We start from the raw sequence: 71,025 nt of genomic DNA, 5'->3' as shown, positions 1-71,025 counted from the left end.
AAATAAATCGTTGAAGAACTAATAAGGTTCGTTTTGTTTTTATCGAAAGAAATTGCTTCACAACTTCGTAAAAGCTCTGAAACAAAAGCAGGATGCAACGTCTGTCCCTCCTGCTACACACCGCCGAAGCAGAACCAGCGATGGTTTTATCTGTGTGTGGTGTTAGCAAAATATCTCATGAACCACTGGACAGAAAGTAATCATTGGATGTACATCTACAACTGATTAACTTTTGTAGTCGACCAGATTCAAGATGCCTGCCACAGTTAGCTAACTTATCAAACACAAAAATTGGTATAACTCACCTTATTTTAGAGATATTGAGCTAACATTTGGTGTGGTGGTAGCTGGAAGTCATCTTTAACCCATACTTTGAGCACTACACATTGTTTTACATCTTTGCATAAAACTTTGGCTTGAGGTGTTAAAACCTTCTAGTTTAAATAGTTTTTAACCTATTTTGTGTACACAGCCTTTAGCTTTACTTCTAAATTAAATGTCCCTAAACCTCAAAGCTTTATCTAGTCTAGTTGTGACTTTGCTGCAGCGTTTAATCACGACGCAGTAATAAATGAGAAGTGGCTGAGCAGGTAAGCACGTTTGCTCGGCCGGAGTGGTAGGAGCGGGTCTCAGCAGGCTGCATGATGGGAGTTTTAGCCCTATTACCCGTGGTGCCACCTGTCAGCTCACATCATGTCACCACACCTCAGGCACCATGCAGGGCTGCAGCCTGCTGCTGAGAGCTGCAAGTAACAGCTTTGCCAAGTTTCTGATGGTCCCTCTGAGGATTTTATACTTTTGCAAATGTAAATGTGACTCATTACCTCACATTTTTCACAAAACGATGCCTGACTGCGACATTAACAAGTCAAATTCATTATTTAAAAAGCCTCACTTGTCATAGTTGCATAAATATTTAATGATTATTGTTCTGAGTGCAGTCAGAGCAACTTTTATTTAGAGCTTCAAACATGAGGAAGGTCCTATGTTTACCAAGTTTTGTGACTTTAAAGAGAACAGGAAGAAAACAGTAATTTTACAGGGATATGACCATTCTTATTAATCTGACATAATGAAAGGTGTGGGTAGCTGTTCCCAAAAGAAAATGGCTCCTATTAAACTGTCAAACCACTTGAGGACATTATGCCCATTAATTCTTTTTCCCTAATGTCCACCTATGTAGCTGTGAGTTAAAGACTTTAATTTTCCTCATGAATTTCTTGTTAAGGTAATTTATGTATTTGTTTTAAACTGGCATATTTTCTAAGGTCTAGTCTCACAGCAGCATCAAAATAAACCATCCTGGAACACGTTCATTCAGTCCCAATTGAATGCATAAACTTCCACTGCAGCAACCTGAGTTTCATTATTTATTTTGGGTTGTTCTTGTTGGTTCATAACTTTTTTCAGTATTCATATGTTTATTGTCTTGCTGAGTTTGATGAGGAAACTTAAACCAAAACTCAGTGTTTTTGCTCATTTTAGCTTTTAGCTTCTGCTTTGTACGTTTTAACTTTTAGCTACTGATTTGTTAACATAAGCTAAAGTAGGTTATTTTGAGCTTATAGCCATGGTTTTGCTCATTTTAGCTTTTAGTTGCAGTTATCTCATTTTAGCTGTGGTTCAGCTAATATTAGGTTCTGTTCTACCTTTTTTAACTAATGATTCAGTTTCAGCTTCTCCAACTAGTTTCATTAAAGCCATCCAGCACTCAGCTCTCACACAGATTTCTCTAGTTTAAATAGATGTTATATATATATTTTATTTATAAAATACAATTTTTTTTAAACCAACATGTATTTGTGTTTTGTATTCCCAGCTCAGACTGACCTACTGTAGACATACCGTTTTCTCTATTTATGCCAAATCAAAAAATTGCTCTTGTTCAAGTAAAACTTTTCCTAATTATATTTTGAAATTGGGTTTGCCTTGAAAACAACTGGCTAAAGGATAAAGATAAAGAAACAACCCAGGGAACATTTTACAATCCCCTTTCTACTAACTTTAACCTTTGTGATTTAAAATGAACTTTGAGAAGTGCTAATCAGTCAAATTTAGTTTCCATTCTCCTCTGAAAGGCTCGGCTCCTTTCCTACTCTCTGTGTGGTTCCCATGATACCAACTGCTGATGTAATGTGGGCGAAAGTCATATCAGGCCTGTCATCATGGGCCCTCGCGCCGTCCATGGCTGTTGGAGTGACAGATTGCTCATGAGGGGATAAAAAAAAAAAAAAAAAAATGAGAGAGCAGCTTGAGTCACAGTCTGCGCTGTCACCTGCAGCGGCCCACCTGCAGACAAGCCTCCAACTGGTGACAAGAAACTCCACACAGCGTGCTTCCGTCGTGCCTCTTATCAGGAACATTTTATACAACATGGCACAACAAACAACACCTCAGCAGCTAAACCAGCTTGTGCTGAGACAAAAGGAAGAGTGGCTGTTTTGGCCCTTTTGCTCCTCAACACAAATGGTTTTAACAATAATAAAACATTCATGGAACCTGAAGATTTAGGGTGCAGGATTATCAGCTAAAGCAAGACCTGACATATATTTTAGAAAAATTGTACCACAGTCACAACTGGGTTTCTTGTATTTCAGACGGAGGCAGAGTTTGTATTTCAAACTGCATTTATTGCAAAAAAAAAAAGAAAAAGCTCATCATTAGTCCAACAGCAAAATGTTCAGCTTTGCTGTATTTTATGTTCCAAATCTGTTGCCAACAGCAACAAGTGAATGAAGAATGTAATCTTCCTTTCTCCATGTTCTCTTTTACTGTGCTGTATTTTCCAAGATGTTCAAAGTGGAACCTTTGCTTTTTTTTGGTACTGTTTAAAGTGATAAATTTGGTGTTAAAGATGCTCAGTGTAAAGTCACGAAGACCAGACAAAAACACAAATCATGAAGTGTGGAACAAAACCTGCACAATATTTTGCTCATATCAATGGTTTAAATTAAAATATCGAAGCAAAATTTGTGATTGGATGCCAAAAATCACATGCATTATTTTAAGACCCGAAGTGGCTGAAAAAGGTCAAATATTAAACTTGTCGCTATTTTTGTTTAGCTACACAGACTACAGCAACTCTAATGAAGGTCAGTCATGTGACTCAAGCTTCCAGGTGGTTTTCAGTGGAATCAGCCGAGTGCTTTGTTTACACTGAGCGTGGACCTGCATTTCAGAAATGCAGGCCTGGAAAATTACTGGAGAAAGCTCTTATAAACTGCACTATTTGACAAAGTTTAGGATAACCTTTTAATGTTTGATTTTGTACTTTGCTATGAGTAGCTTCAACATTTACATAAAAACTAAGCACAATAGTTTGAAAATTTAAAACTAACTTTGAACACTTTATAATAATCAGCACAAACATTTGGTGGTTCATAAAGAAAGAATAAATCAGGCACAAGTTGCAAACTGTTAACTAATACAGACCTTTTTTAAACAACTAATAAGTGGTCTTGATTTAATTTAATTCCCTGATGTTTTGCCGTATATCTAAATGTAATCAGTAGTTCATCTTAGGCACTTACTGACAAAGCAGTTCATGGTCTGAACTGTGATCGAACAACTCAATATTTGATTCTTCTTTGCAGAGCACACTCAAGCAAAGGTCCGGCTCTTTTGCCAAACTTAAGATTTGCTCTGTTTGTTTTTATCGCATGAAAAATGTCTGCTTTCTGAGTCTCTGTTTGAATGAATCACATTGTTTTATATAGGTTTATACAGGTTTCATTCAGCTTTCATTTCAAGCTACATCAAATCAAACCTACTTAAAAGTATTAACCAGTGTTTACAGACTGAACATTACAGAAGTAATGTGTGTGTGTAATTGCAAAATGGCATCACCATGATGACAAAATCTCTACTGGCATCAGTCCTTGGATAGATGTGTTCCTTCCTTAAACACACTCCTCACCGGAACAGTTTATGTGTGACAGACACACACACACACAGACACACACACACACACTGACTCCTGTTTCAGAGAGACAGATAGAAGGAGGCAGGTGGAGATTGAGAGCGAAAAGAATAAAAACAGGAATTGAATTTAAAGCTGCCAGGAGGTATAAAAGAAAGAGAATAAAGTGTTGTCAAGTTTGCTTCGTTCTCACAGGCTGTATATTATGACATTTGCGGCTGAAGGTCTAATTGAACCACTCTGCAGCCTAAAGGAACTTTTGATTAGAAGTAAATTGGATTGGGGTAGGCAGATATCTGTTGGTGTCTCTGACATTGCTGGGGGCCTGAGCTCAGGTCTGATGTGGTGTTTATTGTACAGCTCACTACAGTGACATATAGACTTCCTCTTTTGTCAAGTCTGCACTGTCCAATTCTTTTATATAGCTATGAAAAAAAATAGGTTGAAAGCTGATTTAAACCAAAACTGAACTTCAGAAACAGGACTTTATGCGATAAAAGCTTTTGACTCAATCGATTTTACAGATATTAAGCCCAGATTTAGTGTGGTATAAGATGAGAATCATTTCCAAAATGTGCACTAAACACTTAACATAGCACAAGATTTTTACCTAAAACATTTGTTTTAACTGTTGGCATCAACCCTGTTTGTTAGCAAAATATCTCATAAACCACTTGTCCGATTTTGAAACTCTCAACTGTAATCATTGGATGAACATCTACAAATAATTTCATTTTGGAATTCCCCCAATTAAAGATGCCAATACAAAAATAGCTATAACTTAATCAATTAATGACATTAATTGTTACAGTCAACACTCTTTGTCTGTTAGCAAAATATCTCATAAATCACTGGATTGATTTTTTTAATTTTTTTTATAAAACTTTTAGCAAGAAATCACTGAATATACATCTACAACTGACTGAAATTATGAGTCAAACCCATTCAGGATGGCTGCTATAGGTAATATATCTTTACTAGGCTTTTAATTTCTGTGAGTTTATTTTCCAAAGTTGGACTCAGTTGGACTCAAATGGCCCCTGGACTTAAGCTCATGTGTTGCATATGTGCACATGTCAGTTTGATAGTATGCAGTGCTAATACAATGAGTCACATTACACAAAAACTGAAAAATCTTAAAAAAAAAAAATTGTAACTCACAAGTAGCTTATCTAAAAAATACTTCTGGTTTACTGAACCTTGTCCTTGGATTTCTGCAAAAAAAAAAAAAAAAAAGAAAGAAAGAACTGCTCTTAGTTCTTGCCCCATGATCTATATCATGTTCAAGGTTAGAGAAAAGGCACGTAAGCTAGAGGCTGTTGAGAAACTAAATGCTGCAGGGGCCAGCAGTGCAAGGTGAGTGGTGCTGAGTGAGGGGTTGAAGTGAGCTGAACACGCTGCTTCGTACTCCGCGGGTGTTCTATTGTGCTGACACGGCAGAGGACAAGTCAAGTACAGATCGAGCTGTGGACCAAAGCTCTCTGGAGGGAGTGAAGGATTGTGCAAAAAGTAGGTTTTCAGGCTTTTATGTTTTCTGTGTCAATTTCAGATTAAAGAACGTGTTCATCAACCAGAAAATCTGAATACGCAAACAACTAACAGTCTGTTTTTTTTAATCATTAACAATGTTGATATGTGCACACATTAATCACAATGGTGACCCTGTTTACCTTGGGTCTACTTAACAAACTTCTGCTTCCATATTGGTGTCACAGAATCACCAGCTAAATGTTTTTTGTTTCACACTTCAGGGTTATGGATGACCCAGAACAGTGGGAAGACTATAGTTAAATCTTGGCACATTGTGATAAAAGTGAGTCTTTTGTGAACAGATTTTGACAAAAACACAATATGACAGCAGGTGATAAAAATAAGGGATAGCCTAAAGGTTTTTTTGGACAGAGTTGCGAACAAGAAAGCATCAAAGAACAGCTGTGAGAATTTTTTTAGTCCTCTAAGGAGGGTTCATGAGCTGTTTGAGCTTTGCTGCTATAATCAGCATAGAAAACAAGCTGACTATGTCTCTGTTGCTTATTTTCTAATTGCAAAATAAAGATTTTTTTCTCACAATTTTTACTTTTCTATAAAACAGAGTAGAACAAGTATAAACTAAAATAGAATGGACTCCACTGGCTCTCTATTCAGTTTAGGATTCATTTAAAAAATAAAAATGTATTTGTTTTTCAAACCCTCCGTGGTCTTGCTCCGCCTTACCTCTCTTCATGATTTAAGTTTCCAAAGATGAAACAATCTTTTCATGAGAATAAAGCGCTCTAAGCCACAACGTTGCATTACAAAGGCCTTCACTCATCTGTTAAATGGCAACATAGCTATTTGGGATTAGAGCCAGTCTGATAAGAACAAATTTTGTCCCTCATGTTGACTGATAGTATAAAACATCTCTCCACCTAATGTGGGAATCAACTGGAAGGATTACCTCTAAAATGGTAAACTTTAAAATGACTCGTGGTGCTAAATCTTTCCAGACTTGATGGATTATAAACCATATCATTATTGGACAAGACATAAGAGGCTAAATCAAGTAAATGGGACTTCAATCAGTCAAAGGAATGCAAAGTAATTAAAATCACGGACAGTTGACTGACTACAACTGGTGCATAAAGTTGCAAACAAGATCAGTTTCCATTCATTTTTGACAGTTTTAGTGTTTTTACATGCAGTAATGCCATACAAAGCACCTGGAGAATATCACCTTTACAGCATCTGTTCAGATAGAAGATATTTTGGTTTTGAAGTCCCCAAAACTTTGCAAGCTTTGATATCAACTCTCTATCTCTTAAGATTAAAAAAAGGTTATATATATTTTCCCAAAATGTAGGACTATGCCTTTAATGTTCAAAATAAACGCCACAATCTTAATCCCGATCATGATCCACGGGCCACAAATCTTCAGATATGATTGGAATAAAAGTAAGCCTCTGCCTGTGGACGGATTGGAGCGCAGAGCAAAGGAAGGTGAGAGGATTAGACCGAGGATCAGACGGAGAATAAAACAAGTGTGTGAGGCAGGAACAGTGATAGAGAGAATGTCAGAGATAACACCGTCTTACTTATAAATCTCACCTGATTCCAGGCTCCTCCAAGGAAAATCATACAAAAATTACCACTCAAAGCCAAAATGTAGATGCAAAAGTGGTTTTTTTTTTGTCTGCCACAGAAACCAACGGACGCCTCTAATCAAGGTCATTCTGCTGCAGGTTTTAATCAATGACTGCAAACATGTTTGGTGAGGATTTGTTTTAATTCTCATCCTAATGTTGTCTTTCAAAAAACACTGCAGGCTTCATGAAGATTGCTTTTTGAAGCAGGATGCAACCAGTCTCTTTACAAAGATGGAAATAATTTTAATTTGATCTCATTATGTGATTCACTTGTGGTGAATTCCAATGAAAAGCACTTAAGCAATAACTGATGACTGAAGAGCCCCATGAAGATAGTGATTGCATAATTACTTATTGAAAAGTCCCTCTTTACTGTCCAATATTGCCTGGTATAATTGCTGAAAAGTTCATATAGCTGCTGCTTAATGCAAATCTAAGAAGAATTCAAAGGGTTCAGAAAATATTTGTATACCTTTCCTATTCTTTGGAGCAGTTTGACAGTTGTATCTCATATCTTCCCCACCAACAAAACGAAATAAATTCCTGCAGTCTTTATATTGGTTTTTCTGAGGCTTTATGTCGACACAGCAAAGTTTGAAATGAAATCCCCACCCCCTACCCCCCAAAAATCCCCAACATATTCATGAAGACACCATTAACCTCTACTTATTTTGCCATTCTTGCCAAATACGAAGCCATAAGTTCCGGCTGAGCCCTGAACAAAAACCACACTGCAGGCCAATTGTAGCTTGCCATTTTTAACAACCTGCGTCACTGACAAGGAGGCAATCGGAAATGGGAATAAAAGCGAATAATGATGTGAGTCATACTGACGACCTCTCATTTAGGAAGCCTAAAAAAAGGAAGAACGTTGAGCTGTGAACCACAGGGGTCACAAAAATGTTTCTATACTGCTTACATTTTGGTTAAATATCCAAACCACTCTTTAGGCTTTCATATGAAGAAAGATTGTGTACTCTGTTCAGCTAAAGTACGTTTATTACTTTTATCAGTCTGCAGGACAACAGTGGTTCCTGCAAAAAACAAAACAAAACACTGTTAATCAGATACAGATGTACATTAAGTGCATACTTTGAGTTTCATTAAGATCTGCTCAGTGGTTCAGGAAATACTTTGCTAACAGAAACAGACACACATGAACACATGCACACTGGCAAAAAACATTACCGCCTTTTGACTCAACATAACACCATAATGACTCAAAGCCATTACCAAACTTCTCAGACTCCATTATCACAACTATCTTTGGAAAGCCCAGTTCAGATAAAAGCACAACCAAACGTCTCAAAGCTCCGAAGATCTATTGCTGAACCTTCAGGACCACCTAAAGATGATCTCTGTCCATGTCCTGATTGTTCATAGCAGTTTTAGAGGGGGGAACAAAAACAGATTTACTTAATGTTAGTTAGCAGTGCTAATTGTGTGGCTTATCAATATCTATTTAAAATAAATAATAATTTCTGTATCTTAAATGTAATTTTTACTACTCACCACCTAAGCTACAAGAAAAAGCAAAGCAGCTCTACATAGTTATGGCAGATCTCTACAATGCTCGTCTGCCCCCAGGTTTAAAACGGTGCACAGATCACATAATTTTCCTCTGGACAGCACTGTTGTGAGAAAACAGATACAGTAATGTCATTTGATCCATTGTGGAAGCCTTAAGTGCGTTCCACAGGTAATTTTGCCCGAACACAAGCTTAAACGAACAATTTACTGCTTGGTTTTTTGCACAGCTTTATGACTTTTTTCTGCCTCGGGGCTTGGCTCAGGCAGTTTTAAGTTGTTGGGTTCATAAAAACAAAGCAGGAAGTCTTTCTCAGTGTCCAAAGCCAGTAATAAAGTTGTTATCCAATTCATGTTTAGTTGCAGAGAAATAAATGAAACAATACGATCTCGGTTAAAGATACAGTTCTTTTTGATCCTTTATATCTTTTTACTTTTTAGTTCTGTTCTTAACTGCAGATAAAAAGTTTGGATTTTATTACCAAGGTAAACATGTTGCTGCAGTGGATAAAAAATGATCTCTGCAGCTCATAAGTGACCAGCAGGTATGTAATACTAGTTGTTCTGGGTGTGATGCTTTTGATTTCTCCTCCCCATACTCCCGTAGAGTAAAATGAAGAAAAGGTTGGCCTATAAAATTAAAAAGTTGTATATTTACTTGCAATGAACAAAAACATTTAATTATTGTTCTGATAAAACATGTCATCTAACACTGAAAAACTTAATTTCTGTCATTATCAAATACAGTTCAATTAGACTAAATCAATGTAAAATATAAAAATATGCCTTTTTTTCCCAAATTAAACAAGTAATGCTGCCTCATTTACCTAACCAGGTAGTTGTAGTGCCTAAACCTACAAGGAAATTGTATTGCCTTAACCAAACAAAGTTTTGATGTCCAAACCTGAACAGCAAGTAACACTGAAAGCAAACACTGAGTTAAAAGTCAGTGAAAAAATAAGAACTTAACCATCTAGCAATCATGCAGATATACACAGCCAAGCAACAAGGTCTGGTGACGTTTTTGTAAACCCTTCACTCAGACCACCTCTAAACGTGAATTTAATGCACAATGAGGCCTGTATTTAAAATGATTTCATTGCAATTCAGTCTTAAAGGACAGGTTTTACAGGTATGAACAGGGCAAAAACCAACTAAGCCAAAACAAAATTTAAAACCTATTTTATCAACAAAAAATAAATCACTGGTTTCTTTGTAGAGTTTAAAAACCAATACATGGACTCAGATTGCTTTACTTTTAGTCTGGCAGCCTTTTCAACCAAAGAAGAGGCATCATTTGGCAAAGGAAAAGCTAGCCTTTTCAGAAAGAGATTTATATGCAGGCACAACCTTTTGGGACATTTGGAGTACACTTTAGCAGTACAATAAGAGTGCTATGCTACAGCTAGGAATACATCCAATTATCTTTTACGTAAAACCCAAGTTTTCTAAAGTTTCTGTCTTGAATCTTGTGTTCTTCAGCTCAGTAACTAGTTAGCATACAGCAGCACAGGAAAGTGAATCTCATTAATAAACCATGGCACATTATTTAGGATGATATTAAATCTTTAATGTTTGTTACATATTCAAAACAAAAGCATGGCCCTTCAAACCTCAAAGCGAATCGTATAAAATAGCTTTGAACCGTCCCCAAACTTCCGAAGAGACGTCACTTCTAATATTTACTCTGTGGCCCGGCAGTATGAGGCCGAACCTCTGACAGGAGTTCTCAGCAGCTAGAAAGGCCATCTGTGTTTATTTTCCATTAAGACAGCTCTCTCATCTCCCCTCTCAATCAAGGATACACATTACATTATACCCATCAATTAATTATTTAAGGGCACTGAAACGAGCTGATCTCGCTAATGAACAGCAAGGAGTCGCTTGTACAGTAGTTCATATTTTCCAGCATTCCACAAGTTTGTAACTAACAAAGCTGAAAGCATGGCTTGAGGCAAAACTGTGATTCTTCCAATTTCAGTCAAGCTTTAATGCCAACTTCATATGTTAGGCTGGATGTGTGAAAGCAAGTAGTTTGTACTTTTTTGGTTTATGGCGAGGTGCTAAATCGTCTGTCTGAAGGATGGAGGACCACATGAAGGGCACTGGCTGGACGCCGCAAATAAACACTTTGGGTGGTGCTGGGTAAACGACTTGTAGGTTCCAGCCTTCTGAGGACTCCTGACAGACATCTCACCCAATTAGCATTCTGCTCCTTGTGTGCTGCTTTGGGCAACAGATGCTTTTTAAGGCATCAAAAAATGTTCATCAAAAACAAGCAGGGTGGCCATGGCTGGGGCTAAGTATAGAAAGACATTTAGCAAGTCCAGGCAGGAACTCACCACACAAACACACGCACACATATTTCAGTCAAATCTAATTACCGGTTTTACCATTTGGATTTAGAATGCAGACAAATTGGTGGCTTCAGTCACAAAATAGACACATCATAACTAAAGTTGTGAAACTGAGTGAAGGCTGCAAGTGCAAGTGCTGAGAGTCTGTAGTTACAGTCGAGTCAAGGAGCAGGACTCGCCTTACTGCTCTTTTTTCATGCTGAAAAAATGAGAATGAATGCCAAATTCAGTCAACAGGAAACTTTGAGTAAACTTCAACAATAGCAAAAATAATTTCTTTGGAATTAAATACTTTAAGCTTTTCTGGACTTTTTTTTAAGCATCACATATGATAACAGCCGAACAGTGATTTATGACCTGAGTGTTGAGGTCTTCTTCTTTTTGTCCTTGTCTCTTTCGTCCTTTGTGTTGTGTCCTTTAATGTGTGAATGGTGTCATTGAGGCTTACTGTTGGGCTGTTATCCTTTTCAAGGTCTTTAAGGTAAAGAGGAGGTCATGCTGCATTTGTGTAACTCGGTTCTCATCTAATTGGCAAGTTCCTGAAGTTGCTCGATACCCTCCCAAATTATACTGCACAGCACCAACTTATCTGTAATTCTTTTCAGCTCAATTTGATTAAGTTTTTATATGTTTACTCTGTTTTGTGCACAGCCACTGCTTGTTCATCTTTCATGGAAAATACTTGCATGCTCTTCTTTCTTTTTTTGTTTTTGTTTTATCTTTTAAATGAGCTCCTTACTATCCTCTGATATTCTAATCCTTCTCCCAGGCAGTCGTTGCAAGTTTAAACACCAGATATAACCTTTGTGTTCATACAAAAACAACAGACTAAGTAGTCCTAATTAAACATGTGAGTGAATGTTATAAATAAAGGCTTAAAATTCATTATTATTACTCATGCTTTTTGTTCTTGCAAATGGGCACAAAGTACAACTGTTATGATTTAATTGTATTTAAATTGACCTTAAGGGTACTAGTTTAGAGAAAAGTCAACTGAGACTTTGCATAGAGAGTTTGTCTTTTTGTTCAGTTTTTATTGGATCAGATTAGAAGACAGAACTGAATTGTACATTGTCATTCAAAGTGACAATATAAAAAACATTTATCAAGTTTTGCAACTAATTAAAAAAATGACATGTCAATAAAATCTTTCATTAGCAAAATTTTGGTCTATAGCTGTTTACCATCTTAACAGACATTTTCCAATAAAAATACTAACATAAATTATTCAGACTACATGGAGAAACTATAATTTAACTATCATAAATCAGGTCAGATATTCTTCAGATGATGGAGTGGCATCAGCTTTGTTAAATAAAACACCATGCTTTGTATTCAAACAGAGCAGTGACTTTTTTTTCTTTTCTCGTGCAACTTCTCTTTAAAATTCTATTTCCACCCCATTAACTTAATCTTTTACTCTCATCCTAAGAAGGGGAGTTTCACAGAGCAAATTAAGAGTGAGAAATAAAACCAGCACGACAGGCTCTGTTCTGCCATTCTTTTGTTGTATCTTTTGTTTGAAACGATTCTTCAAATAAAAGCTGAGTTAATTAAGGTGTCAGTGGAAAAAGGAGAAAACTAATAACTGGCATTATAGAAATAAGGTGATATTTGAATAATAAAGTTTGACCACATTTAAAAAGGTCAATTAAAGCAACTGAGATAAAGCTGCAGAATATGCAATGAAATACTGTTAATTTGAATTAAACAGAATGTGAAGCTCAGTAATTTGATTCTGCTGGAGATATTTCCATCACAGCTTGGCTGTGATGCTTTTAAGACAGGTGATATTAAAATTAGTCCCCATTTATGACAGAATAAGAAAAAAAAAACTTTATTTCCTGCTAACTGTGGCAGCAGATTATTGCCAAACAAAATGAGAGAAGAGTGTCAACAGAGGCAGAAAGGAGAGAATCCTGATGTTTGTATCGCAACATGCTTAAGAAATTCCACTCAGTTGAGGGCAACAAAATCATAAATTCACACCCCAAACCCTGACAATTCTGCAGATTTAAACTGACAAAAGAACTGCCCATTAAACTCCGACCAAACATATGTGTAGGTACAATTCTGTGTCCCTTGGGTGCCATTAGAAAGGGTGACCAGTATGGCCTCTGTTCTCATTCGGGGACTAAGCTTCTGTAATTTGCAGCTTCAGAACGGTAAGTGAAGTCAGTCCCACCATGTGGCTGTTTCAGGGCCTCGCAGGGCCACGATAATGAGGGAGGTTGCCTCATTAAAAGTGAAAAGGCTTGCACACAAAAGAACCCAACATCAAAAGCCGTCATGGTACCTTTAGTATGCCTCTGCACGCATGCTTCTGACTACAGGCCTAACACCACAATAATAAATTCCCCCAGCAGATGTTTCTGCAGCTGTAACCACTATTTGTTTATGTGTGGGCTTGTGGAAATACACATGTTTGTAGTAATTAAAAAGTCACCAGAATAAGACCAAAAAAGAGATTTTTAGTGGACTGGGTTGTTTAAAATTAAATTTAAATATCTATATCCTGCAGCAATTTCTGGTCTATGTTGTAAAAGCCAGAGAAAATGGCATCCAGAAGACTTGCCTTTCTGTATGACATTAAGGAATTTAAAACTGGACATTGAAATGTTTAATACTTACAATAAATGCATATGAATTTCCTAAGCCTTTTCCTGTCTGTCATCTATCTTTTAAAACATTTCCTTTTACCATCAATACATTGTATCAGGGTGAACTGAGGTCAGCTTTGTTGATTCTCTTACTGGAAAAAAAAATCCAAACTTCTCAGAGATCTTCGGGACATGACGAGGGCAATGAGGTATGGATGAAGATAAGCAGATGCATTTCATTCAGGCATGAAAGACTTTCCAAGGAAGGTGGACAGAGATATGGAGAGAGGGAGGATGATAAAAAATGAAAGTGACAGAAAGAGGAAGATGATAACGAAAATACGAGTGAGTCATCATTAAGAACGCAAAATATTCCTCCTTTGTTTGCAAAGACATGAATCACAATGGATTCATGTAAAGTGTTGTCTGACATTTCTGATTTGGTTGTAACATTGTAAAATCTGCACTATATTTATGCTGAAACTGGTCAACTATTGTCCACCTTTAGAAACATTCTGGTTTTGACCTTTTCTCTGTTCCTTCGTAAAATGTCAGGAATTTGAGGGGAAAGAAAGGCTGAGAGTGATATGATGAGAGCCCTGAAAGCAGCAGCATGGTGAAAAGCACCCATATGGCATGTGTTTGGGGTGTTCAGTGCCGTCCAAGTCTTCTGACTGGTTGGTTAATTGTTCAACTGCTGCTGCCATATAGATCTCTGCCTTTCTTCAGAGTTTGTTGTAGTATGACAACAAATTCCTGCAATGTGGTTTCATCTAAAATAAATGTGTTCATTAATTTTTTAAGAAAACTTAGTTTGACTTTATGTGCAAAAAGTTTGCTACAACCTTTCTGGGTCAAGATATAGATGAACTTGAAGAATACAATAATAACAATAACAATAATTTAAAACCAAAAACACAGTACAAGACCATTAAAACCCTATAAATTCTAAACAAATAAAAAAAGGAAAAAACTAATTGCTCTGATTAGGTGTTTGGGATGACTTTCAGCTGCTACCACAACAAACTTTAGCTCAATACCTGTACAATTTACTGAGACATAACTATTTTTGTGTAGGCTTAGCTCAAATAGAACTTAAATGTTTTAATAAACAGAAAACAAAAAGATGTTTTGGCAAGAAAAAACCCCAAAATAACAACATTTGAGGAGACATGGAGGAGAACCAGATGAAGAACACGATGACAGGCTGCAGGTAAGGTGAAGGATGGGGCTGATGAGGAGATAGGAGACAAGGAGCCTAGTGGTAACAGAGAATAGGTGTAGGTGAGCGTAGCAGGACAGAGGAAAAGTACTAAGAATAACTGGAAACAACAAGTAATAACAAGGATTCTTCAAAGAAAAAGGAAACACAAAGAACAGCAACAAGGAAAACTCCATAAACCTATCAAACAGTAACATCAAGAATCCAGGATCATGACATGTTTTTGGTCATAACGCACTCAAGAGCAGCCAGGTTCTAATGTTGCACACAGATATCATGCTGCTAGAAAACATATATGTTAGAAAACATATATGTTTTCTAACCTGTTGAAGGAAACAAATTAAATTATAAAGTCAAAGTCAACATCTGAGTTTATTTTTAACAAAACTTAAAATTTTTAATACATCGTATTGTAATACGTTGAACTTCTCACCTCAGTCTGTGAGTGAATATAATAAATGCAACAATAGAGCTTGATTTTGTTGATTTTTGTGACAATCCTATTGAGCTGGCAGTAGGTGGAGGGTGGACTTGCACCAAATATACAGAACAAAACAAGCCCATATGTAAATAAGAAAGGAGAAAAACACTGTGGGAGGACAGCATCCTCAATTCAAAGCTTTCTGAAGACTCTTCTCTTCATGAAGTGGAAACAATCTAGGTCATAATGAATTTTAAACTAGCTGTACCTGTGCATGCTAATTCAGACATCTGCACTTCCTGCCTGCTTTTCATCTGACTCATCATTTTGACTTCAGCTGGCACAGCAGTCTGTCAGCTCTCATAAAAAGGTAAGAGATATCCCTAAGAGCATCACTTTTATGTTAGAGAATCACAACAAGAACAGCCACAGATTAACAAAGCAACATGACTTCATTTTTTTTTCCTTCTTGAACACAAAGTAAAGATCTCTCCTCAGGTATTAGTAGGTTATGTAAGCAGATTTCCTCTGTATGAGTGAGTGGAAGAGTGATTTTAAGAACTAGGCCTGCAGGTCAGCAGCCGCTCTCTCTGCTGTGGGACTCAAAGGCTCAAACCCACATTTTAGCATTTTAAACTGGGTTGTGCTGTTTTTGGTAGCAGGATCTAATAGTGTCTTTTAGGCCACATACACAGGTTTTATCTCAAAGAAAGCAGAGACTGTTGTCTTTGTTCAACAGAGGCTTTTGATTTAGGAGCAAGGAGCCGACGCAGAAGCTCTATGATGTGCTGTGCATCCCCTTATTTCAGAGCAAAGATGGGTTCAGTCTTTGAAGCAACCATTTATGTTGTTTTAATCCAGAGCAGAAGTGGACAATTTTATTCATTTTGTGTGCAGCTAGAGAGAGAAAAGATTTAGCTGACATGAGCTTATATGTACTGGTCTTGATCACCCACCGCCAAAAGGCAAAGGTGAATGATTGTATTTTTGCCCATGTCTGTGTGTGTCTACTCTTATCAAAATCTCTCATGAACCACTGGACAGATTTGACGAAACTCGCAAAATGCGATCATTGAAAATACATGTACAACTCATTAATTTTTAGAGTGAACCTGCTTCAAGATGGCTGATCTTAAATAACACAAACATGGCTATAATTCAGTCAGTTTTACAGATACTGCGCTAAAATTTGATTTGGTAGTAGCTGAGAGTTGTTCCCAATACTATGCATGTCAGATCTCAACATCTGTCATTTCTCAACATAAGAAATATGTTGAGAAATGATGTCTAAAACTCTGACATTACAGGTGGCAGGCAATTTAAATTCCTTAATTTGGAACATCTATTCTTGTTAAAACTATAAGAATGTGAGATGTTGTTATATTTTTGGTTTAGATCAGTTTTCATGCCTTCTTTGTTAAGGTTGCACTAGGTTACATAAAAATTTAGCAAATTTGTTGTCAGAGAGCTTCTCATTCTGATCACGCTTCATCCTCCTCCTCTACCTCATAGATGTCCTTGTCATCATTTATTTCTCTGTAGGCAATGAAGACACGAAATCAACGGGATGTTGGTGCTGTGGGTGTGCCTTCTGGTGAATATTCTTATTTTTAAATAATGTTTAGATGAGACGTTCGTGCCCACAAAGAATTCAGAGAAATATATTGATTTGATCGGACTAACTGTCTTTGAAACAGTTAGTTTGAATCCCCTGGCAAAAAATAAATAAAATATTATACTGTTACACACATGTATCAGTATAAACATGAAGGACATTGAGGAAAGAGTAAAAAAAAACACTTTAGGTCTGTTTGCATCATACAGTGAGGTAAAAAGGCTGCATGGTGATAAAATGCCTGCTCCTGTGAATACTGAAGTAAATAATAATAATAAAAATAATAATAATATTAAATATAGATAAATACAAAGCACTCACAGTACTCTTTGCAATGTCATAAAGACTATTAAAAAATAATAAAACAAAAAGTAAAAAACAAAATCTGTACATTTATTTCTGATATTAATGATTATTGTGTCTTTAAACTAAAAAATTAAATATGAGCCAAATTTGTGAAAGGATACCAACTACCATGTGTGTTTGTTTATTTACAGAAAGAACTGAAGTGACTGAAAATGTGTCAACATTGGCGACATCCATGGAAGAGCCTTTTGGGAAAGAGAAGTCAGACAATTTGGATGTACTGGTATGAATTTACCCTCCGATTTGTTAAGTACAGTAGGTGGGTTAAAGTGGTTTGTTTACATTGAGTGCATACCTGCATTTCAGAAGTGTATATCAATACATCTGGAAAAAGACTGGAGTAAACTCTTTTAAACTACACTATTTCATATAGTTCAAGATAACTTCTTTTATTTCTGATTTCATAGTTTGCAATGAAAATCCAATAATAACCCAATCTGCTGGGTCAACCTGATAACTCAACCCTGCTGAGTTAAAACTACCGAGGGTTGGCTCGGTCTGAATCTGACACAATGCTAGGTTACAAATTAGGTTGTATTTTAATCCAGCTGTTTTTAATGTGGCTATGTTCCATAAACATTGGCAAAAATAAAGAAACTGTGGGCAAATCTCTGAAAATAAAAACTTGCATGATGGCACAGGAACCTTAGAAAACTTTTGCTAGAAGAAATAAAAAGAAATTTCCATGAAAATAATAAAGGCCTCAAGTTGACCATTAAAAGTGTTGACAAGCTGTAATGACCAAAAGGGGTGCAACTGAAGCCTAACCATGCATGCATTATGCTGAATGTTTTGCTTTTGAAGCCTAAAACCTTTTTTTCAATGGAAACATGACAGTAATTCAGCTTAAAATATTTAGGAACTTTAGCTTTGTCTGATTTAAGACAGAAACATTAACCAAAGTTTGACAAATATGCCAAAGTCTTTCATTCTACATGGAAATAATTGTGGTTGAGAACATTTTTGTGCCTCCAATTTTTTCTTTCACTGCTGACCAAGCAGATTATGACCACAAAACTGCCCCGCTTGCAGTGGAAAACCATCATATCTCATAAACCACATTAGCAGAAATCCCTGTGGCTTCTAGACTATCCACCATAACATAAAAGATACAAAACCTTGGGACGTAGCATGCAAAAATCAGTCCTCTTCTTAAAGGTTAACGCTACATGTGAATTAAATGTGTTAAAACAAAGTCCTGAGGATGACTGTTGGAACTCATTTCTTGCCGAATGATATTTGCAGGCTTTGTATCGGGGAGTTGCTGGGATAAACTGAGATGAGAAGGCTTCCCTGGAGAAAAAAAGAAAATAAAGAAGATTTAATGGAGTAGCTGCCCTTTTGGAGCTTCTCCTCCACCTAATAGGGTGATTAGAAACACGACGGCTCTCTTTCCTCTGCTGTTGGGAGGGTTGGATGGCATGACTCTCCTTCCTGAGGATTTTTCCATTTTTCACCTCAAAGGGAGGCAGATGGAGGCCTTCAGCTGGAGGTCCTCAATCACAGTAATTAAAAAAAGACAGAGACAGTCCTGCAACCAACCAAATATATACCAGACTAGCTGTGTGAGGATAGAAAAGTAGAAAGAACATCAAAATAACTTGAAATAACTTTCAACATTTTATTCTTTTGCCTTGTAACAATTTATCTTATGACATCAATGGAGAGCAAGTTTCAGGCCTTGACACCCTTTTTAATTTTTCAAATAAACAGTGACAGGACGTCCTGATATGAAAAGGGTTTGGACATCTTGTACATTTTGTCCCCATCAGCATCTGCGTCAGTATGCACATAAGTGCACGCACATGTCACACACACCTGCGCAAACAAGGACAACAGTGATTCTGTGATTGGGCATGTGGTGTAAAAGGGGTGAAAAGCTGAATGCAGCTCTGATTTTTTGTTATTTTCTCGAGGAAAGTGTGAACAAGTGCAACCGTCTGTATTTTTGCAGAAAATTCGACTTCCAGCTCAGTTAATTGGTACAAATCTTTCAGTTAACAAGAACTGTTAAAAATGATATAAAAGATTTTTTTTCCACACAAATGTGTCTTACTGACCTTTCCTTCAGATTGTCAAGAACAGAAACTTCTGCTTCTGGATTCTTTTTTTATAGAGGGGTTAAAAGAGCACTGTTGTTTCAATTGTAAGCGTGTTGTAACCAGACAACCACCAGGTCCAGATGGTGCAACTTTCCTACTTCAGTACTTTGAATAATCATCAACAAATAGCTCTCTAATTGAGCTCAGCCTAAGTTTAGGAATCTAACCCTCCTGGCTAAGGTTAGTAAAAGTCACAATATGGGCAATAAAGCTTTTGTTATCAGTTTTTCTTAACTGACAAGGTATTAATTGTTTGGGTTTTGTGTTGCAGGATAATAAATGTTGAGAAACAAAGGTAAATATCTCAGTAATATGGAATACTTTGTGCAGATTCTGTCCTCTGAGAAGGTACGGTTCCTTACATGTTCTCCTTATAACCATAAAAAGTAAGATATTACATGATTATTGAACTTTCATTATCTAGAATTTTTTTCAGAGTGGAGTTGCTGAGGCAACAGAACTAGAACTGAAATCCAGATATCCCTCTTACCAGAAATATATTCTTTGGGGATCTCAAGGTATTCTAAGATCAGAGAGGATGTATAGTCCCTCCAACAAGTTCTGCGTTTGCCCTTGGGGCTCTTCCCAGTGGGGCATGCTCAAAGTGCCTCCTAAAGGAAGTGACCAGGTAGCATGATGATCAGATATCCAAATCAGATTAGCTGACCTCTTTCAGTTCTAAGAAGCAGTACTGAAAATCTTTATGAAATAATGGAGCTTCTCATCCTATCTCCTGCGGATTGAACCCTATTGCTCTCATAAAGGAATTTATTTTATCTACTTCTACTTCTATCTGTCATCTCATTTTTTTAGACAAGACCCAAATTATAAGTAGGTCACAGGGAAAGGTTTGAACCATTGGTGAGAGATTGACTTGTAAATTGAGAGTTTTGCCTTTTAGTTCAGATCCTTGTTTGTCATCACTAACTAGTGAACCACTGCAGACAAAGCCCCGCTCAATCCTACCATCGCTTGTGAACAAGACACCAAAATAAATTCCTTTAATTTAGGCAGAGACTAATCTCCAACTCAGAGGGAGCATTCGATTCTTACTTTGCTCAGAGTCAAGAAGTAAAGCCATGCTCAGATGCAAACAGCTCCACTGTTCATGTTTCTAAAACATCAACAGAACCACATCATTAGCATAAAGTAAAGATCCAACCTCTGAGGTTCAGAAACTGGACACCCTCTTCTTCCTGACTAAGCTTTGAGATCGTATTCATAAACGCCACAAACAAGACAGGAGACAAGGGACCGCCCTGGGGGAGTGTCAGATAACAATAACAAGACTACTCTTGTTCATACACACAGTTTAATTTTTTTATACTTTATATGACACAGCATTTCAGCATTTTTCTTGCTTTTTTGCTCATAGTTTTCTTGCTGTTATTAAAATGATCAGTGTTGTAATAAATTTTGATCTAAAGATTTAATAAACTGGATTTTAAAATTCTAACCCAGATATAGATTTGCCTGCACCTTCAGAGGTTTGCCCTGCATCCATCCAGACAAGATTGTTGTTGTTGTTGTTGTTGATGTAGGAGTGTCTGAGGAGTATAGGATGTCCTGATAGGAATAGAAACCGTTGGTTCACAATAATGGCTCCATCAGAGCTGTTTACCGCCTATTCAACTCAGTCAAGGGAACATTAAAATTGCATTGCAAAGAGGAAAAGCTCAAATGCTGTCAAGCACCAGTTGATTGGTTGATAAAAAAGGTGTTCTTAGCTTTGCAGGTGCTTTTTTTAGAATTCTATATTTGTAAGTCTGTATGTATTAATAGCTGTGATCAAACATTAACAACTAACTGTCCTAAATACTAGATCTGTGTTGTGAAATCTTTGAAAAAATGGGAAAAAAAATTGCCCATGTTTTTGTCTGTAGAGAGCCAAACAAGCCAGTCTGTTGTACAAGGGGATAAAAGCAAGGCTCACAGCAGGGGGACTTGTAAATCCACTGAAACAGTACAGAATGATGGCAAATCATTATGTCAAAAAGGGAGTTGTTGCTTGGGACCAGAGGGACACACAACCCCACACACACACATGCACAAAGGCAGATCTGATGGGAAATAAACATTTGTAGCACATCAAAGCCTCGTAGAAAGAAGGACACCACAAGAGTCAATGCTTTTAGCCACTGTGGAGAGACACATACACCAGTGAACAAGTAGATTAAAAGAGGATCCGAAGTCAGCTATTGATCATTCCTCTGCTGGATATTTTCTGTTTAGAGTAAGGCAGGTCTTTGATTTGGCTAATAATAGAGCCCAAATTTCAACTAAAAGGAGCCTATTTGTCACGATTCAGTTCACAGACCCTCCCCAACTCTAAGCGCCGAGACTTTAATAAGGAGGAAAGGAAAAAGGAAAACCAGATTAAAATGGTCCCTCTGTTTTAGAGGCAGAATTTTGTATTCTTTGTTGCCAGCTTATGGGTGCACAATAGAGTCAGCAGATAAGCAAGACCCCATAGACTTTGGACAGATGCAATCCATCTCCAGCTGTGCTTATGTCCTCCCCCATCTCGTCTCACTCGCAGGAGAGCAGGGATCTGACAGGGACCTGTGGAAAAATAACCACGCCTTTAGGATGCAGATGATTGCTGGGATGGTTGCCTGGATGGCAGCAGGCTTATGTGAATGTGCGCTGAAACAGAACCATGAGGTGCGCTTCAAAACCATTTTAATTTGGTTTCACTGTTCACATTGATTAACATTAGACTCTGAGCAAAACTAATCAATACAATAAACCATCCAGAGCAATAGAGGCTGCACACAGCTGCATATTTAGGTGTGGATGATAATGTCTGAATGTATCACATGAAAAAAAGAGAAAACAACACAGTGACACTGTAAACCGCTTGCAGGTCAGCAGTTCAACAGCAGTGATGAGCCAGGTGTTTGCATTCTGGCCCACTGCCTGGAAATGGCATTAGATCAGCAGGTCAGGTATGCAAGGTGGGGGGGGAAGGGGAGTGGGAATATATGGTGCTCTGCTAAACAGACGGAGTGGGATTTCCATGGCAGGCGTTAATCCGGATGGCAGGACCGTATAGCTTTTCATCCAGTAGCAAAATCATTCCAGAGGGAGATCTGAATTTTGACAAATGGCATCATGTAGAGCAATTGTCACATGTGTGCTATTAACCAATCAAGGCAACAAGCAACTCTAGATCTGTCAGTCTCATTATCATGTTATCACTAAATACTCTTTATTTATTTTTAGTGTTACTTTTTTTAGTTAGTTTTATGGGTGACGGAAAATTTGTTTATCATTTTCCTTTTGCCTTTTTTTTGTCAGTTATTGTGTTCTTAGATTACCTGATATTATGCAAAATAACAACAACAACAAAAAACATGGTTAGATACACATAATTTATCCTTTTCAAATATCTAGAGACTAAGATTGGATTTTCAGTGATCTTAATACAAATCAGAGCTATATATTAAGAAAGGAAACCATGTACAATGTACGACTTAATGTTATTAGTTTTCTCCCTCATGTTTTAAATAGAAACTCGTGGCAAAGATCAGCACCCATCATCTGGATTAAAAACAGTATTAAGTCTTTACACCAAAGAATACACGCACACACACACTTAAATACACAAACCTAGATCTCAGTGGAAAATAAAAAAAAAACATCTGTCAGCTTTCTTCATGAGAACACAAAGACAGCAGCAGTGTACAGATGAGTTTGGCCATGTTGCTTCAAACTCAGGGAGCTGCAAGTGCTGATAATCAGAGTCTCTTCTTCACAAGCAGAAACACATTCCAGGATTTGGCTCAACTGGTCTTAACTGAGCACCACCCACAGTGCCACTTCCACACACTTTCTCCTCCTGCCCCCACGCCTTACAAAATGGACCCCTCGAAGCCAACACCCCCCTCTTCTCACCCTCGGTATTTTACGCTGCATGCTCACCGCGCTGAAACATGATGAACCATTCAACCCTATGGGAATTTCTCCTCCCAGCCTGCTAGCGTCAGCTACATCTGTGTGTGTCAGACGGAGCTGATCCAGCAGCAGCAGCAGCGACTTGGCTCAGACATCAGCCTGCCTCTCAGTGACATTCTGCTTCAACTTGCCTAAGAGGCAGCACAGTTCTTCTTCACTCTGCTCACACTGGGAGGAAAAGTTCTCTCCTGTTCGCTTTTTTTAGTTTCTTTTGCTCCTCAGCTGAATCATCTTTAATTTATGAATGACAGAGGAATGAACTTGAAGATACTTTTCTTATTTGGACAAATGATAGCAGTTTTGGAGCTGAGCGGGGAGTGATGCTCTTCTTCCGTGGGGATGTGTGAAGCTTTCTGGTGTCCACCCTTCCCTCCGTCCTCTTCTTCCTCTGCCTTAGAGACTGGATCCTTCTGGCATGCGAGGGTCAAGTCAGCAGGATTTCTTCTCTTCAGCTGTGTTTTGATCCTGTTCTTTAGTGCCACACTTGACCCACAGGGTTCACAGGCAAAACAAAGGGATTAACTATGAACTTTTTTCCCACTGAGAGACGGGGTTCGGCTTACCAGAAGCCTGTGAGATCTGATCAAAGTCAACAGTGAGTAAGTTAGTCTTTGTTTTTTTTGTTTTACATCAGTGGCTTGTTCAGTCTCAGGAGAATCATGACTGATTGAGCGTGCGTTTCTTGATTAATGCACAAAGGCATGACCTGGATTCGAGTGGGAAAGACGTCATGTGTGCACAAGTGCATATCTGAGAGGTCTCAGCATGTATTTTTAATGAAGTCTTTTACCCTAATGAACACAACGGAAGATGTGCTCCAAAAAAGACGGGTCTCTCTGAAAGGCAGACACCAATCAGTATGTTTCTATTCAGGCGCATATTCTTTCATAAAAACATCTATTTACTGAGTATTACCTGCAAAAATTGGCATTTTCATAACTTCTAAAAGACTAAACGTTTACAATATTTTAGCAAAATGTATTTCATCAAGCATGTTTCACTGAGATAACCTTCACCCACCTCTTACATATTTCTGTGAACACTCCTAATCTGTCACCAGCACACCCAGTTTATAGCACTAACATATTCAGCTCTATCTCCATTTCTAAACCTCTGAAATGTTTGACTTAATGTAAAATCTCAACGTGGCACTTTTCTTCCCTGCATTATTATGAAATATTACATTTTTCTTTCAGGAAAGCGATCAATATTTTTCTTAAACTGCATGGTCTCACATCCCTTCCTCTCCTCCCTTTGATTAACTGGAAATGACAATATAGAGAGGGATTAAGCAGTGAAGCGTGATTTTAACGAGTCCCCCCAGCCCCAACGGATCTTTTGAGGTGTTACAATAAATGTTGAAAGGTTCTGGTTCTCTTAAAAGAGAAAAAAATTCTGGAAGTAGATTTCATGAAGCCTTAATGGTTTAGTGGGTCTGGAAAAAATAAAACAAAACAAAACAAAAAGAAAATAAAAACTGCCACCAGAATGAGTTAAACAAAGGACTTTTGACTAAAAGGTCTTGATTGGGAGTTGTTGAGCTGCAATATGGAGCAAACTATTAATGTGTTTTTATATGCATGTATGGCTTGGCTTTTACTAGCTTTTGTTTTGAAGGTGAATGTTATCAGCTTGGGAAAAAGTAGGCCATTTGGGAACAAACAACAAAAATTTAGAGATGAATATGAAGGCAGGCACAGACTCTTATTTAAAAGAAATTGCAAAAAACACACAAATGAGTTTAGCTATTATCCAAACGATGGGGCATTAATGAAATGTTGCCGCTCAGAAAACTAAATTCCTTTGTCATTTTATTCCCTTCAGCAGATGCCAAATCCACTGTGGCATCTATAAGCGGATCATAATATTCATCTAATAATCTTATTCATCATTCTTCTTTAGAGATCTAATTTGAGTTTGCTAAAGAGAGCCATCAAGTATAAAAAAGGTTTGCCTCAAGCAGTAATATTTTTATTTTTTTCTTCCATCAGAGCGTGATAATTACACAAATATATTTTTTCCAGAACACTACATGTACTGGGTTTTTAAGCATGGATCGGTGCACTGATAATAGGAGACTCAAACTTCCATGCCAAGGAGCTCTGGGTTGCATCATTCATGCTCACCACACCAGCACATATGTTGTCTTTTGGCTCCTTTGCTTTGACTCCTCTCTTTGCTGTTATTGCCTTCTTCTAATATTTGATTTAGTATTTTACCTTTACCTTGAGTTTGCAAACATAACACTAACACATACACAGGACTTTGGCTGTGAAGAGCAGTTGTGTTGTGACCAAAAGAGTATGTTAAAAATGTTACCAGTGACTGTGGGGGTTGCATGATGAGGGACATCAAATGTGCTACAGGATAGGAGCAATGGTGGCCAAGTGCCAAAGAATCTGAAGCCAGCTTTCGGCACCCAGCATGGAGACTCAGGACAGATTTGTGCTCCACAACCTGTCCTCACTCACAAACTGGGTGTTGTTAACTATGCGATCAATGACCATTACTTTTGCATATGGCGCTAACACAGAATTTCAAAGGGAAATCTGATACTTTTAGATGTATAGGTAATGAAGGAGACTCAGTTTTCTTAACTAGGCCAATGAGATTTCCTGTTCACCAATGTTTGAAAAAAGGTTCAAAACAATGACTCTACTCAGGAAGGAAAACCTTAAAGGTACTTATTGCAACATCATGAAGACTGGTAAAAAACAATTATAAAGTAAGAAGTAAAATCTGCATATTTTTTTTTCTAATATTAATGATTATTATGGCCTTAAATAAAACATTTGTAAGCAAAATTTGTAAAAGGCTGACAACTACAGCTTGTGTCTGTTTACCTACAGAAACAGTGACAGAAAAAAGGGCAACGATCAGGACGTCCATGGAAGAGCCGTTTGGGATCAAAAAGTCTGACAATTTTGATGTATTTGTATATTTACACTCAGATTTGCTGAGTAAATTGTGCAGATAAGTTGCATACCTGCATTTTAAAATTGTATATCAGTATATCTGGAAAACTACTGGAGTAAAGTATTTTAAACCATTTGATAAAGATCAAGATAACCTTTTTTGTTTGATTTTATAGTTCATACTTGTGCTTTTCCAAACAATAGTTAGAAATGGCTTGATGGTAAATGTAAAGCTTGGAAGCAAAGAGGCACTGCATGTAAAAATGATTCTACTACTTGCCTACAGTGGTATTAAAATTGTGATACTTTGCACGTTTGATATTTACCATTTCAATCCTTGGCATGCTAAGGTCCTACAGTGTCCCGTTGTTTGCCATTACTGGGAATATGCAGGTGTTTTGAACCTGAAGAAATGAAACCCATGATGACAGGAGTATCACAGTGTGATGTGAGGATACAGAAACATTTGACTCAAATGGATCATCCATCTGAGCCATCCCAGAATGAGGGCTGCTTGTTGAAGTGGAATGCCTCCATCCTTGTTAGAGAATGACAAATATTCTTCACCTCTTTAATCATTCACATCCAGTTGTAGAGAACAACCGATGCAAAGGCAAAACAATCATTCAACTGAACATCTTCCTGATTCCTTAATCCTTTTTATGGTTGAGGTTTGTGCATGTCCTCATGATCTATAGGTCTATAAATTCTATGTATTGATACATGTATGGTGCTCTCCATGGTGCTGAATAGAGTGGCTGACAATACTAATCCTTTTTTTGTCTCTCTGAGTCACATCTGTTTGTTTCATTTAATGATTTCCCAATTATTACATTATTACATACAATTATCCAAACAGCATTCCCCATATATAATATAATATATAATATAATTACAGTGATTAAATGATAAAACAAATTAGGATGGACCTAAATGTGTGTGTTGCCTCGTTGTGTGGGGACATGGGCCATGTCACTGGCATCAATATGAGACATTCAGAGCTGGAATTTCTTCCAAGTTTGGTTTTGAGTTTACAAAGTTATTCTCCCTACTGCGTGAAAAGGCCCACCATGACATACCACAGTACTGAGGTGTTATTTTTTAAGACTTTGGGCTTCCACTGGAGCTCCTGCTAACCCAGCACTTTTGATGATAAGCCAGTGAGTGAAGAAATTATTTCTCAAGTCTGGGATGTGAATGCATTCAAAGAACTGAAAGTTGTGCTACCTTAGCGGGCATTTATGACAGATTCTGCATTGTATATATTTATATATTTTTTTCATATTAGGAAAAAAAGATGAATTGAATTGATGCACCTCCCCCACCCCCAGAATGGTGAAAGCTTTAGAAAAATGGCTCAAAGTTTGTCCTTCCAGCTTCATCTGAAGTATATTTTTGTTGTTGCAACAAACAGTGACATATCACTCATGAGAAATTGAGTTATTTTGAGAGACCTGTTATGTTTTTGTACCTCAGATGTGATTCAGCTAACTGTTCACTGAAGCTGTCATGATAGACAATTTCCTCCTGCAGGGTTTTGATGAAAACACTCCAACAAGGCAGCACTGTTTACCAAGGAAGTGACCGGGGTCGGTCAACAAGGATGTGAATGTTTGTTTGTAAGCTGTGTCTGAGAGCCAATTTCCTCTACATGGTGCTATTTGTTGACTTTTAAAGAGATAATGTGTGACGCTATCTCTGCTTACATGTGTGTCAGTGCACAGTGTGACAATTCAACTGCTAATCCCTATGTGGAGGATTTTCTCTGAACAGGTGAGCCTGAGACTATTGTTGATCCATGAGAGCCTCAGAATGTCTGCTCCACCCTAATGGAGCCGCTGCTAGATTGGTTATTTTCAACAAGTTTGGAGTTGAAAAGTTCATACACAAAATGCAGATGGTGGGGTTGAATACAGCGGTGAAAGTGTCTCAGTTTAAGCAGCTTGAATTGCATGGATGAAAATACTGATGTCATGTTGCCCAGGGGACTAAGGTTTTCCCTGAGGGAGTGGAAAATCACTGGAAAAAGGAAGGAGAGTTCCAGCTGATTAACTACAGCACACTACAACACACTCTAGTACAATCCTTTTCACACACAGTGGATCATTTGCACGTCCAATGTACTAAAGCTTGTTTTCAACATTTCAAAAAAGATGAAAAAAAAAAACTCATGGCACATTGCTTTTAATTGTTTGTAATGAAAATTAAAGCACTAAATTATAGATATTTGATCCTCTTGTTTTTTTTATGACATAAATTCAGTTTGGCATGAATAGCCTCTAATTCATTAGTGTGAGAGCACCTGTGGCAAGCCAATTTATTATACTGTATAATAATTAGGTCACATTTTAAAAACACATTTCCATAGTTCCATGTTTTCTCTTCAAAATGACCACTTGACCTACCCAGAGTGCCTGTTGTCCTTTCCATAATCATTATTTCAGATATTGCAAACTGGATGGATGAATGAATGGATAGACGGATATGTAATGAGAACTTGATGGGATGCTATTGATCACCACCAAAAAATGAAGGCAGAGGATTATTAGAAGATTTTTTTAGCCTCTCTGTTGGCAAAATATCTCATAGACCACTAGTCGGATTTTAATGAAACCTTTAGGAAATGTGGATTTGCATCTCTGCTAGCATTGAGCATGTGCACCGAGTTTTTATATACAGAGAGTGTCTAGTACCCTCTACTGATGTTGGAGGAAAAATGCAGGTATTGCCGAGTTGCTCTGCTGCTTCAGGTTGTGGGGCCATTTAATGTACAGGAGAGTCAACTTTCCTGAGTTGTCGAACTGACACAAGTCCTGAAACCAAACAGCTGTTGTTTTGGCAAATGTGTCTGAGTATACTGCAAAGTCTTTCAAACTTACCACACATAAAATCTTTAGAGTAATTTAATTTAACGCATAAACAAATCATGACAAAATCTCACTTTGGTGTAAAGCTAACAATAAGTTAGCAGTGAGATTAAAAGGTATGTATGTATGAGTATTATTTTCATAGTTATAACATGGGTTTTACTTAATTAGCATTTACACTTCTCAAAATGACTGATTCTTAAAATAAGACACAACTAGAGATAAGCTTCTTGTTTTCTACATGAGGAGTGCTGTTTGTTCAGTTTATAGTTTGCTTTTAATTTTTTATTAAAGGGTTTTGGCCACACAAGAAATCAGACAATACTGTATTACACAATTTTAAAGATGAAGGGACATAAATACCTAATAGATTGCTGCTGCATGAGTCCTTCAATTCAGATTTATCACTTCTTTGCATGTTTTATCAAAGAAAACAAAACAAAATGTCAAATTTTTATATATATTCCCAGCATGAACATTAATTTTGAACACATCAACCTCAAAAGCTGTAAAGCAAAAAAAACAAACAAAAAACAAACAAACAGAACTATTATTATAGATAATAATAGTAATAATATGAGCCCTGTTTTTATTTTCATTTAATGTTTGACAGTTTGATTGTCAAAATCCCCAACTGATGCCTTCTTTTGGCAGAAGAAAGAGTAACCTTTCTTGTCTTGTTTTTTTCCTTTTCTTTTCAGAAGCTCCACTGGGAAAAGAGAACTTTAAACACGGCTGTGATGAATGGATGCCAGTAAAGAACACCATGGAAGGAGAAAACATATTAAACTCCACAATGAACACCAGTGCGATGGATATCCACCTGGTCACTCACAGTCTCTGGGAGGTAATCACCATCGCCACTGTGTCAGCTATTGTCAGCCTGATCACCATCGTGGGGAATGTTCTTGTGATGCTCTCCTTTAAAGTCAACAGCCAACTGAAGACGGTGAACAATTATTACCTGCTGAGTCTGGCAGCTGCAGACCTCATCATAGGTGTTTTCTCCATGAATCTGTACACTTCCTACATACTTATGGGCTACTGGGCCTTAGGGAACCTTGCCTGTGACCTGTGGTTGGCACTGGACTACGTAGCCAGCAACGCCTCAGTCATGAACCTGCTGGTGATCAGTTTCGATAGATATTTCTCCATCACAAGGCCTCTGACTTACAGGGCCAAGCGGACTCCCAGACGAGCTGGAATCATGATAGGTTTGGCTTGGCTGGTGTCCCTGATTCTGTGGGCTCCGCCAATTCTTTGCTGGCAATACTTTGTTGGAAAAAGGACAGTTCCTGAGAGGCAATGCCAGATCCAGTTTTTCTCAGAGCCTGTGATAACATTTGGAACAGCAATCGCTGCCTTTTACATTCCTGTGTCAATTATGACAATTCTCTACTGTCGAATCTACAAAGAGACAGAAAAGAGGACCAAGGATCTGGCAGAACTTCAGGGGGTTAATTATTCAACAGACTCGGGGGAGACACAGCCCCAGAAAACTATTGTCAGATCATGTTTTAGTTGTAAGCTAAGGTCGGCTTCACATGATCAGAACCAAGCCTCCTGGTCATCCTCTAGCAGGAGCAACGCCAAATCAGCCACCTCCACCAGTGATGAGTGGTCCAAAGCTGGTCAGCTCACAACCTTCAACAGTTATGCCTCCTCTGAGGACGAGGACAGGCCGGTGTCTCCAGGGGGCCTTCGGGCCTCCTTCAGGAACCAGGCTTGTGAAGCCAGCAAAAGCAGAGTGGGCAACGAGAGCGAGCAGCTCAGCAGCTATGATGAAGACAGTTTCTTCCAGACGCCACCAAAAAGCAGCTCTCAGAGGAGCAACAAGTGTGTGTCCTATAAATTCAAACCTGTGGCCAAAGATGCTCACGTGGAGCACCAGAGCAAGAATGGAGACACCAAAATGATGTCGTCAGCGTTCTCCTCAGCTGAGTCCATGAGCGTTCCATCCACCTCCTCGGCGTCCAAAACCATGGATGCCTCTCTGAAAAACCAGATCACCAAGAGAAAGAGGATGGTGCTTATCAAGGAAAAGAAAGCAGCTCAGACTCTCAGCGCTATCTTGCTGGCTTTCATCCTAACGTGGACTCCTTATAACATCATGGTGCTGATTTCAACTTTCTGCTCAGACTGCATCCCCCTTTCCCTTTGGCATCTAGGCTACTGGCTGTGCTACGTCAACAGCACCGTCAACCCCATGTGTTACGCTCTTTGCAACAAGAATTTCCAAAAGACTTTCCGCATGCTGCTGCTCTGCCAGTGGAAAAAGAAAAGAATTGAGGAGAAGCTATACTGGTACGGGCAGAACCCTGCAGTCAGCTCCAAGCTGACATGAACTTGTGTTTAAAAAAGACTGTAAATTAAAGCTCAGATCAACAAGCTTGGCTCTTTGAATTCAGATCTTACATCATATAGTGTTGCTCCTTAATCAGTAGTTGTGGTGCAGTTTAAAATAATTGCTGCTAAATTCTGCAAAAGTAGAAAAATACACGTTTTCTTTTTACAATATATGTGACATTGTACATAGGTTTGAAAATAATGTTTAACACTTGTATTTCAGATTATTAAAACTAATTATTTTGTGTTGTACCTTCTGCTCTTACATCCAAAATGTCAAAGCACTTGTAGATCAGTTTAAATCTTTAGTCTTCAAATTTTATTTCAAAGGGCTAAAATTGTACATGTTGTCCTACAGCTTGCTAGTTGAAGAGTTTTACTTGATCACTGAAGCCTTCATCACTGACTTTTGTCAGACAATTAATTATAGATTAAGTATTTTCTCGCTTACAGTCGTTGTGATGATGCATCAGCTTTCAACAGTATTAAAACAAACCTTTAAATCCCTCTAACTTGTCTATGTTTACATCAGGAGGAGAACTGGAGGATTTAACTGTATGTTTGTGAAAACCTCTTCATTACTTTTTATTCTCAGGATTTTATTTTTTTTCTTAGGTATCAAAATAAAGTATTTGTTTCCTCTAAATGAGTGTAGTTAAATATGTCATCATATCTTCTGGCAAATTTGTGACATAATGTGGGGAAAATGTAAAGCTGTTTATTTTTTTCCTGTAAGTATAAGCTAACATGTTGTGAAACATTTTTATTGGGTAACTGTGAAAAATGAAAAGACGTCCAATCTGAGGACAATGGAGATGTTTGGGTATACTGACGGTTTTATATGGCTTTTCAAGCTCGTGAAAACATTCTGGTTCTTTTCAGTATTTTGTGATCATGTAAGATAATTTCTAAATAAAATGTGATGAATTGAACATGCAGAAAGTCACTAGTCATAATGTTACACGGAAATATCGGACTCCTTGAGAATGATGCGTTCATAGCTCATCCTTCTTGCTGTCTCCACTGTAGATCACTTTCACTGTGTCTGAAGGTTTCACCATCATCCATGCATACTTGCAGAGTCGCTCCTTGTTGCAGTCCTTTTGCCAGTAAATCACATTCCTGCGATTCAAATTGGCACCAGCACAGGCATCGTACCACCAACCCCCTCCTGCCACACCTTGAAACTCTAGCTTGGCACAGTTTTGGAAGTAATTGTCGTTGTCTCTGTCCTTAGTGGTGAATTTCTGGTTGTCGTGAAGGTAATTCTCCGTGTCCAGGGTCAAAGCGTCCACAGCCGTGCCCTGGAACAACCCCAGCCTCAGTCTGTATGCTGTTGATTCACCCTCCACCAGGAATGGATCATACTCCCCCATCTTGGTGACAGCATCCTGGTCTACAAGCTTTACTCCCAGCTTATAGCGGGCAGGACCACGGGTGAGCTGATGGAGGCGCTCATTTCCCAGCCAGTGGTCCCCATTGACATCGCCAAAGCCATTCTTGTACTCATTCCAGGTGCGATCAAAATTGACGCTGCTGTTGACCGTGATGTGCTGCACCACAGTCCAGCCTCCTTCCTGCATGGCACAGAAGGCCACAATGGGGGAGTCATGTGGTTGGATCAGGTAAACTCCATCTCTGGCCTGGCCTGAAGATGCCATCAGCATTTCATAGCAATCTCTGGGCAGAACTGTTGAGCAAATAAACAGGTCCGGCATGAGTAAGGAAATTAAATATCATTGCACTGATTACTTTGGCTGCTTTCAGACTCGTAAATTAGGGCTGCACGATTTCAGAAAAACATGATTCTGATATTATTGTTGAATATTATGATGACAGCATTAGTTGTGATTAGTTGTGATAAACCCATATTTTTCTCTACTATCATCTAAATTGGGTTCAAGGGCAGAAAGAGTCTTTTATATTAGCCAAATATATTACCGGCATGAAGAGAATAAATGCCTAATCCTTTGAATATAAATAACCTGTGATTTATTGCAGTCCAATGAGTTCTTTTCTGCACATTGATATTGCAATAACAAAAGATTTTTCACATAGTGTGCAGCCCAGAATACGGTCTCATGTCTTTCTTTTGATGGTTAAAAGTGATAATCTGAAATCATAAACAAGAGGAAGATCAGTTTGGAGAGAGCGAACACTACAAGCATTACACTGCAATTCAGTCAAAAAGGTTGAAAAAAAAACCAGATCAAAATAAACTTATAATCTATACCAAGAACATACCAACAACCACACAGATTAAAGCTAATAATTCAATTTTGAAGCAACATTACTAAGTCTGGTCATTTTTAGTTCTTTGCCACCCCCTACAGGTGTGAGATGTAACACCAGCTATTCATCCATCCATCCATTTTCTTTGCCCGCTTCTTCCTTCCTGTGGAGCTGGTGCCTATCTCCAGCAGTCACTGTGAGAGAAGCGAGGGACACCCTGGACAGGTCTCAAGTCCATCACATGGCCACATAGAGACAAAGGAGACAAACAGCCATTCACACTCTCACTCACAACTAGGAACAATTTAGAGTTGCTGTAAAACCAGTGTTGTGAAAATTATCATTTTGATTTTAATTTCAGCAGCACATTGCAAGAACATGTTTTAGTCATGTTTTAATATTCTTTTTTAGGGCTCTCCAACTGTAGGTGTGAATATTAGCTTGTGTTAAAGAGCAAAATACATGTCAGGAATTTGTAATGTGATGACTCTAAAACAACTTCATTTTTTTGTGTCTTCATGGTAAACCTGCTGAAAAGTCTAGATGTAGTATGTTAGAAAAACAACTGTCTACTGACCAAATTATCTCACATCTCAAAGAACACTTATCATCAATGAGTCACTCAGTAATTTCATCTGCAAATTGGAATTTGACCAACCACAGATTTTCTCAGATAACACTGCAGAGATGTCCTGTCCTACAAAAGTTTCAGCACTTAATTTCTTCGATCCGTTCTTTATTAAAGCAAGCTATATGAAAAGTCAAAATGACAGCGAAAGTCTACACAAACGCATACCTTTCATCTCACTGTTTAGGACCTTGCTTTGATCATTTGGGGGAAGAAGATGAAGATTTTCAGCTTGGAGATGTTCCACTTTAACTCCAGTCGCACTCAGCAGGAGCACAGTCGCTGCATGCAGCCAGGATCTCCACCACTTCATCCTTCGCTGTCTTCTGTCACACAAACTGAGTTTACCTACTGTTATGAGTACGCTGTTGCAAGCTTAGAAGATTTACTGAATTAAATACAAAACACACTACAAAACGTTGCAAAGAAGTATAAAAACCGTAATGCTTACTTTGAGCTGGGGAAACTGGATGTAGAAATTTGATACACCAGAACCACCCCTGGTACCGTGTTCATCTACTCAGTCTGAATAAAAAGCACTTGAATGCAAACATGATTGCAGAGCTCAGATTCAGAGTTCAGTGAATTGCAGCCTCTCCAACCCAGTTACAGCTGGACTTTAGACCCATGATCCACATTACACTACAGAGACCAAACCTCCTCTTATCTGTATCAAGTGAGATAAACCCAAATGTAAACCCATATCTCTGCCTTATTTTAATCACTTCAACAGCGCCTGAGGCCAAAGTTCACTTAAGTGGGAAAAAAGCCTCAAAGTTTCAATCAGTCACTTTAGATCAATGCTTTAGTGATTTAATCTCTCTATATATTCAAGCAAATCAGATGGGATTCGATGCCAGTGTGCAGTTAAATAAACCTTTCTGTGATAATCAGTCACAAATGCCTTGATGAAAACTGATGAGATTGTATTCAGAGAAAACAGCAAAACAACTTCTAAAATGTCTGCCATCATGTTCGCCATGACGTGCAAAATTTCTTGTTTGTTTGTCAGTGATTCACATGATTAGTTTTGTCTTTATCACAACAGAGAAGGGACGCTTCCTCGGGTCAAGGCTGAGTGGGCCACCGGCATCTGAAGGATAAGGAACAATCTTCGTGTAAAAAAGGTTTTATTGTAGCTAAAACAGTCAAAGCAACAAGAATATAGTATAATACAATAATACAATTTTTTTAACTTATGATTGAGGCACTTAAAAAAAAAACAAATTCATGATCATTACAACGTCCTACTTGATCACTGAAGAGAGAATTACATTTTTCATATATGAATTGCTGTTGCGCCTTCCCTGTTTCAGGATGAATTGCAGACTCACAGATCCACCAGCACAATCTTTGTGTTTTTATTTAAAAGCACAAAAGCTAACAAGGTCGTTACAGCAGCTGATGACAGACAAAGATGGAATCTGGATCCTCGCTTCTGTCATTTAAGTTGAAACAGGAACGAACCAATAACCTGTGAGGGGGAAAAATAAACAACAAGAGTAATCATTTTTATACAGTAAAATATAAAATATGTACACACAATGTTGTGACTTCTTTATTTTGCCCTCACATTGGCCATCTCTCCTGCCACAGCTGGAACAGATTTCAACAGAGGGTCCTGCTTCCACAACTCCCACAACTGATGATTAAAAACCTGGAAATTTCTGTGCAAAAGAAAAAAAAAGGAAAATGGATGTAAGATTATTTGACTGTCACTTTGTAACAAGTAAATCAGTAAGTATGAAAAACATATTGAAAAATTTGTTACCATTCAGTTGCAAATAAAGACGGCTTTCAAATGAACAGCAAATGTTTTCAATACTAACAGAGAAAGTCAGTTCACGTTCGGTTCAAGCACCTTCACAGAACAGGGTCACCATCACCAGGACGACTGAGAATCTCCACAGGCACAGTGTCATTTTCAAGTCTTTTGTTTGCTTTCACAACATTACTGTACGAGCTTATTTTTAAAGGTTATACGAGGTTATTTTTCTTCTTGTTCTGTTTTGCACCTCAGTGTCACCACAGGAAAAAAACATTCAATAATAAAAAGACCTACTTATCTTGCTGGGGTAAAGCTGATCCACTGAAGCCACTCATTTGAAGTTCCTCCCACCAGTTTTTTAAAACCGAATGTATCCACTTAAAACCAATAATTTGATACCTACGAAGGAGACGATATCAGGTAAAATTATTTTAGTTCCTGTATGTGGTGATGATGTGCAGATGGTTTTCTGTTTTTTGAGTGCATTATGTGTTTTAGTTGCAAACAGGAAGCAGCGGGAACACTCACTCTTCATATGGCTTGCTGAGGACTTGCCTAACGAGAGGAAATAGGTCAACACAGCAGCCGATGTTAATCCTGGTTGAATCCTCATCGATGCTGTCGATTAAATAAAAGCAAACACAGCTATGAATGAATTATTTTCTTGTCAGTGCCCAGTGTTTTGAATTTAAAAATGGCTTACCATTTGCATATTAGAGGGAGAAAATCAACAAGAACACCAGTGTCTTGAATTCTGAAGAAAGAAAATGATGTGACTTTTCTTTGCAATTCTTGGGAACGTGCTGCACAACGCATATTTAATAATTACACGGTACATACTTTAGAAAATATGTCAGCAGCTCTCCAAAGTTTCTCTTCCACAATGTTAACGCCACCTTCAGTCTCAGGTTTCTTCCAAACAGCACATCAGTCATTGTGTTGTGATCTTTACTGAGCTAGAAATAAAGCCATTATGTTCAGATGTTTTTTGTATTAGAGAAAACCAGACAAGTGTGACATGGGCAGAGTGGTCTGTGATAGTTACCTCATAGAGTGTGAAGAAGTCAGTCTGCTCAGAACCACTTTCACTGGTATTATTGTAATGGCTGACATTTAGTGGGAACTCCTGTGGGTCCATAAAGAATATGTCCTGCTGTGCGTCTTGCAAATGTTTCATCTCATTTTCCTTGTTTGTTGCATCTAAATTCCTCCCAGATCGGAGCTGTTTCCGTCGAACTACTGTCAGATGGTGGGTTTTCCTCTTGCATGACACGACCCTCTTCAGCCTTCCCGGGTTGTTGTTGCCAGAGCGACTAACTGGATATCTGGATATTGTAAAATGTTCAAACATGCTGAGCAGAACTGCAGTGCAACTGAAGCAGAGACACACAAATGTTGGATGGAATACCTTTTTTTGTTGAACTCCTCATGTTTGTCATATTCCACCTGCATTTAGAAACACAACAGGGTGTGAAGAACAAGTGCCTAAAAATGGAAAAAACTGATTTATGAACCGTAATGTCACTTAGCTGACCTGTTTTGCATTTCTCCTATGAGCATAGCTTACTCTGTACTGTGCTGCCTCAGAATGAATGCCTTTCCCGTTTTCGCTGCTGGAGTCCATCAGATCTAAATAAAGGAGAAGCCATTTTATAGTTATTTTTTAAAAAGCTAGCTGTACTACAAGCTCAATCAAAATAGAAATTTGTGTCCCTAAAAGGAAGAATCAGTGGCCCGATGAGAATAAACTAAGTTTATTAGTAATAGCTTTAGGTTAAAGTTTAATTTATCTTTGTACTATACATATATATATAAGCATAAACTTTACTTTAAATAAAATGTTCTCTAATTTTTTTAATTTATTTTAATCTGGCAATCATTGCATTGAACTTTAGCTTTGCTGTTCTATCGTTTGTAACCTGATTTAAACAATAACAATAAAACGTAGCAATATATATTTTTTTGTTATTTTTCAAGTTAATTTACTTGAAGCAAAGTCAGCGACAAAAAACACCATATCCCATAATTCCTTTCGGCTTTGTTATTGTTTTTTTATACAATGGCGTAGGTAGTGGCTCCGGTTGAACTGCCGTTGGTCGCGTTCGTGTTAAAAGTGTAAAGATTTATTCATTTATTCATTATTTATTCTGAGCAGTGGACTTTCTGGGTTCGGAGACCGTCGTTCACTATGGTTTGTCAAAGTGTAAGTCTCTTAGAGGCAAAATAAAACAGCTTTGTTATCGTACGTGACTTCATAACTTAAGTTAAGATCTTCGCAAACCGGTAGCTTATAATTAAGCAATTTAGCTAGCAGCTAATGAGATTAAAAACGGGTAAATTACAGCTGTTTAGGCACACCGATAGAAAGTCGCCGCATTACAACACTTTTCAGGTCCAAAGACCTTTCTACATGGCGCAGCTGTCGTACTCACCGTGTTTTCGTTTCCCAAACGCTGATAAATTAGATCATTCCCTTTCATTCTTTCAGAAGAGCTAGCAGACATTAGATACCGCCCAGTACAAGAGTATAAATAAATTCTATTCATTTTAGATTGAGGGGCACCGGACACCCTCTAGCGGCTGTTGTGTCAACATGTTTTAGATTTTTACTGGAAGTTATTATTCAAACCAGTCAGGTGATTTCACAGTCAGCTGAACAGGACTGAAGTTTGCAGGTACGTTTTAGCTTTAATTTAAACTTCTGTGGTATAATCTTCCTGAGTTGTCACCGTGTTTGTGCTTCGTGCTTCATTTGATCTGCAAGCCTTGGCGTGTGGGTTTGACCTTTTTCATTTAATTTCCCTGCAGAGCACAATGAAAAACAAGATCAGCTGATTTCTGTCCTTCTCGCTGACTGTGCTGTTTTTGGTTCTGCAGCTTAACTGATGAGGACTTCCTTCACCCGGGGACCAAAACACGGTCTGTGAGTCGGTGTTTTACTGGCGCTCAGCACTTTGAAAGCTGTCCCTGAGGGCAGGACAGTGCGCTTCAGTTTCCTGTGAGTTTTGGATCATGTGATTGAAGTGACAGTGCTGTTGGATTTGTGGCTTCTTTCGCCAGGCATTCACTGCGACGACTCAGCGTCAGAATGGTGCCAGCTCATGCTGCCCTCGCTTTTTTGAGCCTCGCTCCCCTGTTTGTGTTTGCCGTTCCTCCTATCTGGACCCAGCCAGAGCAAGTGCACCTCTCCTATGCAGGTACGTGTTTAACCCTTGCTCCTCAATCTCATTTGTTTTAGTTTGGGAATGCAACTTCCTCTTTGTGTTTTGTAAGATGTTTTATCTAAATCTCTCAATAATAATTACTAAAGCCAAGACTAAATCGTCTGATATTATCTTTAACTGTGTAGCATTTGATCAATCTGTAAAAAGGCAGCTAAATTTAGATCCTGAATCACGCTCCTGTATGCTGAAGGGACATGTGATAGTCATGGTAGTTAAACAGGTCATAGTGAATGCCTTAGCAGCATAAGCATTACCTGACTTTTAGAAATGTGAGAGTAATTGATGTCAGCCTATCTGTGAGCATCACATTTCTCATACAGCAGGTTTTTAAAATGTTTTTTTGTTTACAGGAGTACCTAATTCCATGGTGGTGACCTGGACCACCTTTAAGAAGACACAGAGCAGGGTGGAGTATGGTCTTTTGGGCGGTCGGCTCTTTGAGATGAATGCCAAAGGTGATGCCACTCTGTTTGTGGACTCAGGGGCGGAGAAGAGGAAGATGTTCATCCACAGAGTGACTCTTACAGGCCTCAAACCTGCTGCGACGTACGGTGGGTGGCGCTTTGGTATCCCTGACGTTAGTTTTTCGACCTGTCAGGCTTACTCACCTTTTAACACGTATTAATTTTAATTTTTATAGTCTATCACTGCGGTGGCGATGACGGCTGGAGCGATAGATTCCTCTTCACTGCGCTGAACGACAGCTTAGGTTTCAGTCCCAGGTTTGCATTTTACGGAGATCTGGGCAATGAGAACCCTCAGTCTCTGGCTCGACTGCAAAAAGAGACTCAACTCGGCATGTATGATGTCATACTGCACATAGGTAACCTCTACGTGGATGTAAAGATTATAATTCTGCACTTAAAGAGCTAGTAAAGAGTAATTAATGTTATTAACAGCAGCTCAAAACATCAGTCTTGCACAGATACCTGACACTGCATTAAGCAAATTTTGTAAGTTTGCTCATTTGCAAAAGAAATGTCTGCAGTATTAATTATTAACAGTACTGACTTTGAAAAAATGTGTGTTGGGTTTCTTTCAGCTCACTTTAAAATGTGAGTGGCTTGTAAAATCTAAACAGAAAGCAGGTGTATGTCGTTGGAAAATGGATTTACCAAAAAGACTTGAACGTTTAATTTTGGAGAAGATTATTTTTCTTTACTTTCTATTACCTTTGACGACAAAGCCATTTACATTAAATGTCCACTCTTTGGTCATGTTTTAAACATCCAAGCAGTATAAAAAAGTGCAAAGCAATCGGACCAAAGACTGTGTGAGAGTCAGCTGCTACTCTTTATTTGCTTTATGAAGGCACAACAGCAGCAGAGCAAAGTTCAATAAGGTAGTGGATGGGGACTGTGGATCAGATGATGAGGTGATTAAAAAAAACAACAACATTCTAAAGCCAAATTTGATCTAAATAAAATTTTAGGCCTCATTTCTACAACACAGGTCCAGATTTGGGCTAATCGCTAACACATCCCAAACTCCAACCAAATATTTTTTTTCAAATCTGATATTTTAAAGGATTCAACAGGAGAGAAGTTAAGGAAAGAAATGTCAGGAGAAGCTGCAGCAACAGGTAAATTGATTAGATTAGGGCGTAAAATGGGAAAAATCCCATGAGGGAATTACAACAAACATGGTGAGGAAAACCCAGTCTGCTTTGACTCAGGAAACAATTTACAGCTTCGGCTCTCAGGCTTGAGAAAGTGAAAAAAAAAATCACCAATCAGAGGAGCAGAATAGATTGAATCACTGGGAGTTGGTTCAGACTTAATGTTAATGAGAGAAGGATTAGTGTAAGACAACTAACTGCTTGATAAAGGTCAGTCAAGGCTAAAAGGTGAACAGAAGTGTGATGAGAAAGGCCGAACAAAATAAAAATGGCTTTGCTTGGAAATTATATAGACAGAATAATATAAAGAGGCACTATAATCAGAAAGTAAATGATTATAGGATTATTGTGACACTGATGTCTGCAATCCGAACATCAAATTAGTCTCCTAGCACCTCTAAAACAATTCCTTGGTTATTTTACTTATGCATGATAAAAACATTTTTCTGACACTGTATTGGTGCAGTTCGCTGAACATAAATCTCCTTTTTTACACTTTGTTGGAAAGTAAAATCTTAAACTCTGCTGGAAGATCAGTTCTAATCTGTGAATCTGTTTTTTCTGCTTTTCAGGGGACTTTGCCTACGACATGGACGAGGTACTTCACCCAGATTTCTTTCTTATTTTCTTAATAACGACTAAATTTGTGCCTAGTTTCAATTAAGGACAACGACTGCGAGTTTCTCTCGTTGACGCTCCAGGCTCTTTTAACTCAATAGTGACAGATGAGATAAGCCACTTCACTTTCCTCAGCTGCCCTCTTCCCAAAGTTAACCACTGTTTATTATTAAGGCACATACAGTCGCTCGGCTGTGGTCGGGACATTAACATTACTGTGAGATGCCCTAAGCCTTTTGGTGAAAGATGAGAAGCAGGGTCATGTCGCCCAAGTATTTCATGAAAAAAAGTGATGCAGTTCAAAACCACAGGTCCCAATAACATATCTGAGCCCATCGGATGCTAATATCCCTTTCCCTTAAACAATTTTGCCGCATTACTAATGTTTTTTATTTAATTTGAAGAAACGGATAAATAGAATCAGCAGAGCTCCCTTCAAAACTCAACCATAATTCATTCAAGCTACGTTTTCAGTTGGAATGTCTCACAAATGCTCTGTGGTTTCACCCATGTTTTTAAGGAGAAAAACAGAAAAGAGGGGAGGATGTTGTTTTGTTGTCGCAGGTAAAAGCAACCAGAGCGGAAAGAAACCACACAGGGCTTCTAAAGGTCGTCACACAGTCGGAGGAAATCTAAGACAGAATCTGGTTTCAGTGCGGTTTGTTTTGTATGCTAGTCATACTTTAAGAAAAAAAAATCTGTCTGGAAAATAGACCTATTCCATTTTAAACAAATGTGAATGACTCCAACTGAATGGAAGGGGATTTAATATTAGTTTATTTGACAGGGACAATGCACAATCTGTAGTCCCTGACTGTCCCTGAATGAGTGTTAAAAAGTTAACCCTCAAAAAGTTGTATTTTCTGCCAAAATGCAGTGTCAATACTTAGCGCTAAATGACTGAAGGAATTAGCTAAAAAAAAAAGCTGAAACTGAGTTGTTAAAGCTAAAAGATAGATTTCAAAGAGAGCAATGTTTTTAAAGGAATTGTAGATCTGTAATGTATTTTTATGCAGAAAATATTTGTTAAATAAAAGTATAAAAGTTACAAAAAACAAAAGCCACAGACAGAATAGTTACATATTACATGTCACATTATTTTGTTGTGTGACTCAGCATTCACACAGTAAAATAATAAAATCAAAACATACAAGTGATACATCATATCAATCCTAACAGTACCCAAAATCATAGAAACGGAGACTGCGCGTAGTTTAAATAAAACACACTAATGAAGAACAGCTAAAGCCAAACCCACAAACATGGACAAAGCAAAAGGAGACCTCAGTGATGACAAAACTGAGGCTAACAGAAACAAAAGGTTTACAGAAACGTTCCTGAGTTGGACAACCCGATCCCCTTTCACCCAGATTAGCTGTCGGGCCATTGTTCTTAGGCTAACAATCTATCTTGAGTTTCTTTTCTCACAGAGTAATCTTTGGCGTCGTGTTTACTGGCTGAACGGCTCTGTTCCAGGACAATGCCCGAGTCGGAGATGAGTTCATGAGGCAGATCCAGTCCATAGCAGCCTACGTGCCCTACATGACCTGTCCAGGCAACCACGAGGCTGCGTAGTAGGTGGAATTCAATCGTATATGTCTCTCCTGACCTTCTCCATCGCGGCAGCTTCATTGATCAGGGCGTCAACACTAAAACGTTCCTTCTCCTTCTTCGTCTGGTCAGGTCACAGAGGCAGATGCAAAAACTTCGACTCGTGCTGTTTTTCATTTTTTTGGGGGGGGGAGGCTGGTTTGTGTTGTAAGCCACAGTTTTTGGTACCAAATAGACCACACTTGGTTCTTTGGAGAACTCTTCACTTTAGTTCTTGAACAGATGGGAGGTATTTGTGTCTCCGTGTTGGAGCCACATCAGCAACCACCACCGTCTAATCAAGGCAAGGCTCTCCAAAACAAACATTTATCTGCCTGGGATTAATTATCTGCCCAGTGTCTGCTTTTCACTCCATGGACTTAGCATGTGATAGAGACAGCTCGACGTGCATTTTTAGGTATTCGTTTCTGAATATGTCGGGGGCATTTCCCCCCCAATAACTGTTGTGGACAGACGAGACAAGGACAAACGACAGCAAGATAAGATTTTACACATAAAAAAATTTTAGGCCCTTGATTTTAAGGCTCATTGAAGTTTTTTTACTAGTTCTTTTGTGACAAATTGCTGCTTATGTCTGTCTGATTCACAAGATTTGTTTGTTGTCAATTTGCGTTATATAAATAAACTGGATTGAATCGATCCTGTAAACTTTAAATTTTTGGACTTTTCTGGTTTGGTCAAAAGGACTTTTTACACAATTTGATGGGATTTTTACTTTAAAAAGTCAGTTTAATACTCTAGAAAACAAGATGCAGATTGACTAATGATAATCCTTAAAATGTAAACACAACAGTGCTGCATCAAATTAAAAATGCTATTTTTATTTAACAAACTAGTGTGACCAAAACAAAATGCTTGGCAGCTTTTATTTGATTTTTGCTCATTACAATCAGCAGCGAACAGATCCTTAAATGTGCCTGGAGTCAGTATTTGTCTTGCATGCTGAAACATTTAGATCTATCGAGTCCTGCAGCATAATATTTACTCGCCACTGCTGTAGTAGGCCTGATCTCCAGTGTGCCTTTCCATGTGTAATGCGTCTGCAGCCTGGGTTTTATTAAAGAGCTGTTAACAGTAGTCTCTTTTTCTTGGCGCTGCACCCCGACTTCAGAACCCAGTATCAAGAGTCATTTCGCTGCATTACATAACCTGAAAACCAGCTCTTCTTGCCTCCATTGATACCTAAATGTCTGTTTTGTTCTGTGGTGTAGCTCAGAATCCCAAAAACTATTCCAGCAGCTGGTGGCTGCTGTTTGTTGTGCTCTCTTTCACCGTTCCTCTATATTTCCAACCTCGAAACCAAACGGGCGAAAAGCAACTGAGATGGGCTAACCGCAAAAGTTTTCACTCAGCATTCCAGCAGGATGAGAACAGAGGGTCCACAGAAGATGCTGAGGCACCAATCAAGACTGTCTTTGTTCATTTAGCACAGTGGATGGCTCTTTATCCCTGCTTTGGAAATGGGGAAATAACGGTCACCATTTGAAACAATATCTCGAGACGAGAGTAGGAAATATAATTACTGCTTCCTTCTGTTTATCATGCTGCGTGGATTCAGCTCAACAGATGATGAAGGGAAAGATCTGATGAGGATGGAAAGTCTGTTTCAAATTGAGTTAAGCATCCGTTACATTTTTATTTTTTATATGAAATCGAACTTGGAAACAAATATATTTGGAGGTTAGAGAAAATGACTCATGTTATCCTTGAATCTTTTAGTCCTGATTAATAAGACAAACATATTCTAATCATATTTGTTTTCAATCAGATTTTCCACAGCTGAGCTCCTTTAAAGCCTTTGCTTGGTTTTAAAGGCTAAGTTTTCCTTTCGGCATGCTGCTACATCACTTCCTGAATTCCTACTGATTATAGTATGTATTAAGATAAAAAATGCTGTTATTTATTCCTTCTGGGTAGAAATAGGCTTCCAGATGTTTGCTCATACCTTTCCTAACCACAAGATGGGAGTATGAACCAGTGTTTTCCTGATTCAGTACCCTGATCAGAACTTTAATGTGGAAAAAATGATTCTGACTGATTTGGTCAGGAAGAGGTCTCATCCCTGTTGTTTACCTTCTCCGAAATATGATTCGAGTAATTCAGACGAGACGTCACTGTCCACAGAAGCTGCAGGCCTCGTTAATGTTAATCCCATCCAGCATTCATAAAAGTTTGTTCTTTTTGTGTACCATTTCTGTCTCTTGACCTGTGACGCAGTTCTTCTCGACTTAACCTCAAACTTTTTTGTTAACCCAGTCGGTACAGAGGGCCGAGTTGTCTCGCCGTACAGGGGCTGCTGCTCAGGAAATAGTTTTTTTTTTTTTTCCATCTCCCTTATGTAAGATAAGAAAACAATTATCCTCATCACCTTGCCTGATTAATGGCCCATTGAGAAGTCTGGGTCCTGCCTTTATGCTGAAAGTAAAAACCGTGAAAGGAGATCAGTGGATTAGCTGTTAGCTGGAGAGCTGTTTCCTTTTCCATCATTCAGCCTTTGTAACATTTTAAAATTCTGTCTTTGTTGCTCCTGAGTTTTCAGTTAAATCAACCATCATCAGACCACATTTTAATCTGATGATGTAAAATGAGCAGTGTTCAACTGGTCACTGCAAAGATCCTTCTATATTTGGACCAATAAGAGTTGAAAATTGAAACTGTGACTGTCCTAATGACTACATGATCTGAAATTAAAGTTTTATTTTCAACAGGAAATTATGGTTTTGAAAGGGGTGCATTTAGAGGCAAAAATACATAACTGACATGGGAAGGCCCCGACTTTCTTATCCAGCCTCATCTCCACTTAGACTCCCCGGCATTGACCAATTTCTGATTATCTGGCTCCAGTGAGTGACCGTGATTCAGAGATTTGGGGTGATGTCACGGAGGCTTTACGCAACCCTTAATTTGGAAATGCACATCCAAGTAGCCAGTGTGTACGTTTCGTTAAAGACCAGAGATCTGCTGCAGTTTTTACCAAGCTTGACGCAGATACAACCACTGCAAGTTTAGAGTTGTTTTGATTTTTTTTTTCTTTTCAAAGCTGAAAAGAGAATATAGAAAAGAATGAAAACAAACATACATGGTTAGCTCGGGAACTGCTGTCTCAGTATATTTTCGAGAAAGCATGGAATTACCATGAGTGTATTTTGGATCTATTTTTAGCTTCTTTTAGCTCTGGTGTATGCGCCACAAGCTAGGAGAAAGCAGCAGTTTGTGGTCTTAATTGCTGCTTATTATGTATTCAAGGAATGGAGATTGTATGATCAGTTTGTCTAATTGTATTTCTCCCAATTTCTCTCTCCACAGCAACTTCTCAAACTACAGGAATCGCTTCAGCATGCCAGGCCAGACTGAGAGCCTGTGGTACAGGTAAATAAGACATTTTAGTTGAGATGGGCTTTAATGTGCAGAGGAAGCTGAAATAATAAAATACTGAATTGGTAGAACAGACTGTACACTCACTTCTAGCAAAAAGGAATCCTTGCAAGGTGCCAAAGCTCCTGGTGTATTTCAGTAAGTATTACTGAGCTGTAAAAGTCAGCAGAGGAGCGCAGAGCTTGCCTCTCCTATCTTTGGAGCGCCAGCTGCACAAAGGAGCCATACATCGGACTTGGTGACTCATTGCCCTCTGCAGACCTCCTCCTCTCAGACAGAAAGATAATACTCTGCCAGACCGCAGGCTTACTCTCTGTGGGCCTGAACGCAGGCGGGCCTGCTGGCTTCGAGTCCTGCACTCTCCGGCACGCTAAGGATCAACTGGAAGGAAAGAGGAACTCCAAAAAGTGCTACTGGAAACTGTTCAGCCACTTGTGTAGCGCACAAACAGTACTTTTTCATTCATAGTGCAGGATTAACATGTAATCAGCTTTACAGCCAAAAAGCCTTTTGAGGAAAAGTGGACATGAGTGACAAATTCTGGATATTGGAGTGTTTTTCACCCCATGTGACGCCAGTGTTTCCTTATCGGGAAATGCTTCCTCTGCTGGGTCGAAGCTGTGTATAATTGTAATGTGTCTGCAGCTGGAACCTGGGGTCAGCGCACATCATCTCCTTTTCCACCGAAGTGTACTTTTATCTTAAATACGGCAAGGACCTTCTCTTCAAGCAGTACGAGTGGCTGAAGAACGATTTGGAGGTTAATCCCTCTCCTTTTCCCAGATTAACAGTTATTTCAGTTTATCATTCGACATCAAAAATCTATGCATTTCTAATTTTGTCACTAATAAGTATTTATGCTTTCTTTGTTTCCTTCTATTAATCTGGTACATTGATGGATCCTGTCTTAGGAAGCCAACAAGCCTGAGAACAGGGCGCTCCGTCCCTGGATCATCACCATGGGACACAGACCCATGTACTGCTCTGATGATGACCAGGATGACTGTACCAAGTTCGACTCTTATGTATGTACATCAGATAGTCCCATCTCTTTATATTTGTCAGTAGAACAGGGATTTTAAGACTCCATGATTAGGTTTGCTCCAATTTGTCCTTTCACTGAATCTGTAGGTGCAAATGAAGTTAATCCGGGGCCTAGTTTACAAAAATGGACATCCCTGCTCTTATGTTGACGTGCCCAACAATTCAAAACCAATTTTTTAATTTAATTTGACTAAGCAATAGAAATTATATTGCCTAACGCTCTGTTAATCATTGAAAGTGCGCGTGCTGTCATGTTCTCCTGGTTATGTAAGGAGCTGTTTTATTTTATCACAAGAAGCTAATTTTTTATGTGTTTGTTGACGCTTTAATCACCTAGTAGTTGATGCATTCTGCAGGCTGTTCAGGCTACATCACAGCTCATAAGAACACTGAGTACTGTCATAATATCTGCACTTCAGATTAAATAGGGTCCACTTTGGCGTGTTTCTCTCAGCGCTCGCTCCTGCTGGCAGTGAAGCCACCGTTGGCACATCGAGTTCTGCCAGAAAGTGTTTTCCACTGCAGGTATTGTTGCATCTATTTTAATGCTGTAAACACGTCTTATTTTGTTATTTTTTTTAGGTCCGACTGGGGCGTAAAGACATCAAACCACCTGCTCCCGGTCTGGAGGATTTATTTTACAACTATGGTATGCACCCTTTGCTACACCAACTTGTGTTACTAATCAGTGTTTAAAATCAGACGATTTTTTAAATTAGTTAAAGCAAGTAAATAAACTCTAACACCGTCTTTTTGAAAAAAGCAGGCATTCAGTCTGGCTGACATTCACAGCTTAATTCTCCTTGAATAAAAATGTCACTTTTGTTTGTTGTATTTCATTATTTTAAGTGGGATGAAAACTCTTATTTGCTCTGATGTTGAACACTGAGGGTTTTTTTTGTCTTCATTAAATGTCTTGCAGGGGTGGATTTGGAGTTGTGGGCACATGAGCACACATATGAGAGACTTTGGCCCGTCTATGGTGACAAGGTCAGCTCCTGGAATCAGAATTCTCAAATTCCTTGCTGTTTGTAGTCCCCAGTCATGTATCCAAGATCCATGTTGTCCTTATAGGTGTACAATGGGAGCACAGAGCAGCCCTATGTTAACCCCAAGGCTCCAGTCCACATTATAACAGGTTCTGCTGTAAGTACTTCCACATCGCTGCATTGCTGTGAACCTTTTTCCACATAGATCAAATGCATTCAGTAACATCAACAAAACACACTGTCATGTATTGTACACAGTTCTCTTTGTGCAGCTGCTGCTCTGCCACATAAGTTTAGAACCAGCTGTTCCTCTGGGTAAGTGTTTTTCTGATGTGGTGGCGAGCAGCGCAGGGCACGCTTTGTCATCTCGCCACAGCGGGATTAGTCATCAGCACACCAGAATGCTGCCAGATTCACACTGAGGCACAGCTGCAGACTCCAAAAAAAAAAAAAGAGCGTTTGAGGAAAAGCACGAGTCTCTTTCTTAGAAACTCTGTTTCATCCCTGCTGAATGTCCCACAGGGCTGCAGAGAGAGGACGGACAGGTTCAATCCAAACCCCAAAGAGTGGAGCGCCTTCCGCAGCAGAGACTACGGCTACAGTCGCATGCGAGTGGTAAACGCCACCCACCTTTACCTGGAGCAGGTTTCTGATGACCAGGTGAGCACACATGGAAGGACAGGTGCACAAGCACAGCTAAAGTGAAGGAATGCATTTTTCAGGTCTTTTGAAGTGAGTTCAAATGCAGTACTTACGGTATAAAACTCCCCCATGGGTATTTCTCCTCGATTCTCCAAACTTAACTGACTCCGATTGCTGTTTCCTGCAGATGAGATAGCAAATTTTCATTATGTAACCACACTTCTAAAAAAATAACCCACAAAACTGAGCAATCCCTTTAAGAACTAGGAGTTTTTCCTCAGATAATGACAAAGAACTTTCTGTATTTTCCAGTATGGCAAAGTGATTGACAGCACATGGTTGGTGAAAGAAAAACACAGCTTCTCTGCCTGGTTCTGAGGACTGTCATCAATAAAAACAAAGAATCTGCTCACAATATCACTCTGAACCTCAAGAAAGCACCAGGGCTTTGCTGCACTACATGAGTTATGCAAAAAAAGAAGTTTTTTTCCAATTTTGTTTTATTTTTGCAGTTATAAATCTGATTTCTGTCCTTTCTGCTGTACTTGATCCACTGTGAAATCTGCACATGAAGATCCTCCACTGTAAATGTACTGTATGTAATGTAACTAATGTACTCTACTTCACGGTTTTTAATCATGGCTGGAAAACGCAGGTTTGAATAAATTCAGCTTTGGATCTGCTCGCTGTAATCCATCATTGTAGTTGAACCTGAGCTGCTTTTTGCATCATTTTTCATCAACAGGTAAATGAAGATCCCTGACAACACACGGAAGAAAAAAAACTAGCATGAATCTGGCACACTGAACGCGCCATTCACCCCGGAGCAGATTTTTCATTTCAGGAGCCTGCAAACGCACTTAAACAGATCTGATCTTCCCTCTTTTTCACTTTAAGTAAATGACAAACTGTCACCTTGACTAATCCTATCAGGAGTTTGGAGCCTCATTGTAACATTCATCTGTTTGACTCTGAAACAAATAAGACACGTGAAAGCCTATGCCTGCATAAAAAAAAAAAAACATTGTTATGTAAGGGGGGCTTGTGGCTGGAGCCCATGCAGAGTCTGCTTTGACCAAGGTTGCATTAAGTAATAATAACAGCATGCTGCTTCTGATGATTATAGGCGTACAACCAGTATGGATCTGCATGTTCCTGTTATTTTTAGCTGTTGAGTTGTCTGTTAGCGCCAAGGCACAATCATGCCTCTGCATAATTCTGTTGATACAGCACAGTGTGCATGCACAAAATCAGTGATCCGTTAACATGGTACATTTCAGTTAACATACATCTTAGTATTTGGACATTTTTATCCAAAGCACATGGAGTACTATGGAAGGATATACAGTAAGTTTAACCACTAAGGAAAACACTGCAGAAGGTGCCATTTTTCACCCAAACGAAGGAACAAAAACACCAAGCTGAAGCCTACAGCTGCTCACCCAATATGTCAAAACAACTTCAGAAGCTGAGAAATGCTGGAGAACATACAGAAAGTAGTCAGTCATCAGAGGCATGTCTAACTAACCACAGATTTGTTGAACTTTTCTTTGATCTTGACTTCCCACAAGAAGGTGGTTTCTGGATGAAGAAAGACACGTAATCCCATCTCAGACTCATGCTTGTGCTGTGTGTCCTTACTACGTGAATATAGGAGTATTTTTGCAGAGAAAACACCGCACCTCTGAGTATTTAATCTCTGACCTGCTGATGCCTTACTCCAGGAGGTACTCCGGTTTTTCCCACTATCCAAAAACCTGCATGTTAAGTCAAATTTTTATGTGCTTTCTATCACAAAACTCACTTTGAAAAACTACGTATCTTCACTTCCAGCCATAGAGGAAACTCATACTGGTCATTTTTTACTGTCCTGCTCACTGACAGTGCAGATATGTGGTTGTGTTGTAACAAAAAATAGCAAAAGGTCAAGAAGGTAAGTGCTACATTTGACTGGAATTTGCCCCGTAACTCAGGTATAGTTCATTGCAAATTGATGCCCTGGTTAAACAGAGCCTTACTAACTTTCCCCAAGACCTTGGCATGAACTCCTTTTAGTAACTTGATAATTAGAAGCTATTTTTATTAACAAATCAACAGGTATTAATCCATTCTTAACTTTATGGCTGAGTAAATCCTACAAGTAATAAACGCTCTTAAGACCACATATGTCTTTTTCTCTAAACCAAAAAGACCTGAGGCTTCACTGTGAACTTCTCCAGATTTTTTTTTTTTTTTTTTTTTTTTTTTTAGTTAAGCTCTGCGGTTTACCAACATTATTTATCTATTTGCAAAATTCTAAAGTCACCCTTTTACTCTCAACAACAAACTGTATTAGGATACACACGAGGCTTCGGTGTGGTATTTCTCTCCATTGGTGATCAAGAGGCAGCACTTAAGCTAAGCACACAGGGGATGTGTGTAATGAATTAGAGCTGCCAGCTGCTGGATCTTGGGGATATTTAATCAATCCAGAAGTTCAGTGCTTTTCCAGAACCAAAGCACACTGCTATTAAGCAGCCTCAGACCACCAAGACAAAACAGCCAAGTACAGTCTGCCCCGGCACGTCGCTGCACATTCTCACCATAATTCCACTCTCAACATCAACATCCCAGTGACTTACAGGCCTTCACAGCTTAACGTCAACAGAAGCAGCATGCGAACGTGGCCTATCGTCAGTATAAATGAGATGAGCATGATGCTGTTGTTGCTGAAACAGTTTTGTTGTTATACTCGTGCAAGTATTTGAGCGAAAGGCGTTAACACACATTCTCTCCATAAGAAAAAATGTAAACCAAAACAAATCAGACTGGAGTTTTGATTAAATGTAGAAATTCTGGAGACATGGGAGTTGAAACAGCCTGTGTTGAGATAACGCTGAACGTTAACTCTAGGGATTCTCACTGATAAATTTCACTTTTTGGGAATTAGACAGCTACTGTCTCCAGGGAAGCACACAGGGGTGTGAGTTTTGTCAGTGGAACAAGGAGACAAGGAGACTGTTGAAATGTAAACACTGAACATGGAGGCATAAAAAATGACTTATGGTCACAAGTCAAAGGGCCCTTATGATTACATACAAAGGTCAAAGTTTCCAAGCAGTTCTGAACTCAAACTCAACTTGTTTTCATCAGTGACATCTGCCGCCATCAGTCCTGATGAATAAGGCAGTAATTGTTTTGGCAACTCTTCGTGTAACAAAAGGTTTAGCAAGGCAAGAACTATTAAAGGGTCCATCACCTACATCCTTTACTTTGCCAGTGAATGGGGTTTCCATCCTTATTTTCTCATTTTCAAGGCACCCATCTTCTCCACCAAGCAGAAATATTTCAAGACACACGAGTTGTGCTGATGAAGGTCACCGAGGGCCATCCTGAAAGTTGGCTCACTCGGCAGGAAGTGCTGTCCGTGCACTGAGGTGCAGAAATTTAATTCATTAACTCCGAGGCTCAACACTTGAAAGATCTTAAGAGCTGAGTGACAGCAGGGGTATTCTACCTAATTGGCTGTTGTTGGTGAGGGTCACTGGGGCATATTACTGAATATAAAGAGGCAGTAGGGGTCAGCTTAGTCCCCCACATTCTCATTCAGGCGCATGCATAGTTTTGAAGTTGCCAAATTGTTTAAGCCTGACCTGTCAACAAAATAACAGACTTCCTGTCAGTGGCTGACTGAGAAAAAAGCAGTGCTGTATGGCACATACCCATTATTCAGTGTGGCTTATGGTTCAAGAGATTTTCCTTAAGAGATTTCTTCATGTCACATAGTTTTTTTATCACCTGTCACAGATCATAAAGACTCAAATATGACCACAACTGTTCTGCTATCACATCAATCTTTTTATTTCATTTCTGGTCACCCACAGATGACGGCATTTGTCTTCTGAGTCAAAAGACTCATTTGCCCTCAGCGCATGCTCTCAGGGAGCTGTCAAGCATGGCGGGCTAACACAGACTGCTCAGCAGAGGTGTCTTCTCTCACAGGCTGGCATTTCACAGCAAACTGCAGTAATGGTGCTGAGAACAATGCCAGGCTCATTATGCTTATTCTGTGTCCTGGATGTGGCACTTGCCAGGGAGTCTGTCTCATTTAATTTTGAATACGGTTATGTTCTCACTCTTGGTTCCAAGTATCGGTGAGGCCGCTCATTGTTGGAACTTCTGCTGACAAAGTAATGTACTTGCTGAACCCCAGATCGCTGTCAGATTGGGATTTACTGCATTTGTTGATGTGAATAGCTTTTTCTTTGGCCATCTCTCCGTCAGTTCTGGAGATTTAAGCTCTCGCAAAGAAAAAATGTAGAAGTAGTTTACACATCAGATGTTTTACAGTGATAGTAACTTAAGAATTCCTTCAAAGCTTTGTTTTTTTAAACTATTATGAATCAGAATTAAATAAATAATAGTCACGATTGGACTTTGCATTCAAAATGCACATTAAAAATGTCACAAATAGAACATGAAGTTTCTTTGAACGTCCTTTACTTTTCAGACACGTGCTGAGGTTATATTTCACACTCCTGGTATTGGAGAACAAATAGAGGGAGAAACCGCATGTCTTTTTTGGCAAAAGAAAAAAAAATTGCCTGCTATTGCTATTCAACATGACAGCCACCTAGAGGTATGCAGTCCCAGCAGTAACCAAAGGAAACAATTTAAGTCTGTAAGAACATTAGAGGAGGGACATAATCTGACTAGACTACATATGATACTCCAACATTTTTTAAAATATGGATCTCATGCAGATTCTTCCTTTGGTAACACCGGTTGGATGCCCATGATTAGACTACATGGCAGTGAACACTAATGGATCTTCCAACAATCATCGAAAAGAGCAGTTTCTCAGAAACCAATCAAAGCTTTCTTGAGTCAAGTCAGGAACAGAAAGCCATTCTCTAATGTCAAATTAATGTGTACAAGGCAGAATTTATTCAGATGTTCTGAAGCTTGGCGTGTATTATGTGGTCTCTGACACATTGAACTACAACAGGTTTCTGTCTGGAGCTGAGTAAGGGATAAAATAAAACGGGATGGGGCAGCTGTTTCTGTCCTCGAAGCCACATTTTAGGCTGCACTGCTAATTATCTTGGGGCAATGGTTTTCAGTGTTGTTTTAGAAAGTGAGCGATCATACAAAACTGTTTAAGTAACTGTAAGGTGGTTTTCGTGTTTATGGAGAGCTCGGAGAACCAGTTAAATGGACAATGAAGATCTTATAATGTGCCATGGAAAAAAGCCCTCTTCACCAGCCTTACGATGTGCACTAACTGACTGGCTCACTACTAAAACAGATGTCTTAAATCCCTGAGCACAAGCATTCAAAGAATCAGTTCAGCAAACACATGGTTTTGCCATAAGAGGACACCGATGTTTTGATCTGATGACATTCTGAACGCAGACAGACCACTATGTCCCCTGTCTAGAACAGTGGGGATAACTTTCATCTATGTTTTATATGCCGACCACATGAATCAGTCCTGCTGAGATTTAGGAAAAAAAATTACTGACATTTGTCACATATTAGATCTCAAATAGGAGAAAACAAGACTTTGTAATATTTGTGTGAAAAACTGTTTAGTTTTGCTCTAGATTATTGCAATATTGGTTGTTGGCTCAATCATTTTGGTTTAGTTTCAAACAGATTGGTGTTTAAATCAGTTCAGTTGTGGTCATTTTTGGCTCCAAGATTAAATAATCTACTTTTGTTGCTTTAGTGAAGTCTTAATTCCATCTTTCAATGGCAGGATCACCACTTTCACTGTAAAATTCATGTTCTTTAAGACCCTCTTATACAGACATTTTGGAAGCACTTCTAATCTCATTTCAGTTTAACATTTAAGGATTACATTTAGGTTTTGGAAACAAGGACAAATGCGTCCACATTTGCTTCCTGATCGGGTTTTATTGAGCATTATGTGTCAGGGATAGGTCATTTCTTTCAACCATGGTTACCTCATACCTTTTATTACTTTCACTATATTTCATCAAAGATTCAATTGCCAATGCTCTGTCTTCTCCATATCATCCATTAATATAAAGAAGCCCTCTGTGTAAAAACACACCGTGGAAGCACATAGCATCCCTCTTGGTTGACAGAAGAAACAGGCTGATGTGGTTTTTGTTGCTTTTCATTGCAAGCAGCCAAGAAAGATAGCACAAACATGACTTGGAGTGTTTATTCTGTCTTACAATAAGTATGTTTGACCAGCCGTTAAATGGACCAAGGCATGAATTTTGGCTGAGAGAAGCAAATCAACTGAGAGCTGGTTTTGTGTGAGCACTGGCCGCTAAAGGAGCTTGTTTAAACAGACCCAGACTGAAAGACCTAATGAGCATGCTGACAGCAGTCATATGAGATGTCTAGTGAGGCTGGTTTGTTGCGGCTTGGTGTTCTGCAGCTGCAGAGAGAAAGGATGAGATGCTGTGGTCACCTTCTCTTTAAGTAAGCTCTGTAGGAAGGAGGCACATGAGGTTCGTTTTTCAACCTGACGTCAGTATCTTTTTTCGCCTACCAAATTGAAACCAACAGAATATAGGATATGCAGTCCTGTGGCAGCCTGCTGTGTTTTCACTACCACCTCAAATGTGTTCTACTGTTCACTCTAATGTCATCTCAATTAACCATCTGCACACGGACAGAGAACAGCTCAGAGGAGGTTTGACTCTTAGTCAGGTAGTGGTGAGTTTGGACTGCATTTGGAATATAACTGCGTGTGTTCTGAGGGAAATTTCACTGATCTGATTGATTTCCAAAGAATCCATGAGCTAATAGTGCGTGCTTAATGCGTGACCAGCACTGAAAGGGCATCTGTAGACAAGGAGAATGTGTACAGCTATACAAAAAAAAAAAAAGGATCTCAGAAACTGCAGCAGTTGTCCATTTTCTAAAACAAACACATAAAAGTGCAAATTTTCCAAATGAATTTATATTTTAGGAGGTAGTAACTCTCACAGTGATTATAATTTGAAAAGAGTGGTTGGAAAATCTCAATAATCTACTGCACTTTATGGGTTTTGACCTCTTCTCTGGGTTATTCCAGTCTTCATCTTTAACACTTCCAGGAGTTTATCCCTGCAGGGGAGACCACATGTGTGCTGAATGTCCTCAAGTCTTTGAGCGCCTTTATCTGACTGAGGCTTGGTCTGCTGCTACATCTGGATCTTTCTATCACAGATTAGGCTGAAGTAAAGATGAGTATCCAGAAGTCTCTACATTTTCATCATATCTGATCTGTATAGAAGTTTCTCAAAGTTAGTCACTGTGACTGCATTGATCTGTTGATTTATACATAAAATAATCAACTTGTGTGCCTGAAATTTAAACCAGTTAGCTGCGAGACACCAAAAAAGTCTGCAAAGCTGCAGGAGTTGTCAAATCAGGTCATAAATCTCTGTTTCTTTATCGCTGTGAGCAACACCTTTGAAATTAAAATGTGCATATGAGCTAATGTTGGTAATGCTTATTAAAGTAACTGTAATGCAATGACAAGTAGCATAATGAGAAAAAAAGGACAAAAGCACAAGTTTGCAGATAGGAGACAATCTACTACCATTAATTTAAAATTTCCCAGCCTGCAAATTCATGGCTACCTTCCACATTCCAACTTATGAGAGAACAAGATTAAATACTTTTGGAAAGGAGTGCTGGATGTCCTTTCTGCTGAGGGTAGAACAATCCTTCTTCAAAAGAAAGTCACAAAGAAAATGTTTCCTTATGTTGTGAAAATCTGTTTTGTTTTATCTCAGGGGTTAATCAAGTTTTTGTCCCAGACTCAGCAGTCTGCAGCACAGCGACCCCCGCCTCTGTAAGAATGCCTGCCTATGAGACCTTTTTAATAAGAGAATGCCTGTCTGAACTTCTGGGCATCTGCAGAAAGACACAGGTTGATTTGTCAGCTGCCTTGAAGCAACAAAGTTCTATATCATGTAAGATGCAGATGATGGCTCAGACAAAAAGACAAGCAGTATCCTCAATGCAACAACATCAGAGTGTATTAAGCATCTAAACTGAAGCTAAGGACAAGTCTGAAACAGTAGACTTTCCACAGCAGACATAGACATTTTCATCTAGCCCAGTCTCCTCATAGCCCCTTACTGTCTAAATTTAGATTTGACTGTCCCAGCCTGAAACTGGCGTGAGGTAAGCTATGGGTTTAGCAATAAGGTGAAATATTCCTCTTGTGTTTGGTTTAGATCTTCCTGTCTTTGCTCTGTGGGTCCTCATAATCTGTCTCCTCTGTGGTATGTAAACTATCACACAGCAAGCTTGTTTTTGCTCCTTTCTCCCTATGAATACACGTCCTTCACATCCAAATGCAAAGATTTCAGATATGTTTCAGCTTCATTTATTTTGACGCTGAGAAAAATCCAATCAGATTCGCAGAACTGAAACCATTTTTGGTTTCTAAGGTACTCACGCTTGAGATTTGCCTTTCAAAAAACCATTAAGCACATGCGTGTCTTGGAGAATTCGTGTCTTTAACTTAAGTGTTTGGGCTTATCAGCTCTCACTGTCAAGTACACAGATGTGAGACGGTTTAGATTCCAGCCATTTCCACGGCTGTGATGGCTCCAAACACAAGTCACTCAGTCACCAGCCCCTGCATAGTGATTCACTCCTTTGAGCTGCGTGACTCAAAGCTCTCTTCCCTGCCCCCTTATGTCCTCCTCTTGCTCCCACTGTCCTCCATGGACTTGGACTTGCCATTTGACCTCCAGCCAACTTGGAGGCCCTTCCCCCAGAGGTCAGCTGCAGGATTGTGTACAGGATCTCTGCATAGCAACAACTTGTGGACACGCAATCCAAAGTATACACATTCAAAAATGACAAAAAAAAAAAAATAGTTATGGGAATAAACTGATTCAAAGTTTTAAAAATCAAATGATTGGTTGCCATCTACTAGTTAATCACCCAAATATACTGGCCCAACACTGTCAGCTCTAGTGAGAATCAACATGTGCAGATTATTTCCTTTGGAAAGTAAAGAATTGACTCTTTCATGAGGTGGCAGTCAACGAACGACTGTAAAATTCCTTCAATTTTGTCCAACAATTAAAAAAAATCCACAAGTTGGCAGGTCGAGAAGTATCACACAGCACATGAGCCCAAGTGGGTGGGATCTTTGTCTGGTGTTAAAGAGGACCAGATGATGGGACCTAGGTGTTTTCAGTCACGGGATTTCCGATAGCCTCATTTTCTGGGAAGACAAACCCGAGCAGAGGAGCTGCAGATGTTTGGGCTTGCGCTGTTGCCACAAAGTTGTATTTCTGTTTGTCTCAATTCACATGGAGCACTAACTGATGCAGATTATGCAAGACTGTCTCCACATCTCAAGTCTCTGTTGATCCCTGTTTACTGATCTCTCTAGACTTGCCGTTGCTTTATGTTTTTTTAAAAGGGAGTGAATCAAATGCCTAGACAGGGTGAGAAGTGCTTCCACTGAAATCAGTATAGTTTTGAGAGTTTCCAGTGAGACCCTTTCCATCTCGAGGGTCTGTAGAAAAGCTTTCTTACTTTGAGAGCTTCAAACTTATTACTTTATAATCAGTTTGTTTGCAAACTAGAATGTAAGACTGCAATAAAAGCAGCCAGTGTAGTTGGACGAGAGGGAAAGTTACTCTGGCCAGTGGACAGAGGCATGGTGTCATGTGGGCCTGGAAGCCAAACACCACAGAGCAGCACACAGGAAGGGAAGTCCAGTTTCTGGCTATCCCACGTGAACCAGAAAAGTCCCCTTGAACATTTTCAAAAGCTCACACCAGGCTACACCGTCCGATACTATTCAACAGCCAATGAAAAGAAAGTGATTCATCAGCTCTGCACAATGATGAAATGTAGATCATTTTATGGTTTTGATTAAACAAAGATTTATCTGTAGAGGTGCTGAACGATTTGCTTCCTCCTCCTGCTGAAAAAGTCACAACTGTTCAAGCTACTGTAATAGTTATTTGCTTCACTGTAACAGGAAGGGTTTTGTACAGTTTTTGATGATTCAGAACGAGACACTGGTCGTTATCATTCAAGCATGGGATTACAAACAAGTATATATGAATTTTATTACTATTATTTGAAACTATTGTTGCTAAAAATGGCTGATGCCTTTGTTGCAGGTGTATAATACGTAGCAAAGCCGTCAAGCCCCGACAGGCCAGGGTTTGACCCTGGGTCCAATGCAACAAGGAAAGAGTGCCCACACCTTATATCTGCTCGTTTTATCAGAGCTGCTTAAAACTGCATTTTGAAAATCCATTACAGGTTTTGAGAGCTTTCAATGTGAAGCAGCAGCAGGAAAATACACTTTAAGGAACAACAACTTCAGTTCAGGACAGAAAAAGGTCAACACAATAAACAGATATTACTAAGAAGTGATTGTAAATGCATGACATACAGTCACTATGAGTTAATTCTGCAAATCTTTCAGTTTTAAAATATTGGATCCACAAAAACAACCCAAAAGCAGCTAAACTGGGTCCACTCATTCTCAGAGATAATGTTTTTCATAAATGGTTTTCTGGCCACATTAAATAGCATAGAAAAAAAAGACATGCTGTGCTATGATCTTGCCAAAATCAACAGATTCCAACCAGTAATTTTATTGCAATGTAGCTTCTTTAATCTTCCTGTTTTAGAAACCAAAGCTCATATAGTTCCTTCCTCTGGCTCTGACCACAGATACGTTTTAGCCTTGAACTGCAACAAAAGAAACAGAGCAAAGGCCTCTCCCACGGTTGCTACTCCACCTGGAAAATAAAACAGGTGGATTGATGGAGAAAACTCATCCCGTCTCCAAGAATTTAGGCTATTTTTCCACAAGGCCTTGTGGATAAACATCAAATGGGATGGACTGACAGTGGGGCACTAACAGATCCAGCTCCCCTCCCCAACGCCTCGAGTGCCGGGTCAAAACAGAAGGGACAGGAGATTCCATAGTGACTCCTCAAAATAAGCAGCATTCTGCACGGCACCTCCCTTTTACCAGAAAAAAAACAGAGCGAGGCACAGACCTTCCTGTCTTCGCAGCCAATGGAATGGGAAATCTAAACACCTTGGTTTAAACATTTAACGTCGGAATCCACTCATCCGTAATCAACACTTCAGAAAAAACAGAGACCTGCCTTTTGTTTTTATGATTCCTTTCTGGTCCGGGGCAGAAAAATAGGGTAGTACAAGTTAATTCATCTGTTTCTTTCGTCAAAGATGTAATACCCTAAGCATGTGTGAATGATGAATGGTGGTATCACCATGTGAGGGTGGGCGGAAGGCTCACTGTGATGGGCATGAATAGAGTGCAGTCCTTTAAGTGGACAATATAACCACTAAAGATGTCTGGAGTGTCTGTGTTTGCATAAGAAACCAAGCAGAACCTGGATTTTTGGTTGACACGTGGTTGACCGATACAGACTTTGAATGAGAGCAGCAGATGTGATCCCATGTTGATGTGCTCCACCAGGTCAGTTTAGAGCATGCAGCAGGAGTGGGAAAGGCACATAAATATTTATTAAAGGGCATTTTCACATTTTAAAAAAACACGTTCACAAGATTAATCATAGCATTTTATGTTAACAGTTTCTTTCACATAGTTTAAAAGAGAACATGTTAAAGGTAGTGCTTGACCAATATTAGCTGTGATACAAACATGTAAGAAGTTTAAACTAAAGGCAGGCATTAGAGCTGATCCACTGAAAAAATTGTCAGGAAATTTTTAGTGAGAAAGATCCTGATGAAAAGAGAATATCACATTAATTTTCACAGATGAGTTTTTAAAGCTCAAACACAAAAGTAAAAAAAAAAAAACATGTATGTAAATTATACATCAGTTAAAAAGATCTGATCTTCCTTCTTACAAGTGTTTTTGTTTTTATGTTTTAAGTTGGAAGTAAATGTGTCCATAAATGGGCAGAAGGGAAGTGATGTCACTGTGTAAAGATTTGGCGGCGGATCTCCAGTAGAATCTTGGGCGATACTGGTGATGACGGAGACCAGCTGCTGATTCAGTGACTCATTTTTTTTACCTCAGCAGGGAGGACGGAAGGAAACGGGAGGGCAGCAGCTCTCGCCCAGACAAAGAACAGACTCAGGCAGCTCCAGCAGGGAGCACTTCACCGAACAGTTTGCAATCTGACTTTGAGCTGTCCATCTCCCTCGGGCAATGGAGTGGGTCAGGTTTGATAGGATACTTAGGAAATTATTTATCTCTTGATTAAAGTATCAGTCAGTGAGAGACAAAGGCTGAGAATTTCAAGAAGCATCTTTGACTTTAGCTTCTACATTTGTGGCAACATTCTTTCTTCTCTTTAAATCCCCGTTTCATTCAAAATTGTATAAATTGGCCCAAGGAACAGCTAAGACACTCAACCCACATATCAGAAATGATCATCTCCATTCATGATCAGCAGCATAAGGCTTCAAATGGTGCTGCTTTTAAATTTTCTGTTACCTCACTGTGCTGCTAGCTGAAAGGGTGCTAATACTACTACCAGGTAACTAATTTTTTGGCAAAAACAAAGTTGCATTGACTCTGAGAAAACCACAATTGGCACTTTTATTTCCAGGCGTGTGTCACAATGGGTGCTGTATCATGGCTGCTGTAAAGCAGTTGCATAGCGGCGTGGCTGACACAACATAAAACTACTATGATCCAATACTTCATATTGGCTCAGAACGTACCTATCAATTATCTATATACAGTAAAATGCACAAGGGATATGTCAATGTTCCGTTTATTTGTAGATAAGGTGGTTAAGGTCATTTTTTTGGTAAGTAAACAAAATATTTCTCTGTTGAACTTGCATGCAGAGGTAATTTCTTGTTGAATATGAATGAAAGCCTCACACTTCACTGCCACGCCACTAATTTGCTACAGAAATGTCCCTGTTTTATCTCAGAAAGATGACATCTTCCCTTGTTTTTCATCTCAAAGGCTTGAAAACATTTCTTTTAAGATCTGAATGTGTATTTCATTCTCATGGAGCTTCTTCCAGATGTTCTGTTTGCTAATTTAAAAATGTCAAAACCCAGTCAGAAAATCATGGTGGGGCATCTGAGTTTAAGCGAGGGGGCGTTTTTAAAGAATCTAACTGATATAAGTCTCAACTTTACATGCCAACCACAAACAGAATGAGGTGGATGACACACTTTGTTTTTGAAAGAATTCTTCCCACTACAAGGATGAAGATCAATCAGAAACTTCCTCATCTCTTTTAATCACCACCAGACGATACAATGAAGCATCTCTGCGGTTCAGTAGCACATCTTCCAAAGTGAACAGCGATCAGTCATTGTGCAAGTTGAAAATCTCGTCACAATCTCTACAACTGGGCAAGAAAGAAGCTCTTTAGAAAAACAAATTACTGCTATGCAGTTTTTACTGTCTGAAAACATCCACATACAAAGCAATCAAACATTAAAAAACAAATCCCAAAGAAACAAAAGTGCACCAACTTGCTGCAATAGTACATTTAATAAGCATACATACCATTTCTCCCTGGGAGATTATGAAGATTTGTACTGACACAGTAGACTTGACCTTTTATGGCAGCTGTTGTCCTCTTTGTACTGCGTCTTGCTGTGAGAGGCAACCACCGTCCTGGAGTCAGGAAAAGCAGGATTTAGTTACATAAGAAAACTTTGCAATCACTACCTTTGTTTGCTGAAGTCTTAAGCGTTGAGCCATGCGGGATTTGTCCGTGGAGGTGGCTGGAATGTCTGGTATGAGTGGTACCACCAGCATGCAAACCTGAACAATCTGCTGATTGTTCATCCAGAAACGGAGAACAACCCCGGCTGTTATTGTTGTTCAAAGCCAATTGTTCAGGTTGTGTTCCTAATTTAAACAAGAAGACAAACACAGAACTGGAAATAAAAGACAGACCGCTGCAAAAACAAAATATTCGTTTATGAGGACATGTTGTCTGCAGTTGAGAATCTGAGTTGACTCACTGAAATAATTCAAAGCAAACTTTTTCCATCCTGCCTGTAATGTTGAAAAGAGCCATGTAGATCTTAATGAGCTGATGAGACTTTTACTGAAATCAAAATGAGTCAGAGTTTTAAAATCAAGGAAAAGCACCCACTTTTGATTATGTGGGGTTTTCTGGGCTCATTACTAATCACTCAGGTATAAAATGGAACCAAAATGGAACAGTGTGTCTACAACGATTGAGCGATTTGTCATTTCCAAAAAAAATGACTCCAAATGGTATTGATGTGGATGAAAAACTGATTCATATTTTTATTGCCAGTTTTACTATTTAGTACCATGGGGAAGAATGTGTTTATTGATTGCACAATTATGTTTCTTATCACACAGCTGCAACAACTTATCCATAAAAGTACACAGTTAAAGAGAAATAGACTCTTAGCGGTGCAAAGTGGCCTCTGAGAGGCTGTTTTGATAGGCATGAGTAAACACGGTTGCTATGCAGCAACAAAAACTGAGGAAAATCCTCAAACAGAGTAACCCCCGGATACTTTATGTTTCCATGTTCACTGTATTTTGATTGTGTTTTTCTGTTTGTATGCTATTTGAGTTATTTCACTGGGTTCGTTAACTATAAAAACATGATATACTCGTGCATTTTTTTTGTCTCTGTCTGGTTTGAGGGATCTTCTGTAGAAAACTCCATCCTGAACTGGTCCAGCAACACAAAATATCATCCAATAAACAACGGAGATGTGGAGGGTAAACATCAGATTGGGTCCAAGTCTGTGTGATGGCTTTCACAACGGCTTTAGTTTTTTACTGGACAAGTCAGTCTGGGGGAATTCATCAAAGGACCTGTAAACGTTGGCTGAAGGAGGAGCGTAATCGTAATCTGTCGTTGTTTTATTGATTACTGGAAATGGGTCAGTTTGAGTACCATCATTTACTAAAACCTGCCTGTGAGGCATCGGGAAAAAGCTAGCAATGTTGCGCAGCTGGAGTGTTAACAAGTTTGATATTTCTGAACCAAGTTTTTGAAGTTTTTATAGACAAATACCTTCTAGTGATAAAACCATAAAAAATATAGCCCCAGTTTTGTGAATATTTTTTTATTTTTTTTGTTGTTGACTTAAAAGGTAAAATGAATGCATTTGATGTTTCTTTCATGGAATGATTTATTGAAAAGTGTTTTTTATGCAAACTTATTAAGAAGTGCACCATTACTCAGTGGTGGATTTCCAAACTAATATGAATAAAAACATGCATTCAACTATGCTGATCACTGGAAAGTTCTAGTTCTGACAGAACAAAGAATATATATTATTCAGTACTGCAGTAGCACTAAGATTTTTTGCTTCTGATACGATCCAAGTCATTTTAAAATAAGGATTCGCCAATATCGACCCTCAGTCTGATATTTACAATAATTTACATCTTGTTCAACAGATGTAGACGTGTTTCCTTGCAACAAAAGACATTGTTGGAAATAATTCATTGTACTTCTTCAGCCAGACTCAACGGTCTCATTCATGACATTACTTTTGAAAGATATGAACCTAATTAATAAATCAGTACTGTTTTGTTTCATTCTCTATCAATACATGCGACTGTTTAAGTATCTGTGGCCTCCATGTAGAGTGTTTGCAGTATGTTAGTGAATCTTTTACCGCAAACCGCATTTGTCGCTCAGGCGACTTTAATTTCCAGACCTGTACATCACAACGGGTGTCACATTACAGCTGCTGTACAGTAGCTGTAATGCAGTGCGGTTGACTCGACATTGAACCATAGGCTGTATCGGATCGGAAGCTGAAAGTACCAGGTACTCTGATCGGCAAAAATTGCTTTAATCGGAACTCCGATTTGATACTTGCACATCCCTAGTTGCACCTTCCTTTGGTACATACTGTATCCTGTGCATGCAATCTGTTGTTTGCACAAGTAAAAATATTGGAACTGGTAAACTTTAAAGAAAATGATGTTCAGCCTGAGGCCACCTGGTTCTAAAACAACTCAAAACTGATCAGAATCTAACTAATGCAATCCAGAAAATATTTGCAGTTATTCAAAACAGTTTCAGCTTCCCAGAAACTACTGATTGATGGCAAGAAACAATCTAATTGTTGCATGGTTTTGCTGAGGGTTTTCTAGTTTATTTGTTTGTTTTTTTACACAAAAATGAAATTCATTGACTCTTGTTCAGATTAAGTAAAGTTTTGTAACGTGGCACTTGGCACAAGGTTTGAAGACAAAACTGTCAGCCGCTGCCAGATTCCGAAATAAAGGCAGATAAATGTTACACCAAGCCGAAAAAAGAGACTTTATATCCTCTCCAGCTGTGGCTGCTGTTGATGGCAGCACAATTCTTCTCGGGAGGAATCCTGGCTGCAGTCTGAACAGTCCCTCCAGCTTAAGTTTGAGCCTCAGACTCTGAAAAATGACCAAGAAATGTTGTAATTCACTCTTACTCTCTGGTGGGTCCTCAAAGACAATATACAGTATTTTTTTCCTTCAGTTTGTCTGGAAGCTGATGTTGTCACAAACTGTCAATAAAGTGGATTTCTGAAAAATTGAAATAAACAAATTCCTAGACACATTGTGTTGTTAAATCTGGGGACCATGTGCTCTTTGAACCACACAGATTGTTGACTCAAAGCGTGCTGAGAAACCTGAAGTGATAAATACAATGTGTAAAAGCGGTCTTGTTTAAATCTTTATAAAAAATGGATAAAAACAAGTCAGCTGTGTTTATGTGAAGCTTCTCTCGTTCATAGCTGTGGTTGGCCGCAGCGTTCCTGCCACAGATACCGGTTTAGTCACTTTTACCACCTAGAATGAACAAGCAGCAGGAGCAGACAGACACCCAAATAATTATTCCATTTATTTGCATGACTATTACGTTCAGCCGCCCAAGATATGGTGCGAAACTGAAGGTTCATTTATTTATTTTTATCTGAGTGAAGGATAGTCAGAGTTTTGGATCTCAAAGGGCGACACAAAAGCTGAGACTCATTGGACTACAAAGCTTTTGTTCCCTGTTTGTCTTGGTTTATACGACCAATTTATGGAAATGAGAAATCTGTAATTACTGCTCTATAAAGTGAGCCGCTGGGGAAAAATAAATCCCGGAGGTACGATACGCCTTGACTTTAAAGGCGTCGCGGTTTTTAATTCCTGGTGTGTGGCACGCTAAAGAACGTCTTAAAGAGTTCACATTCAGGCAGGGAGATTGCTGCTATTTTTAGTTAAATAGAACAGATTTCAAAAATATTTGCATTCAGACGGTCTTTTTTTTATTTTTAGCTTTCACAAATGTAAATAAATTGAAAATGTTTAAGCCTGAAGTAATATACAAAAGGAATTCATTGCACCACAGGACTTAATAATCTTACAATTACCTTCATATATATCAGAATGCATATTCGGAACACCATGCAAGTTAGTCAACTCGTATTGAAGTGAGTGGTCAGTATTGGAGATTAGTGGCAAAACTTAGTTCCCTGTCCTGTTGGAAGGATGTGGTTGGATCCTGAAAGGTGTTTCTTCCTTCATTTTGGCCATAAAAGGTCTTCAGCAACATGTGTCCCCAAGGACATTTTTTATTTCTACAATATAACATTTTTATGAGCTAAAAAACAGCACATTTTCTAGGAAAATCACTGGAGGGCAGGGTGCACATTTTCAATTGAAGATCCATTCCAATTCCTTTACTCGTGTTCAAATGAGGGACAAGATCCATTATTGCAACATTAGCTTCAGCAGCAACCAAATATCCTTTATTTATGATTATTGTGGACATTTGAATAAATGGTACTTCTTTTATTAGAAACACAATGTTGCGCTTGAGTCACTATGTGGTCCCTTCAGTGCCAAGAAACGTCTGTAGTCAAGCACACAAAAAATAAAATAAAATGGAAGAGGATGTACATTCACAAAAGTTAGGTAATAAAAACAGGGTTTTTTCAGGTCAATGTGGGTCTGAGATTAGGTGTTTTATGATCAACCTTTACATGAAAACAGTACATTTTGTTCAATAAATAAATGGAAGTTCATTTCCTGCTCCAACAAAACACCCAGCTCCATAGAAACCCGGGTTAAATTCTTATGTAACATGTTGCTCCAGACATTTTAATTGCATCCATGTTAGAATCCATTCTTCATGTCTTCTCTCTGGCTGCATGGAAGTGTCCCAAAGGTCTCTACATGATAAAACTGACTACGGTTTCATGGTAAAAGCCGTGGAAAATCTCCTCATAAAGGAGCGTAATTGGGCCTCTGCGGTTGTCTTATACTTACTACTCCTGTTGTGCCTGTTTACAATGAGGCCCTAATAAACAGGGGATAATTTGGATGCTGATGAGTGGCGCATTTTGTCAAATTCAGACATGTTTATAGCTTTTTTGTTCTCCTCCAGTTATTAATGTAATGAACGCCATCAGGGGAAGAAAGGCCAAACCACACGGCTGCTCATGCACATGCCGAACCCTTGCTATGATCAGGGTTACAAAGTCACTGGATATATTTTTGAGACATGAACCGATTAGAAAGGTTTAAGCTGCAGTGATGGAAAACAATATTTTCAAAGGCAAAACAGGGCAGAGTTTAGTTTTAGCAGAACCAAACGGGTTGGATCTGAAACCACAAACACCCAGTGCATAAAGAACATGTTTTTGCCGCTGTAAAGTGGTAAACTAAGTTACCTCCAAAGATAAACACACAAAGAACTTGGACTCACCGCCAACAATACAGCACCAGATGTCTGCAGTGCAGGAAAAAAAGACAGAAGCACAAGGTCAAATCCTCCATGTTGTTCAACAGTAGCTCAATCACAGATGTTTCCGTGATTAGACAACCTTCCCAGAGGTAGATGAATGGTTCTAATCATAGAAATATAGTGCCCCGAAGACAAAACATATGAAAAAAAGTCCACAGTTCATTACATAGTCGCCACTTGTTTTTCGCTCCTATTTTCAGAAATGTACATTATGTTTAAAGCAAACAAGACTTTTTTTTTTGAATGAACTTGAACACTGAGCTGATTTAGAGCAACACAGTCATTTATTTGGAGCAATGTAGCATGAGGTCATTTGAAAATTCCTCTTCCCTCTCCATATAGATGTTTAATTATAAGTGCAGATCTCTAATTCTGATTAAAACATTTTGGCCTCTTCAGCTGACTTTCAACAATGGAAGTGTTTTATATTAAGGTTAACTTTATACATAATTAAACATCCATTTTGTTAACCGTTTTGTTTTATTTCTCGGTGATCAAACTGCAGCTTTTAAGGCAAACCCCCAGATTTGAACCATGCCCTTCAAGACAAAAGTACATTATGTCTTTAAGCTCCATATGGTTTTGTTACTGGTTTATGAGGTACTCTTGAATGTCTCTGGAAGACATTTTTACATCTGAGTGCACACACTCATGATGCTCAGAAATGTACAGAGTGTACCGAGGTTTGCAGAAAAGTAAAAGTGAAACTTTTTGACAGTTAAGTGCTGCGGTCGTTATTCACTGAGCATGTTTAGTGTCATTGGTTTCTCAGAAAGATATTTATTTTCTCAGTAACCAAATGCTGTATTTAAGGATCCACACTCAGCAAACCTGAGGGGAAGATCACATTGTTTTAATGCTATCATCAGTAATCTTTTCTAGTCAATCAATAAAATGTTCCTACTCAACGCACAAATAAAACCAGGCGTGCAGAGCACCAGTGTGAAAGAGGGGACAAGCCAAACTGAGACTTTTTTTTTGGCAAAGAACAACTTTATTGATATGTGAACATCTTTTGTGATTTGGATCTGTGTTCTCTTTTTGATTTGTGACGTACTAACAGATGAATGCCATTAAAACAGACTTGATCTCTTTTAGGATTTTACATACATCCAGCTCTTTGATACGACCTCCAAATGAATCTTTGCCAGACAGCGTTAGTTTTAATGGGGCTGAATGGTGACTTTAGGAGAACTCAAACACAGCCACTGTGAAGTAATGTGTGAAGCTCAGACATGACGTGTTGCAGGCAACGTATCCATTGAGAAAGTTTCAAATGGTTGTTAATGACCCCTTCAGACTCGCCACAGTTATGTTGCTGGATGCTTAAAAAGACATGATCTAATTCTGTAAACTGTTTCAGCTCGTCGATGGGCAGCCTGCAGATCATATTGCAAAGCTATCGAAAAAGACACTGTCACGGATGTCGGCTCGGGGGTGAGTCGGAGCCGTTTTGGTTTGGTGAGGAGCTCATGTTGGAAATAACATGAGCACAAGACCAAACAGAAGTCAAAACCATTAATAGTCCAAATCCCCGGCATTCGTGGGATGGATATCTTTGTATCTCAAGAGCAAGATCAACAGCGCTCCGAGCACTAAGTGGTTTAGCAGGAGGATTGTTGCTATTTAATGTCTTCACAGAGGTTTGTGCAGTGGTATGCTCGCAAATTTTCCATGATTGCATGTTGAATTCACAATAAATATATCCCCCTGTGTTGAGCGACGGAGCACGAGGTAAAGCATTTTGTTGCCCTGCTATGTAATTGCAACATTATGGCAAAATGCTCACAAAGTATAATACCTGAAGCGTTGATTGCTGTGCACTGCACCAGACGGGGCATAATCTGGGATCCAGTAGCAAAACTGAGAGTTGTCTTTACCTGAATGCAGTCTTTGCCCTGAAAAAAAAACCTCACGTTTACACAGTTTCCGGGAAGAGTTCACAAACAGCGCAGTCCATGTTTCTCATTGAACCAGTGTATACCTCCAGTTTACGCTGGTGTTTATGAACCTTGCTGTCTCGGTGAACGCAGAGTTTTCCACACAATTCAAGAACTGTGTCAGGAACTCGGCCTTATGGTAAAATGATATCATCGAAGTACAGACGGACACAAAGTACTAAAATGGCTTGTCCTGAAATTCTTCTGGCTGGAGAATGTGCAGACAAACACCATATGGAAAAGTGTGCCGGGCCACAACCCTAACACATCTACAGGAGAAAACATGACACTAAACTCCCGCTGCTTCGTGTTCTAATTTTGTATCTAATGTGAAGATCAGAAAAATATGCAATAAGCGTGCCCAAAGGACTCATGAGGTCAACAGAGCTGCAGAAAAGAGTCGGGTGCTCTTAGAGTGTTAATCCCACAATTTTCCAGAAGGCTTTTTTTCCCCCTTTCCTTCTTTCAGATTGACTGAGTAAACCTTTGGCTGTTAAGTACCCTATTACTTTAAAGGTACAGACACAATCAGATTTTCCATCTGGTGGACATTCCGATCCACATCTGCTTCCAATAAATGCACACGTCCAGCTGTTTAAGACCTATAGCCTACCAGTCTTTTCCCATTCACCCTGCAGAACCTTTAAATGTGAATGGTGACACCATTTTACAAATGCATGACTTGGTTTAGGAATAGAAACAAAGCAAAAAAATACTACAAATATTGCTGAAGGTTAAATTAAGGCTATCAGGGGCTGTTTAGAACTTTTAAAATCATGTGCTTTGAATGCTTTTCTGCAGACTTTGGAGAAATTTTGGCATTTAGAGCATACGGTTCCTCCCCTATAAATATGAAACATACAATTACTATATTCCTATTCATTTCACCTTTAGTTTGTCAACTTAGATAAAATAATAAGAATAATCTTAACTTTTTAATTTTAAGGAATTAAATGTGGGATGAACAGTATTTGCCTCAAACAAGTTATTTTCAGGTGTGGCTGTATTTATATGTCAAAACTGTTTTCCCAAAAGGTTCAAAACAAATATATTTAATAAAATAAACTATTATATTTGGTAATATACAAGATAAAAAAATCCTAAAACTTTAATTTATTTTATTCAAATGGAAGTAAGAAACAGACACACGATTTTTAGAATCAGTTAATTCCTGCATTTGTTTTCAAAAAAGTGCAAAAACAACACAATAAAAGCGGAATCCCAAACTGAATGCCTTTTTGGGTAAATGTGTTGACTCGAGCAAAGCATTTCAAATAAATCTGGACAGCTGCAAAAAATAAAAAAGTG

The 71,025-nt window shown here is 38.8% G+C and overlaps 5 protein-coding genes across 17 annotated transcripts in view; 3 read left to right on the top strand and 2 right to left on the bottom strand.

The window, feature by feature from the left end:
• The window catches only part of LOC108234815 (ryanodine receptor 3), a 95,081-nt gene extending 95,010 nt beyond the window's left edge, over window positions 1-71 (top strand). For all 7 annotated transcript variants that reach the window (XM_037977912.1, XM_037977911.1, XM_017414330.3 and 4 more), the window contains one exon: window positions 1-71. This exon is cut by the window's left edge and continues 1,036 nt beyond it. The gene's annotated coding sequence lies outside the window, so the exon portion shown is untranslated.
• Window positions 72-29,707: 29,636 nt separating this feature from the next.
• chrm5a (cholinergic receptor, muscarinic 5a) lies at window positions 29,708-31,352 on the top strand. Its single transcript, XM_017410386.3, has one exon. The coding sequence runs from the start codon at window positions 29,739-29,741 to the stop codon at window positions 31,332-31,334; it is 1,596 nt and encodes a 531-aa protein (XP_017265875.1). The 5' UTR covers window positions 29,708-29,738; the 3' UTR covers window positions 31,335-31,352.
• Window positions 31,353-31,617: 265 nt separating this feature from the next.
• On the bottom strand, window positions 31,618-35,588 carry zgc:194887 (uncharacterized protein LOC571819 homolog). Of its 2 annotated transcripts, none has more exons than XM_017410415.3 (4): window positions 35,471-35,588; window positions 34,648-35,289; window positions 34,365-34,522; window positions 31,618-33,026 (listed from the first exon to the last, which is right to left on the bottom strand). In XM_017410415.3, exons 2-4 carry the CDS (start codon window positions 34,710-34,712, stop codon window positions 32,332-32,334), a joined length of 918 nt encoding a protein of 305 aa, XP_017265904.1. In that variant the 5' UTR covers window positions 34,713-35,289; window positions 35,471-35,588; the 3' UTR covers window positions 31,618-32,331. The 2 variants fall into 2 exon arrangements, with proteins under 2 accessions (XP_017265904.1, XP_017265912.1); XM_017410423.3 differs by having other exon boundaries at window positions 34,365-34,519.
• LOC108236257 (KATNB1-like protein 1) lies at window positions 35,310-62,790 on the bottom strand. Of its 2 annotated transcripts, XM_017416818.3 has the most exons (11): window positions 62,557-62,790; window positions 49,199-49,266; window positions 37,499-37,593; window positions 37,373-37,410; window positions 37,010-37,289; window positions 36,805-36,920; window positions 36,668-36,718; window positions 36,493-36,582; window positions 36,259-36,363; window positions 35,770-35,863; window positions 35,310-35,670 (listed from the first exon to the last, which is right to left on the bottom strand). In XM_017416818.3, the coding sequence occupies exons 3-11, from the start codon at window positions 37,586-37,588 to the stop codon at window positions 35,638-35,640; spliced, it is 897 nt and encodes a 298-aa protein (XP_017272307.1). In that variant the 5' UTR covers window positions 37,589-37,593; window positions 49,199-49,266; window positions 62,557-62,790; the 3' UTR covers window positions 35,310-35,637. The 2 variants fall into 2 exon arrangements, with proteins under 2 accessions (XP_017272307.1, XP_017272299.1); XM_017416810.3 differs by lacking the exons at window positions 49,199-49,266; window positions 62,557-62,790 and adding an exon at window positions 38,397-38,530.
• Window positions 38,012-49,768, top strand: acp7 (acid phosphatase 7, tartrate resistant (putative)). 5 transcript variants are annotated; one of them, XM_037977802.1, is made up of 15 exons: window positions 38,012-38,167; window positions 38,842-38,887; window positions 39,025-39,161; window positions 39,539-39,739; window positions 39,829-40,011; window positions 41,379-41,404; window positions 42,901-42,998; window positions 46,342-46,404; window positions 47,056-47,170; window positions 47,322-47,435; window positions 48,037-48,103; window positions 48,377-48,444; window positions 48,529-48,600; window positions 48,966-49,103; window positions 49,398-49,768. In XM_037977802.1, the coding sequence occupies exons 2-15, from the start codon at window positions 38,850-38,852 to the stop codon at window positions 49,461-49,463; spliced, it is 1,386 nt and encodes a 461-aa protein (XP_037833730.1). In that variant the 5' UTR covers window positions 38,012-38,167; window positions 38,842-38,849; the 3' UTR covers window positions 49,464-49,768. The 5 variants fall into 5 exon arrangements, with proteins under 5 accessions (XP_037833730.1, XP_017272266.1, XP_037833731.1 ...); XM_017416777.3 differs by having other exon boundaries at window positions 38,018-38,639; XM_037977803.1 differs by having other exon boundaries at window positions 38,022-38,167; window positions 38,842-38,883.
• Window positions 62,791-71,025: the final 8,235 nt, after the last annotated feature.

This window comes from Kryptolebias marmoratus, linkage group LG10 (assembly GCF_001649575.2).
Source record: "Kryptolebias marmoratus isolate JLee-2015 linkage group LG10, ASM164957v2, whole genome shotgun sequence".
Classification (NCBI taxonomy): domain Eukaryota; kingdom Metazoa; phylum Chordata; class Actinopteri; order Cyprinodontiformes; family Rivulidae; genus Kryptolebias; species Kryptolebias marmoratus.
This window is presented reverse-complemented; position numbering and strand designations above follow the sequence as displayed.

Excerpts from the sequence above, each read along its gene's own strand:
- chrm5a (XM_017410386.3), top strand. The coding sequence starts at position 29,739 with ATGCCAGTAAAGAACACCATGGAAGGAGAAAACATATTAAACTCCACA.
- zgc:194887 (XM_017410415.3), bottom strand. The coding sequence starts at position 34,712 with ATGAACACGGTACCAGGGGTGGTTCTGGTGTATCAAATTTCTACATCC. Across the intron at positions 34,523-34,647 it reads TCCAGTTTCCCCAGCTCAAA|AAGACAGCGAAGGATGAAGT; the intron begins GTAAGCATTACG and ends TTTGTGTGACAG. Across the intron at positions 33,027-34,364 it reads CCTAAACAGTGAGATGAAAG|TTCTGCCCAGAGATTGCTAT; the intron begins GTATGCGTTTGT and ends TTTGCTCAACAG.
- LOC108236257 (XM_017416818.3), bottom strand. The coding sequence starts at position 37,588 with ATGGACTCCAGCAGCGAAAACGGGAAAGGCATTCATTCTGAGGCAGCA. Across the intron at positions 37,290-37,372 it reads GAGGAGTTCAACAAAAAAAG|ATATCCAGTTAGTCGCTCTG; the intron begins GTATTCCATCCA and ends TACAATATCCAG. Across the intron at positions 36,719-36,804 it reads CTGCTGACATATTTTCTAAA|AATTCAAGACACTGGTGTTC; the intron begins GTATGTACCGTG and ends TTCTTTCTTCAG.
- acp7 (XM_037977802.1), top strand. The coding sequence starts at position 38,850 with ATGAGGACTTCCTTCACCCGGGGACCAAAACACGGTCT. Across the intron at positions 39,740-39,828 it reads CAAACCTGCTGCGACGTACG|TCTATCACTGCGGTGGCGAT; the intron begins GTGGGTGGCGCT and ends TAATTTTTATAG. Across the intron at positions 41,405-42,900 it reads TTGCCTACGACATGGACGAG|GACAATGCCCGAGTCGGAGA; the intron begins GTACTTCACCCA and ends GCTCTGTTCCAG.